The 72,089-nt window shown below is 37.5% G+C and overlaps 1 protein-coding gene and 5 pseudogenes across 1 annotated transcript; all 6 read left to right on the top strand.

The window, feature by feature from the left end:
• The first annotated feature begins 789 nt into the window (after positions 1-789).
• Positions 790-1,791, top strand: LOC149149281 (rust resistance kinase Lr10 pseudogene; annotated as a pseudogene).
• Positions 1,792-39,910: 38,119 nt separating this feature from the next.
• On the top strand, positions 39,911-40,480 carry LOC149149280 (type IV inositol polyphosphate 5-phosphatase 7-like; annotated as a pseudogene).
• A 434-nt stretch (positions 40,481-40,914) lies between these two features.
• On the top strand, positions 40,915-41,238 carry LOC149149279 ((+)-pulegone reductase-like). Its single transcript, XM_089442438.1, has one exon. The coding sequence runs from the start codon at positions 40,915-40,917 to the stop codon at positions 41,236-41,238; it is 324 nt and encodes a 107-aa protein (XP_089298564.1).
• A 5,919-nt stretch (positions 41,239-47,157) lies between these two features.
• Positions 47,158-47,641, top strand: LOC149149278 ((+)-pulegone reductase-like; annotated as a pseudogene).
• Positions 47,642-47,751: 110 nt separating this feature from the next.
• On the top strand, positions 47,752-51,757 carry LOC149149277 (type IV inositol polyphosphate 5-phosphatase 7 pseudogene; annotated as a pseudogene).
• A 269-nt stretch (positions 51,758-52,026) lies between these two features.
• Positions 52,027-52,517, top strand: LOC149149276 ((+)-pulegone reductase-like; annotated as a pseudogene).
• The last annotated feature ends 19,572 nt before the right edge of the window (positions 52,518-72,089 follow it).

The raw sequence follows: 72,089 nt of genomic DNA, 5'->3' as shown, positions 1-72,089 counted from the left end.
TCTGACTTTCTTCAGTTAGTTATTATTAAAATCTATATAAGAATTGTAATTTTGAATGGTTTAATTTATAATTTGCTCACATCATTTCCGGGTTCTTCCGCATCAGACGAAGATTGCATTGATATCAATCCCTTCATTCCACAACAATCGCAGATTCGCCATGGCAAGTCTTCGGCTCTTGGCAGCAGGTAAAGTTATGGTTTTCTCCTATTGAAACTCACTGTGAATTTGTATATTGTTTCCATTATTCTCATCCGGGTTTGACGATTATCTTAATGATACTAATTATCTCTTCATTCCGCCACAGTTGCAATTTGCACCGTGGGAGGACTTCTTATTCTGATAAGTACGTTTAGGCCGATTTCTGCCTATTTTACTCTATCTCCTATTGAACCTCACTTTGGAATTGTATAAAGATTATATGCTCATATCAATCTCTTCATTTAACAGCATTTACAGTTTGTCTCACGGCGGGATATTCACATTGCCCTGCGATGTTGACATCACCGGGTAGTTTACGATTTCTTCCTCTCTGTGCGTCATTTTGCCTCTGACTGAAAATTTTGTATAATGTTTCCATTATTCTCTTAGGATTGGATTAAAGTCGCATTAATATCATTCTATTTATCCCTTGCAGCTTTCTTAGTTCCAGGACTAGGGGTGTTCTTAGGCATCCTCTTTTCTATAATACTCTGCATAACTTGTCGTGCCTGCTTGAGGAGAATTAAATCTCCTCCTGGTGGCTCTATTTCACTGGTAGAGAAATTCCTAAGGGAATATGCCTATGAAATGCCAATGCCCACCAGATATTCACAGTCTCAACTCAAGAAGATCACAAACAACTTTGCAGAAAAGTTGGGTGAAGGAGGTTACGGTGTGGTTTATAAAGGAAAGCTACACAATGGAACTCTAGTGGCTGTGAAGCTTCTAGATAGGCATAGGCACAGCGAGGCCCAATTCATGAATGAAGTGGCCACCATAGGACATGTTCATCATGTCAATTTGGTTCGTCTCTTGGGGTTTTGCTTTGAAAGCTTTACCAGCGCGCTTCTATATGAATACATGCCTAATAAATCTCTGGATAACTTTATATTTGCGGGAAAAGGAGAAGGGGGAGTGTTAAAGTGGGAACAATTGTATTCAATAGCTCTGGGTTCGGCTCGAGGAATTGCATATTTGCACCAGGATTGCAACAAGCTCATCGTACACTTCGACATCAAACCTCACAATATATTGCTGGACGCCGAGTTCACACCAAAAGTTTCAGATTTCGGTCTGGCCAAACTTTGTGGGAAGGGAGACGACCATATATCAATGACAGCCGGGAGAGGCACGCCCGGTTATGTTGCCCCAGAGTTGTGTCACAGTGACGCGGGTCCTGTTACAGATAAATCAGACGTGTATAGTTTCGGAATGCTGTTGCTAGAGATTGTTGGGGGCAGAAAGAATCTTGATATGCGTTTGAGCCGTTCCAGTCAGTGGTACTTTCCTGACTGGGTTTCCAATCTGCTTGAGAATGGGGAGTTAGGGATGCGTTTGAGAGAAGGAAGAGGAGAAATTGAAAGGGAAGATGAGGAGAAGGTGATGAGGCTTATGACTAAAATTGGGCTTTGGTGCATACAATACAACTCCACAGATCGGCCTTCTATGGCCAGCGTTGTTCAGATGTTAGAAGGCAATGAAGACGCGGTGGTCAATCCTCCTTTGCGCTTTGATATATTCTCCGTTGCAACTGAAATGCCCGCAACCCCTGAAATACCATTGTTGTCCAGGACTGAAGAATCTTCTTAATCAATTGATATGTAGAGGAGGTTGGGTTATTCAAACAGCTGGGTCATCTCTACTATGCTATCTTTGTGATATTCAGCGTCCGGGGATTGTGGTACATTTTGTATGGCCATTTGATACTTTAATATCTCAATATCGATGTAAATTATATCTTTTCAGATTGATCTCTGGTACGTTAATTTTAATGTCTACGGTATTTACACACTTTATTTCTCAGTATCGATGTAATTTATATCTTTTCAGATTGATCTCTGGTACGTCAATTTTAATGCCTACGGTATTTACACACTTTATTATAGCCTTCGAATTACACACTCAATGATCACCTTTGAATATTAAGCAAAATGGAATATATATTGACGGGAAAAGATCTTTTGTGCAATGCAAAATAAATTTTGGTAATGGAAAGAAGAGTTTGGGAGAATGTGATGTGCAGCATGAAGAAGTTTTTTTAACAATGCAATATATCAATGAAACTTATTTTGTGTGATGAGATGTATTTTGTGTGCTATTTGTGTAATGTATTTTAAATATATTTAAGACTCAAGCCCCTAGGTTACAATTGATGTTTCAAAAATAAGGTTTGAATCTAAAACTCTAGAATTCTCCCTGTGTGAGATTTTTTTTTTTGAAAACCCTAGAGTGACAACCATGTTTTCATGCACTTTTACTTTATACTTTGCTTGGTTGTATTTTCTATTAAAGAATTTCATGTAACCATCTATTTTACTTAATGATGCCTCCTTGGAAATAATGAGCAGCATGGTGAATAAAAGTCATGATCACTTGGTAATCAAGTTGGATCCTTGGTCACTAAGATAATAAAGTCGTTCCTCCTCTTGGTTGCGGCGGTGCTTTCGAAGAGAAGGTGAAGACTTTCTCATAATGCGGCCAAAAAACCATTGTAGCCTCCCAAGAGTTTTCATAGGAAAATGGATTTGACGTTGCCACTGATGATGGTCATTCATACATAGCGTGGCAAAGATTAAAGAGTCTACACCTGTGGCGCCTTTCGGAAAATGACCCTTTCCGACTAATGCGATGGGTTGGTCGACTACTCCGTCTCTCTAACAGCGTTGGTCTCCGCGCCGTTGACTGCCGTTCCTTTCCTTTTACATTTAGTAATAGACCTGATCCGTGTGACAGGAGATGAGGATCACAAGGTGAACCCTTGATTACAAGTAGATTTTGGACGGTAGAGATCTGTGGGCGCACAATTGAAATTAACACAGTAAAGAAAGGAAAAATGGAAAAAAAGACACACAATATAATATAATATAAAATATTTTAAATGTGAAATTTAAAATAAGATGATATTTTTAATTATATGTTATATTTATTTTTATTGGACAAATTTAGTCCAAAGAAAAGGAAAATGTTGGGAGACTAAATAAATAATAAAATGATAATTATATTAAAATGATAAAATAAATACAATTTATTTAAAATAAAAATATATAAATTATTTTCAAAGTAAATTTAAATTTATATGAAAATTAATTGAGTTTAATTAAACTATTTTGAAATTATATTAATAAAATTGTTAAAATATATTATCATATTTCAAAACATATAAAAGATTTGATTAAAATCATATTAAAGGAAAAATAACAAAACAAAAAACATCAAGATGAAGTTGGGCCAACAAAATCACAAAAAACGTTTAGATGAAGTTGCACCAACAAAATATTAATGAGAAAGGCACAAGTTGCACCAACAAAATATTAATAATTAGGAAGCCACAAACTTGAAATCCAACAAAATATTAATAATTGGGAAGCCACAAACTTGAAATCTTTAATACTCAAAGTAGTCTAATGAGGCCACAATTTTGCTCGAAAAATAATGGAAATTTTGGCAAGATTTTGATTAAAATCCAACAGAAATTTTGGGAAATCTGGGTTACAACACTCAAGCTTCAGGATTTTGGGTACCCCAGGGGTTTTTGATCGTGATGAATCTATTTCCACCATAAAAGAAAATTTAAGCAATCCTATGGTTGGATTTTTGCAAAGAAAAAATGGTACGAAAAATTGCTTTCCAAGCAAGATCGTGATTTAGTTTCTGGATAGTAAATGCGTTATTCAAGATATAATCAATCAAGGGACTAGAAATGCTCCTTTGATCATTTAATCAATGGATAAGACCAAGTTGTATATTTGATTGGATTGTCATGAATTAAACGGATGAGATTAGAAACAATTGGGATATTGTCGTACTCATCTTTGTAGAGCTAATCTTCTTTCCTCTAACTTAATGTCTCAGGAAATAATGTCCTAATTCCTAGCACATTGTTCATTGGAAAGTGAATTTTGCAAAATAAAATTGAGCAGAGAATGAGCAATGTTAGTTTGATCACAGACCCAAAAGGCAAGGTTAGGTTGTTTTGGAGACGGAATTGTCATGGAACTAATGAGATTTTGAAAGATTGAGGGAATGAATCGTTCCTCAATATGGTCACCAAAAAAGATGTTGATGTTATTATACGATTAATAAATCCTAACAAATCAACTCCCTCGAATCTCATTCTCACAATGAGATAATGAGACACGCTAGCTCAGATATGAAGGGGTGTGGGATTATTTAATGTATTGTATAATTTTATTGGATTTTTAACAAGTGTAGAAAAATAGAGAAGCAATTAAAATAGTTGTATATACATTAGTACAGTAAATACAATTGAAATAAATAAATCTACAACATATAAACATAAAATTCAAAATGAAAGATTAGACAGAAGCAATGAACTAATCAGAGCCTAGGCTTGAAGCCCAAGGTTCTATAGAGCATAAGTTGTTATAATTACAAACAAGGCAGTAAGATAATCAAGATTGGGGCGAGAGCCTTGTATCCTGTAGAGCATAAGCTACTAAAATTAAATAAGCAACTGTTGAGAAATAGTATAAAAAAATCAAACATAGAGAGGTATATAAATAGGTATTTGATGAATCAAAGACCGATTTTTATTAAAATGAGACAAAGTACAACCAAAATCCTAAATTCAAGCCTCTGCGAAGATTTTTGACTAGCCCAATTATAGAATATTGCAATGTAAAGCTATAATATACAATAATTCGAGCAAGAAACAAGAGTAGTAGCAAAATTAAATCCTTCAAGCGAGTAAGATGTGGGCAACTTGCTTTTCTAAAAATAAGTAGTTGTTAGCACTAGTAGTACCTTAACCTGGCCTTCAAACAATAATTAAAATAATCACGAAGACGCAATATACCTAAATTATAATTAGTAATTTCAATGGACTCACCTAGTTTGTTATTCCTTGATGATATAGAGTTGTTGTCGCCATCACGTTAGCGTCATACTTTGTGAGAAACTAGAAAAATCAGCGGAATGATAAGAACCAGAAGTTATAACATACCTCTCCCTCAACGATTCTCCTTCTACCTTCATAGATTTCTCGTCTTTTTAAGAAGGATTCAAGCAGTTTTAGTAGTTTTTCTTTATGCTTAAAGATTTAATTAGTTGGATCTTTAATCAAATATGATTAGATAAATAAGAAGAGAAACTTGTAAAGGTTGTTAAAATAATTAAATTAAGACTAGACTTTCATAGATGGGACCCTCTTTAATCCATTCGATCAAGTTTCCTCTTTCTTTTATCATAAATAGTCATTATGTGTCATTTATCTATTGACCTTTTTCCATTTCAAATCAAATTGTTGGTTGTAACATATAACACAAATAAGAATTAACCATCATAAACGAACAAGCATTGCATAAAATTCATCATTAAAGTAATCATCGCATAAACTAAAAAAAAATGAATCCTTGTACCTCCATGTTTCTTATTACTCCATAAAGAGTCATATCCAAGTGGTACCACAAAATACGAAGCATAATATGCACATAAATATAACCATTCTCCTCAAACTGATAAGTTGTCAAAATGACAAGTGCAATATCCGGTGATCAGTTTACACAAATAACTTCACCTCATAAACATATTAAAAAATTGCAAACCAAGTAAGGTAACCTATATTGTAGCATAAGTGATGTGCATAAAAAAAGAACCCTGATCATTTCCTCTGCCCATGAGAAGGATATGATTCTGCTTGTTGCTCCAACTTTTGTGGATGTGAAGTGACTGAGTGAGATGATGCATGAGAAGAACCAGAGGGTGAGGCTTATATGTTTTTTTCTTGTTCACATGCAACTGTCATGGGAATGACAGGGAATTTTGATGGTTAAGTAGCAGGAGCAACCATTATTACAAGCTACTTATAATTCTGATGTGCAAAAGGAGTATGATGAGTAGCAGGGGTAGATGGTAGGGGTGTTGCAGGAGGAGTGTGAGCTATTCGTGAGGTAGCTTATCGTAAGTGTGATATGTGGGAGTGGCGAAGGGGGTTATGTGGTGAAACAACATGCCAACCATGTATAGATTTCACAGGTTGTGCAGAAATCGTTCGTCCCCAACCATCATTGTTTGGTCAACAAGAGGGGCAGAAACATGTGGGGGAACAAGAAAGCCTATAAAAGGTTGTTGTAGCAAAGGAGGTTGTTGTGTTTCTGACTGTATCATAGACTAAGGTTCCATCTGACCCAACAAATTAATGACACCATTGTTAAGAAATTTTCTTAGTTCTTGGGGATCTACATCAAAGTGGATAGAGACCCTTGGTCTCCTATCCCTTCTTAAACCAAAATGGTGATCTCTATTTCTGGTCCCTCTGCCCCTACCTCTCCCTCTATTCCTATTGAAAAACTCATTCTGCAGAAATGAATGACTAATTCCACAAAAGTGATTAATGATTCAGTGCCATTTGTTATTTCAAGAACGAAACACTAAGCTTGAAGAAAAAATACAGGGAAAAAGTAATCAAATAGGGGCAAGGAAAAAAATTGTATGCAGAAAGACCAATACTGGTAATAGCATGAACTTTTAAACAAAGTTGATGGTTAATTCGAGGCTAATGCCTTTTTTCTTTTTACAAAACAAACAAATGCCAACATATATATGGAGTCATGAGTCTTCGTAATACAAAATAGTAGTAAGAGAAACAACGTGAAGGGTCCATCCCTTTTTTATTTTATGATTTTTAGAACAAACCTATAATGGAGGAGATGAAAACAAAGTGAGACATCATAATCGAAAGATCCCGGTAACAAAATTATACAATTTTCAACATAGGCTTGAATTAAGAACCCTAATGCAATGGTCCATTACGATTTGACATTAAAATGCTTGCAGGTTGCCTCGTAGGAAATCGTAATATGATAGGGGCTAAAATAGACTCAAAGAATGTTTAATGCAACCACACCATAATGGCTCAAGAAACATATAAACCCTCAAAGTGGCGGGTTCATTTATTCAGTTGGACTGTGCATTCAAAATTTTCAATGATCGGACCAAACAAAAATATGAGCAGATCCCTGTGCATGGCCTTCACATGGGTTTTGTGCTCATGACCCTGAGGCCTGAGAGCTCCCGCATGCGGTTAATTAGAGTAAACAAAGAATAATACACTCAAGGAGGAATAATAACAATAAACCCATTTTTAACCATAAACACAAAGCGTAATGAGACATAATATAAGATGTGTTGTCAGTTCTCGAAGCCTCATAGATTCAAACCCAACACTGTTTCTCTCCGTGAGATTCAAAAGTACTAGAAGAGTACCGATCTGTTGATAAGGAAGTTTCCATTCCAACGCTTGGTGAGGGAGATCACCCGAGATTTCAAGGTAGATTTGAGGTTCTTGTCATCAGTTGTGGTAGCCATGCAAGAAGCGATGGAGGCATATTGGGTCGGGATATTTGAGGTCACCAACCTGTGTGCCATCCACGTGAAAGAGGGTGACCATCATGCCTAAAGACATCTAGCTCGCTCGATGTATCCACAGAGAGAGGGCATAAATAATAATCGATCTCAGTTTTGTGGTCAATACAACAATGTGTTTTCACACCACCGTATGTTTCTTTATCAAATTTGTTGCACTCTCTTGCCCTCTTCAGTCCTTATTATATAGATATTCATTTTTTATTTATTTTTAATTAGACTAATTGTAGGTCAGGGTTAGTTTATTGATTTATTCACTATTGGGATGTTATTATCATGATTTCTGAAGTTTGGTTGACCTTGGATGCCTCTTGGAATAGTTTGATTCCCCAAAATCCCATTTTAAAATGTTAAAATACATTAGATAATATAATATTAATAAATTAATACGAAAGAAAAATCAACATTCATTACATTAGTTAAAAACCAATTTTAATAATTGAAAAATGAAAATTAATTATAATAATAAATGAATTAGATAATATTTATTTTAACTTAAATAATTTAATATTGATTTACAAGTTTTTTGGTTGTATATCTTCAAATTACTAGCTTTTTTTGTCTATTCTTTCATAAGTTATTATTTAAATGGAAAGGGTTGTGCAAGCACTATCTCTATAAATTGCGCAGTCACTACCACCAAGGGTTGTGCAGTCACTATCATCAGGCGTTGCACAATTACTACCATTAGGCACTGTGCATTCACTATATCTATCAATTGTGTTGTAACACCCCAGGCTCCATGAAGGAATTACTGTGGTTATTAAATTCAATTTTATATTTTCTGCATTAATTTATTTTATATTATGACAATGACTGAGGTTGGAAAGCCAGAGTACAATTTGTTACCTAATTTATGATTAATTAGGAATCCTGACATGTTAATAAAAATAGACTATTTACTATAATTAAAAGAAACAGTTACACCCTTGCCCTGGAAAGGGAATATAGAGGGGAAAAGAAGGAAAGCGGGGGCTATCCTAGAGCTGGGGGAAAAGAAACTAGTGGGAAGTCACTCAACTACAGTAAAACAGAGTGCAGGACTTGAGGCTGGACAGTGAAGTCCTGAGGCCCAAGGCACCAACTGTAGCTGGATAAAATCCAGGTGAAATAGAGAAAGTGCTCGGGGGAGAGCCTGGATGTGATCACCAGGCTCGTGGCTGGGAGGAGAGACTTTCTAGATAGATCTGGATTTACATATTGACAATTAAGATTAGATAAGTATCATAGATTTCTTTTGAAGAAAATCTAATATTAGTTTAAAGAAAGTTATTTGCTTATAAGACTAGAGCCAAATAAAATATTTATACAGTAACACACAATAGTATAGTAAGGCTCAACCTTGAATGAATAAAAAATACAGGCTTACTGCATGATAATTCTATCAACATAATGCATAGGTAGCAATATTGAACAGTCACCCATAAGGGAGTTATGCTTGAATTATTTTTCTTTTCCCACAGGTGATATACTGTAATAAGGTATTTTCTTTGACGAATAGGTAATATACTGTAATAACCAATTTCTTTAACGAATAGAAGATATACTGTGAAAAGCAATTATGGTCGAGTTACAAAAACATGCGACTGCATTATTAGAATCTGATAGAATCATTCATAACATAAGTATGACATTTCTAAAATCTAGTGGAGTAACCCTCTATGATGGAGTCGAAGTATGGTTATAAATTGATAACAGAGGATCTATTAAAAACCAAAAAGTGAAATCTCCTATCTCATCAAAGACCAAGAATCATCATTCCATTTCAAACAACAAGGAAAACGAATAAACAATAAAGAGGAGACAAATCTTTAACCAACAACTAACTAATTACATCAGAGAATAACAACAAGAAGCAAATTAGCATTCTTGATAGGACGACATCATAATCGTTACCACAATCATCAAGCATCTTCCATCATAATGGAACCAAGACCGACATAATAGAACCGTAAATAATTGCATATGGGATTAAAACGAAAATGGTTCCACAAAAATTAAATACTGAGGGTGTAAGTTGAAGAAAGAGACGAAAGGCCTCGAGTTATCAATCCCTCTAATTGCCTATCTTCCAAGGGTCCTTAATTACAAATAACTTACAATTACAGTCGCAAACTCATGAGTCTCAAAAGACAAACCCTGAATCTTATCTTCAAAATAGATAGATTTCCTGAGGACGACAATCTAAGCCTCGCTTATAACCTTTTGAATTAAAGACATGAAGACAATAACAATAGGCTAAGCCTTTTGTTAGAGCAAAAATTGCTTCAGACAACCAAAATCGAAAGACGACCAACTTAGCAAGCTCGTTCAGATAGGACCCAACCTGTGACAATAGCGAAATAAATAAGTTTGCGGGGATCCTGGAGACGCAAGCTTAGAACACAAAGGTACCTTGACAACAACATAGTTACCTGCATAAACATCATGGTAATTCTCAGAACCTGCGAGAAGGGGTTTGTAATGCTTTTAAACTATAACAAGAATAAATATGAGAAATTCCTCCTTACCTGGGTTTGGAGAATTCCTCCCGTGAGCCGCCCACCTGTAGTACATAGAACCCTTCACTAGGTTAGACACCGTATGACAATGGAAAACAGTAAATGGGAAATACCTTCGGGCAGAAACTTACCTCCGTTAAACCAGCGTTGGAAAACACCATCCCTCATTGAAATTGAGAGACCTTGTGTTGATTCTGGCTAGCAGAAAGCATGCATTAACCCTATGAATCAAAAGGTTTTCAAATTACAGGCATTAAAAATCAAAGAGCGATAAGAACTGAGAACGTGGCACTGGTTACCTCCCCGCAGATGTTGAATGGTTGAAGCCATGAACCATGGACAAAGGACGCGGGATCAGCTGAGAAACTAAGGGCCGCAGTCGTAACAGAGCAACCAACACTCTCACCCCCAGGACGCAAATGAGCTCAGGTTCGATCGGAGATGGTGAGTTGGGCAATGGGAAAAGCCCTAAACCCTTCCCACCGTCGGATCGTTTCAACCAAATCAACGGACGAGGAATACACCAGGTGTCGTAGTGATACCCAATGGAAGGACGGACACATGCGCTGGAACAGTCCCGATGCAAGCTGCATGGCTGAACAAATAGAAGTTATGCAACCCAAGGCCGAGTGACGGGCGGGAGGCCATGTGAAACATTAAGGCATGGCAGAGAAGCATGTTGCAGCATTTAACACAATTCATAAATCAATTATTTTGCCATAAAAATCCACACCCGCCTTCATGGCTTTAGGACCTCGTGGTATAAGGCTTAGGTGTAATATTTAAAGTTTTAAATATGTTTTTATTTATATATATGTTTTGTTTTAAGCTGTTAGCTATTACAAGTGCAATGTTTGTTTCTAAAGACTGCACAAGCATTATCATCAATAACCACTCAAGCATTGAATTCTAAAGGTAGACATTGACTGCTAGGCTTGCTAGGAAGGAGTGTGTTATGTTGTAAGCTAGGCATGTGAAAGCAAGTGACTTTGACACTTAGAATCTTATAGGAATACTTGAGCACTTAGACAACATGACCAATCATGAAGTGACTATGAACAACTTAGAATGACAGATCGCAAGATCCCGAGGCTCCAAAATTTGGTTGTAGGTAAAATTTTGGAGGGTGTTTGTTGCAACGACAACAAGTAGAAGGAGAAATTTTGGTTTCTATTCAAAATAATTGAATGATGTGAGGATCACTGATGGGGCTTATCCATTCTTTACGAGTGATACAATCATTTTTCTCATGCAAAGAAAAACATGTGCTTCTTCTTACGAGTTTCTTCGTGAGAGAGCTCATGCACATTAAGTTGCCTTCTAATACATGCACATAGGTAATCACTAATAAAAGATACCCTCATTCTCAGTTAACATGCCATGCAATGGAGTTAGTCCTCATTTAACTCGTCATGCACAAGTGAAGAACTCATGCATGCATACTAAGCCTTAGTTAACTAATCAACAACATTAATCCTAATAATAAATATTAACAATGTAAACTTTGAAATGAGAACTCATACTGTTACCTGTTTTGTAGAGATAGCAAAAAAATGACCCGATTTTGAAAAGGGGTGATGCAGAACACACATGTGTTTTTTAGAGCTTAGTTTTTGGCACTATAATTTTTTTATGTACATTGCGTTTTATAATGGTAGTGTTTTTTATACTGATTTAAAAACGTGGTAATTCTAAACCATGTCCTTTTTTTAAAAGGCTTTTTATTTTTATTTTTATTTATTTTTATTTTTTTTTTAATTTCTAATGTATGAAATGTAAATAATTATTTTGTAAATTTAATAATTTTTGAAGTGGTCTTTTTCTTCATATTTTCTTGTTTATTTTTTATTTTTATTTTTTTGTAGTGATGTTTTTATTGTTTCGCATATTTAAAGAAGAAGGTCGATATTTTGAATTTTCGATATTCTACATATTTATACATCGTTAATTAATTTTTCAATCCACAAGAAATAATTGTTTCTAAAAAACAATATTTTTTAACAATGGACATAAAAATAGCCATTTTTAACATAAATATAATTAAAAAACTACACATTTTGATAATTTTTTGCTACAATTGACATGTGAAAATCACAATTTTTATACGAAATTTTATCTAAAAATAGTTAAATAATAGTTTTTTTAATGAATTTCATGTCAAAAAAAAATAATAATCACTTTTTTTTTTCAAAAAATAATGATTAACTTAAAAATTAATGCGAAAATCACATATTACAAATATTGAACGCATAACAACCTTAATTGAGTGTATATTCTTCTCATAAAATGTCAAAGTCAAAACATTGCAAGTATAACTACTTAATAGTTACAAAAAATGAGCTTGATTTCCAAGCATAACTTAAATTTAATCAACAATATCACGTAATCCAAACTCTTCGTCCTCTAGAGTTTCATCATTGTCTTCTTCCACAATATTTTCTGCTTCTTTTTGCTCATTTTCGTCTTTTAATGGATCTTTGATGTCTGCGAATCTCCCAATGTATGTCTTTCCAAACATCCCATGTAATGGTGGTTGAGGTTCCTTTGCCTTTTTTGCCACACGTGATTCACTAAAGTCCCCTTTCTTCAACCCTATTTCTTGCATTGCATCAGGAAGAAATTGAAGAGAATTAATTCTTTGCTGAATGAAATTGCACTATAATGGATCTTTTTCAATTGCAATGCAATTTATTCCTTTTTGAAGGCAGCATGCTAGTGTTGTACCTAATTATCAAGCACAAAAGAAATAATGAAGTAAATTAGTACAATGACATATTAATTAAAAAAATAACATATTGAAATTCAATTCTATATAATAAAACTTACCTGAGCCAGAAAATAAATCCAGAACCCAATCTCCTTCATTTGAACATATGTCTATAAGATAGTTAATCAATAATTGTGGTTTTTGATAAATGTTAACTATCTCTCCTTTTGTTTCTTTGTCTTCATATGTTAGTTTTCTCACAACAACATCATAAGTCAGTATTTGACTACGACTCTTTCCGTCTACCTGATTAAAAATCATAGACATATAGCTATCATCTTTTGCCCAACCATCAATATGAATGAGCTTACAATCATTTATAAATACTTGATCGTCACGGTTAAGAATATTTGACTTTTGCCTGTAACATGAAATAGTAAAAGTTCAATCAACTTGTACATAAATGAATTTTTCAACATTAATCAAATATACATTTTAAACATCTTACCATGTAAGCAGCATCCTTGAATTTGTTTTCCCTTTGAAGCTTGACAATATCATTGCCAATTGTGTGTTTGAATGAAATGTCACAAATCTCCATAATGGTGATGATGTGACTTCTACAAATCCCACAACCACTTTACTAAGAGCTTGATAAGTATAAGGGTCACTATCATAGTCAATGTTTGGAATATTGAAACCATGGGGAATATCTGCACTAACTAGGGCATACTCCCTTTTAGGTATGAATTTAGCAATGTCTTCAAAGTCGCCTTGTATTACTTGATATTGAACAATGTTTAGCCCATTCCAAATGAAATGAGTAATAGTTGGATCAAGTTCAACATTCTTAACACGTTGCTTCCTCAGTCTTTCGATCTTTATTTTTTCAATAAAGGTTCTGAAGCTAGTTGGCGCTCCATTATCATCATTCTTCATCTTTTATAAAATAAACAAATATATGTGTAAGTTATAAATTAAAAATAGTACACAGATGAATAAAAATGAATGTGTAAATCAAGATACCTTTTTAAATGCAAGATAAAAAGCTTTTAATGCTGATGTAGAATTTGAATCTGAATAGTTGCATACAACATCATCCCAATTATCTTCATTCAACAATTTAACCATTTGTTCTTGAATTTTCATGTAAACTTTGTGATTGCATAGATAAAGTAACAAAAAGTCAATATAATGATATGTATAACAAATACTACCAAGAACAACATGTTTTATTTAAAAGAAAATTATAATCTAGAAATAAATAAAAATAATTCAACAAACTTACTTTTGAAATTCCTTAGACATTTCCTCCAATGATAATTCCCCTGACTTCACACGAGATAATATTGTTTTGACAATTTTTTCATCTTTCACTCCTTGCATTGCTCTCCAAGGTGTGATAGTCATATCTTCTGGAAGCTGCTTCAATTCAGGACCTGATTTACTGCCGCCACATATCAATGGCTTAGACTTTTTGACCTTCTGGTTTTTAATGCCAATGTTTTCCCACGTGCTAAAAATCCTATCAATCAACTTCCAAACATCTCCAGTTCTAAATGCCAATTGGAAAATGTTATCAACACCTCTGAATATATCACTAGGAAGGTTGCGTTTTCCACCTTTTGAATTGGGTTTCTCTTCAATTTGATAGCCTATTTCCATACAACATTCCCTTCGGAAATCTGCAGTAACATTTATCCTATCCCCACCACATTTTTCTTGAAATTCACTATGAATAAATCTAACCCTTTGGATGAAAGTCATAGACATCCTATATTCATTATCTGAATTATGATCCCATGCCACTAACTTTGCTTCTGTATCCGATAAACCAGCATAAATGATACATTTCATTGTTTCAAAACGTGGGTTATTGGGATATTCCTCCATCAATTGTCTTTGAGCTTCTACAGAATGGTTCCCCCTAAGCACATAATAATTATATTCAAAACATTTTGACTTATCAAATGCTTCTTTGTTGGGAACTTGAACTAGATCAACAAGAAGCACATAATTAACCACATGAGCATATGGATTGTACCTCATCAATGTCTTCAAGTTGTGAACATGCAGATGGTGTGGCTTTCTGACTTGATATTGACATTGTCCTTCACTTGCCTTATAGGTTTGTCTGACAATAAGCTGAAATGTATGACCACCATCAATTAAGTTTCTCTTTGTCAAATTCTATTGAATGGCATTTTGTTTTGTTTTGATAATGCCATCCTCTAAATCAGCTCCTGGTGTAACGATTTCTCTTTTTTCTTTTGAAGTTTCACTAGGTTCTTGACCACTGGTAATGACTACTTCAAAATCTTCAACTTTACTTTTCTTCGTCATAACATTCTCAACAGATTTGTTCTTGGGCATTGTTACTTTTGGTCTTTTACGGCTCTTCTTAGTTCCAATGTCATCTTTAGTAACGGCAACATATGCTTCACTGTCAGTTTCAACTTCATCGTCCTCAAAAGTAACTTGTCTACCCTTGCTAGATTTATCCACTAGAGACCTTTTTTTTTTTCTGATCCTTTGGATGTAGTTTTGTAGCATCATCAATTATTACATTTTTCTTGTTTCCATATCTTCTTCTGACACTGAGTAAAAACTGTTGACAATTTTCATGATATCATGCTCTATGAAATGAATGCCTTCCAACCTAATTGAACAACTTTCAACAAAATTCTGCCAAACAAAATATCATATGTCAATAAAAAAAAAATTAAAAAAATATAGCGAGACACTTTCAAGAAAGCAAAATACAAATACAAATAATAATACTTACGATGTTTTGTTTCATCTCACTTACGATTTGTTTACACAACTTTGTAGATACCTCTCTCGTGTCATACAATGAATATGATAGTTGATATTTAGTTCTTTCATGTGACTTGGGAGCTTTTGTAAGTATGTAAACAAATTCAATGTCCAGTACCGAACACATATCTATGACTCTTCCCATCAGCTCAAAAATTCCATTTTCATTCGGTATATCAATATATAGATATATATTCACATTTTGGCTTTCTCTTTCTTTCACATACTGATTCTTGATGGGAATTTCACCTCTTTTGAAATTTTCCAGTCTGAAATCATCTTCTTATCATTTGAGACACTTGAAAGATTTGTAGCCATGAGCTCAGGTGGAGTTCGTTTACCAATGTTTTTTGAAGATGCACCTTTAAGAGTCTTTGGTCCATAAAGATTCACAGAAATCTTTTTTGATGCCATTTTCCTCAAAAATAGAAACACATAAATCAGTAAATAACGAAAACATATTAACTTAAATCCACAACGAAAATATATCATAAATTTTTAATTTGTATAATCAGATAATTGAAATTAAAAAAATATTAACAGTAAGAAATGGCAGAAGCCCACCGACACCACCCCGTCCATCCGCGGAGTGGCGGGCGATTTCCCCATCCCCTACCCCCCATGCACCCCTCCACCCCTCTTCCCCCCAACTGACCCATGCCACGCCACCTTACCCCCCCTTCCACCTCTCCCCCCTACCCACCTCCCCCACTCCCACGTCACCGCACCCCCCAACCCCCTACAGCCTACCCCCGCCACCCCTTTTCCCCCCCCAAACCCCACGCCACTCCACACCCTTCCCCCCCACCCCCAACCCCCTTACAGCCTATCCCCCCTTTCCCCCCCCCAAACCCCACGCCACTCCACACCCTTCCCCCCCACCCCAACCCCCTACAGCCTATCCCCCCTTCCCCCCCCCAACCGAGCCACCCCACCTCGCAATCAGACGACCACCCCATGCCACCCCATGCCACCCCAGCCCACCCTTACCCCCCTTCCACCCATTCCCCCTACCCCCCTCGCCCCCTTCCCAACTGACCCACCCCTCCCCGCAATCAGACGGCCACCCCACCCCACCCCACCCTTACCTCCCTTCCACCCCTTCTCCCTACCCCCAACCCCCCCTCCTCAGCCCTCCCTCCTACCAGCCTCCTCCACCCTACCCTTAACCCCATGCCACCCACTTCCCCCCTAGCCCCCCAACTCACCGCCCTACCCCCCCTCTCCCTCGACCCTCCCTCATACCCCCCTAACCCCCATGCCCTCCCCCAACCCCCCCCCGCTCCTACCCCCTCCCCCTCGGCCCTCCCTCCTACACTCCTAACTGACCCCTTACCCCCCCCCTCTCCCCCGGCCCTCCCTCCTACCCCCCCTTCCCCCTACTCCCATAACCCACCCCCCTCTTCCCCTCTCCCACGGCCCTCCCTCCTATCCCCCTCCCCTACCCCGTAAGGCCCCGCCCCCTCTCCCTCGACCCTCCCTCCTACCCCCCACCCCTCCCCCCTCCCTCCCCCACGCCCTCGCCACCGCTACCCCCTACCCCGCCCTCCCCCCTCGCTTCCCCCCCAACCCCCTACCCCTTGGCACCCCCTCCCTAACCCCCTCGGCCCCCCCGCCCCTCCCCCTTACCCCCCTACCCAGCCCCCACTCGACCACCCTGCCTTCCCCCTCCCCCTTACCTCCCTACCTAGCCCCCACTCGACCCGCCTCCCTTCCCCCTCCCCACTCTCCCCCCCCCTACCCCCCTCGACCCCCCTACCGCACCCCCCTACCCCCCTTACCCCCCTCGGCCTCCCCACCCTACCCCCTACCCGGCCCCTCCACCCCACCCCCTACCCCCCTACCCCTCGGCACCCCCACCTCACCCCCCACCTCACCCCCCTACTCGGCCCCCCTACCCCCCTACCCGGCCCCCACCTGCACATGCTCCCTTCCCCCTCCCCACCCTCATGCACCCCTACCCCCCTCAGCCCCCCCACTCCACCCCCCTACCCGACCATCCCACTCCACCCGCACCTGCTCCCTCCCCCTCCCCACTCTCCCGCCCCCTACCCCCCTCGGCCCCTCCACCCCACCCCCTACCGGCCGTGCCACCCCACCCCCCTACCCCCCTACCCGGCCCCGGCTGCCCCTTCCCACCCCCTAGCCTCCTACCCGGCCCGCCACCCTACCCCCTTACCCGGCCCCTCACCTCACCCCCCTACCCAGCCCCCCGACCCCACTCCCCTACCCCCCTACCCGGCCCTCACCCGCCCCCCCTCTCTTCCCCCTCTCCACCCTCTCGCCCCCCGACCCTTCCCCCTCCCCCACACCTTCCCGCACCTCTCCCCCGCCCTCCCCACCAGCCAACCTGCCCCCCCTCTCCCTCGACCACCCCACCCCACCGCCACTCATCCCCACCCCACCCTACCCTCCCCCCCCCTCCCCCACCTCCGCCTCCTTCCACCACTCCCCTGCCCTCCACCCCTCGACTGGCCACCAGGGCGGGCCGTCGGGGTGGGGCGTGGCTGCTCGCCCTAAGCCACCCCGGCGGCCCGCTCGGGGTGGCTGTCCGATTCTTGGGGCCCGCTGGCCCGCCTGGGGTGGTCGTCCGATTCCCGGGACCGCCTCGGGTGAAGCGGGGTGGGGCGCGGCTACCCACCATGCGCCACCCCGGTAGCCCGCCGGTCCGCTCGGGGTGGCCGTCCGATTTTGGGAATCGGACGGCCACCCAGGGCAGGCCAGCAGCGCGCCCCACCCTGCGCCACCCCGGCGACCCACCCGGGGTGGCCGTCCGATTCCTGCGCCACCCCGGCGACCCACCCGGGGTGGCTGTTCGATTCTCGGAATCGGACGGCCGGGGTGGCGTGGGGTGGGGTGCACCGCCCACCCTGCGCCACCCCAGCAACCTGCCGGCCCGCCCAGGGTGGCCGTTCGATTCTGGGAATTGGATGGCCACCCCGGGTGCGCTGGCGGGCTGCCTCGTCGGCCCGCCTGGGGTGGCCGTTGGATTCTGGGAATCAGACGGCCATCCCAGGTGGGCCGGCGGGCCGCCTGGGTGGCACAGGGTGGGGCGCTGCCGCCCACCCCCCGCCACCCTGGCAGCCCGCCGGGGTGGCACAAGGTGGGGTGCCACCAACCCCGTGCCACCCCGGCGGCTTGTCAGCCCGCCCGAGTGGTTGTTCGATTCCGAGAATCGGACGGCCATCCGGGCGAGTGGGCGGGCCGTCGGGGTGGGAATCGGACGACCACCCGGGCGGGCGGGCGGGCCGCCGCGGTGGCGCGGGGTGGGCGGTGGCGCTCCACCCCGCGCCACCTTGGCGGCCTGCACACTCGCCCGGGTGGCTGGCCGAGGGGGCGGAGGGCGGGGGTCGCGAGGTAGAGGGCGAGTGGGGTGGGTGGGGGAGGCGTGGGGGTGGGCGATGGTGGGGGAAGGGGGGGCAGAGGGTAGGGTGGGGTGGGGTGGCCGAGGGAGAGGGGGGGCGGGTGAGGTGATGTGGAGGGTAGGGGAGGGGTGGGGGTAAGGGCGGCGGAGGGTGGAGTTTGGTGGGGGAGGGGGAAGGAGGAGGGGCGGGAGGGTGGAGAGGGGGAAGTGGGGCAGGGCCGGGTAGGGGGGTAGGGTGGGGAGGTCGAGGGGGGTAAGGGGGTAGGGGAGTGGGGTGGGTGGGCTGAGGGGGGTAGAGGGGGCGGGTGAGGTGGTGGGAGAGTGGGGAGGGGGAAGGGAGGAGGTGCGGGTGCGGGTCGAGTAGGGGGAGAGGGGGGACGGGTGGGGAGAGGGGGGACGGGTGGGCGGGCCGAGTAGGGGTGTAGGGAGGTGGGGTGAGGGGGACGGGTAGGGGGGTTGAGTGAGGGGGCCATGGGGGGTAGGGGGGACGGGTAGGGGGTAGGGAGGTGGTGTGGGATGGGGGTTGAGGAGCGGGAGGTGAGGGGGGGGAGGGTTAAGGGGGTGGAGTGGGGTGGGGTTTGAGGGGTAGGGGGTGTGGTGGGGAGGTCATGGGGGGTAGGGGGGACGGGTAGGGTGGGTAGGGAGCTGGGGTGGCATGGGGGTTGAGGGGCGGGAGGTGAGGGGGGGCAAGGTGGGGTAGGGGGGAAAGGGGTGGGGACGGGGGGTAGGCGTGGGGTTGGGGGGCGGTTGTGGGGGGTATGGCAGAGGACGTGGGGGGCAGGGGGTAGTGGGGTAGGGGTCGGGCGAGAAAGTGGGGGTGGGGTGGTCGAGGGGACAAGGTGGGTGAGTTTGGGGAGGGGGCCAGTAGGGTGTGTGGAGGGGGTGGGTGGCCGGCCGATTGCAGGATGGGGGTGCCCCGGGCCCACCATGCTCATGACGGAAATATTGGTTAATTTGGCTGACAAAAAATATTAAGTTTAAAAAAAAAAATCTACTTCATTAAACTAATTTAATATGAGAATTTTCAAGGAAAAAAATTAACTGACCTTTCAATTGCGAGAATTCTTCGTTGAATATGTTGTTGATACCAATGTAGCTGCTCCACAAATTTGCTCCAAGTCTTTCAACGAACCTCAGAAAACCTTGATGTAATGTGAGTAATAGTGATAATGGAATTTAGTATATAGGTGAAATTATGGAGATGTTTTACCATACGGTGAATGCGGGATTAATTAGTTTTAATAAATTTTAACATGTTAATTTTTTTATGGCAATGAAGGAAAATATGATAAAGCGAATATTATGGAAATGTTTTACAGCGGGGTGAATGTGGGATTAATTTGTTTCAGAATGTATTATAAAAATTAAAAAAAAACATTCAATTGTTTAGTAAATATTATATACTTTGACTATTAAAATAATTTAGGTAGAAGTTGTAGTTTACAATTTTAATTTTAATGATTTATTTCATAAAAAAATTTAGTTTACATTTTTCATTAAATTGTAGAATAAATAATGAAGAGAAATAAATCTCACAAACTTTTACGAAGGAAATATTTTCGCGAAATTTTTTGGGAGGAAAATTTTTGGAGGGAAATATTTTCGTGAAATTTTTTGGGGGGAAAATTTTTGGAGGGAAAATTTCATTCTCTAAGCTATATAATATCTTTAGGAGACTCTCCATTTGTATCATTCAACATCTTCTATTTGAAAGGGATGGATTGTCCTGATAGTGAAGTTTCGATTTATACAACATCAACATCTTCATCGCGTAACAACTCTATTCATATGGATGAATATAGCGGGAATTCTTCCACTATGAATAGAAAGTCAATTCTTCCACTTAGTCCTGATCCTAAGGACTATGAGAGCAGCATTGATGAAAGAGGGGATGGAGAATTTCAAATAAATAAAGAGTCACAGATTCCACTTAGTCCGAATTCGAAGGACTATGAAAGCAGCAGTGATGATGAGCTTGATGACAAATTTCAAAAGAATGGAGTCTCATGGTGTCCACTTAGTCCTAATTCTAAGGACTATGAAAGCAGCAGTGATGAAGAGCATGATGGTGAAGTTCAAAAGAATGGAGTGTCACGGTGTCCACTTAGTCCTAATTCTAAAGACTATGAGAGCAACAGTGTTGAAGAGCATGATGACGAATTTCAAAAGAATGGATTGTCACGGTGTCCACTTAGTCCTAATTCTAAGGACTATGAGAGCAGCAGTGATGAAAAGCGTGATAATGAATTTGAAAATAATGGAGTGTCAAAGTGTCCACTTAGTCCTAATTCTAAGGACTATGAGAGCAGCAGTGATGAAGTGCATGATGATGAATTTCAAAAGTATGGAGTGTCACGATGTCCAGTTAGTCCTAATTCTAAGGACTATGAGAGTAGCTTTGATGAAGAGCGGGATGATGAATTTCAAAAGTATGGAGTGCCACAGTGTCCAGTTAGTCCTAATTCTAAGGACTATGACAGCAGCAGTGATGAAGAGCAGGATGATGAATTTCAAAAGAATGGAGTGTCACGATGTCCACTTAGTCCTAATTCTAAGGACTATGAGAGCAACAATGATGAAGAGCGTGATGATGAATTTCAAAAGAATGGAGTGTCACAATGTCCTCTTAGTCCTAATTCTAAGGACTATGAGAGCAGCAGTGATGAAGGACAAGATGATGCACTTAGTCCTAATTCTAATGAGTATAAAGGTAGCAGTGATGAAGGACAGGATGATGCACTTAGTCCTAATTCTATGGACTATGAGAGCAGCACTAAAAATGCACATGAGGAAGAATATCCAATAAACATCGAGTCAAATTTTCCATTGAGTCCGAATTCTAAGGACTATGACAATAGCACTGAAGAAGGGGAAGATGAAGAATATCCTCCAAGTCAGTATTTGAAAAGCACAGTTGATCATAGTGTGGATAACATTCCTCTTAATGATGATGAAAATCCTTATACAAATGATGATCCAATGATGGAGATGTTGCCAAGAAATATTGTATCGAGGAGTAGGAGCAGACCTTTTCGTATCAATGCAAGATGTTCTAGTTATACAAGGGGTAGAGCAGAATATCTGACGAGAAGAAGTTCTATTAGTGCACTCATTTCAAGTGAATGTTGCCAAAAAGATTGCTTGAAACATATGGATTTCAAATTTTCATTAGAGAGCAAGAAGAGATATTTGTCAATGAATAAAAGCATGCAAAATTCATATTTAGTTGGGTGCATGCAATCTACATTGTTAGGTTATGATTATCATATTAGGACTTTATTTATCTGTAGAAAAGCTTTCAAAATGTTTCATTCGATTGGGAATTTTCGTCTCTCGAGAATTCAAGAAAAATTGGAAAAGGATCCCACATTTTATTCTGAAGTACGTCATAAAAGACAGTTTGGGCCATTATCAAATACTGCAATGTCATGGATGAAAGATTTCTTTTCAAAGCATGGAGAGTGTATGCCAAATAGAGAGACAATACATATTCTAGATAATTTTTCAAGACGAGAAATCTACAACTTATACAAAGAATATGCAGAAGGTGCTGAGGGACATGGCTGGTTTATTACATATCAATATTTTGTGAAGGTATGGAAGAAAGAATTCAACAATGTCCGTATTCCTAAGAAGACAAGGATGGGGATTTGCAATACATGTGCTTCTCTTAAATAAAAAAGGGACAAATGTGAAGGGTCAGAAAGAGGTAGGCATTCATAACTTTAACTTTTAAAATTGTATATTCATCAAGTATGAAAACATATTTCTTAATGGCTTTCTTTTATGTTGTGTAGATTCAATTGTCAAAGAACTTCAGGAGCATCGCGAACAACAAACAAATGAAAGGAAAAAGTTGTACAAGCATCGAAAGAAGTGTTATGATAATCCAAATAAATATTTGGGTTTGATAATTGATGGTATGGACCAGAAGAAAACACTTTTACCACATTTTGTTCGCACACCCAAAAATTTACAGGAGGAAAATTTTATTCAGTATCACTTGGTCGGTTGTATGGTCTTCAATGGGAAAATGTTGCCAAAGGTGTACTTCACAGCTCCAAATATTCATAATGATGCAAATCTGACCATAACCATAATTCATGATGTGCTTTCTCATTGGTTTGGTAATCTTCCTGAAGTTTTGTATCTACAATTGGATAACACTTGCCGTGAAAACAAAAATTAGGTTGTTTTTGGATATCTAAACATGCTTGTTGAATTGAGAATTTTTCAGAAGGTAAAGGTTGGTTTCCTTTTTGTTGGGCACACTCATGACCATATTGATCAGATGTTCAGTCATTTTTCAGTCACATTGAGGAGGAAGGAAGTTGGGAGCTTGCCATCATTAATTGAATGTATTAAGAAATCATACATGCGAAAGCCTACTTTTGATGTGTTGGAAGAAACTGTTGACATGCGAAGGTTTATTATGGGATCATATGGTGAGGGGAAATGCATTGAAAAACTTAATGACATTAGCTTCCAACATCAATTTCGTATCAAAAAAATTGATGGGAAAACACTAATATGGGGCAAGAAGTATTCAACTACTGCAAAATGGGCGCCATCATTAGGTTTGAAATTTTTGAAGTTCATTCCAGATCATCCAATATTTGCATCAAAAATATTGTTATTACAATAAGATGGTGAAGTTCATAATGCATGCAAACAAAATAGAGATATAAATTATTCTGATTGCCTAGAAGAAATTAAAAAATGTATTAGATATACATATGAGTACTTTGACATTGCTGATTCAGTTTGGTGGGAGTCATTTTTCAATAATCAAAGTGATATCATTTCAACAACAACAAATGAAGATATACCTTTGAAAAATCCATTTATTTGGCCAGAAATGTGTCGAATGCACATGAGGAAATAAACATTGTTGAACAACAACAATCTCAAGGTATTATTAATTCTTCACAGGCAGAGGAAAGAGAGATGTATATTGGTTCCAGAAGATCTCGTGCACAACGTGAAGCCATGGAAGACCTTTACAGGGGTTCAATACAGGATACTAAGGAGGGTTGCATGATCGCAGTGCTAGCAGATGGAGATCGCAATGGATATCTATTTTGGGTTGCTAAAGTTATAAAGGTCTTTACAAAAAATGAGGATGTTACAAGTGTTGAAGTACATTGGTATGCCACAAATACACACCCATTCAATGGTGTGTATAAGCCAGAGATGGTAGTTGACAAAAAAAATGGCGAAAAGAGAAAAAGAAAGGGTACGAATATAAATCGTCGCCGCACAGACATATTGAAATTGGAGGATGTTGACATACTTGTTTATGACTTCAATTTAACAAAGAGAGGAACTCTTCGCTTCAAGACGATAGAGATTCTGAAAAGGTTGTTACCAGAAGGAACAATGTTGAGATGGGAGTCTGCTGAAACCAGTCATAGATCTAGAAGAATTTTGAAACCTGAAATGATGGGCATGCATGTGGACTTAGATGGGGCACTAGTTGATGAAAGAGAAGAATATGGAACATCTTCGTTAGCATCCAGTCACTCATCTGAAGATGTGAATTCTGATGGTGTGCAAGAAAATATGAGTGATTTTGAATAATTGTTTAAGACAGTTTATCTAACTGATGTATGCATCGTATCTTGAAATAAAATTTTTGATTTCCATATGGTGTTAAATGAGAAGTTATGAGTCATTTTTATGTTGTTGGATCATTTTACTAGCATTTTTTTTAAATTTTGAAGATTGACCCTAAAAAAAAATCATCGTTCCAGTATAATCACTTTTTCGTTTTCAAGCTGTATTTTGCATGAAAATTTTGTTTTCACTGCCATTTTTAAAACATGTTCAAAATTGTCCCTAAAAAAAAAAACCATCATTCTAGTATACACACTTTTCGTTTTTAGCACTGTTTTTGATATTTTTTGGCTAGAGTTCCCGTTTCAAAGTTTACATTGTTTATTACAATATTATTAATAATAGCAAATATTAGTATCATTATTAATATTAATAATACTTATTAAGAAGGAATATTAATAACTAATATTAATTACTAAGCAACAATATTATTTATGTTATATTACTATTATTAATATTAATTATTAAGCACCAATATTATTAACTCAATTTTATTTTCTTAAATTATTAGTGATAATTCATCCATTTATTGCAAAAACAATGATACAATTTAGAGTGAAATTTGTACTTCTTGTTTTTTAAAATATTAATTTTTTAAATATTAAATAGTAATTTTAAATAACAAACTTTCTTTATTTATATGAAATATTAAACGAGGTGGTTAGACAAAACACTTTTGATGTAATTTTTACCAAAATATTTCACATTATTCATAATATGGATCACAAAAGCATACAAAATTATATTTAATTAATCAAACATAAAATAAATAAATAAATTTAAAAATATATAAAATATAATTTATTAATATAAAACTTAAAAAATAATTTATCAACATACAACTTTAAAATATTATTAAAATTTAATTAAAACAGTAAAACAAATATATTATTAATAATAAAACATTTAACATTAAATCTTTTCAAAATTGATTAAATTAAATTAATATAGTCAAACATAAAAACATAACTCACTACAATAAAATAAAATAAGTTTATTAATAACTCTCATGAGCTCCATGGTGAAATGGGTCGTTGGGCAGTTCCTAAAACACCATGGATGGAAAGGTTCTGCCATCTTTGTAAGAATACGAACATGGAGGATGAAAATCACTTCCTCTTAGAGTGCCTGCGTACAACCACATTAGATCTCCGTTTCAAAATCTTTGTTGCAACACTGACCTTCCTAGCCTTTTACATTGTCAAAATTACAGTGAGCTCGGGAAGCTTCTCTCCAAGCTTTTTGAGCATAAGAATAAAATCTTAAATCAAACAAAATAATTGGTTTTTTTAGGTCCGATAGACCAAAGTTTGGTTTCATTGGACGTTAACATATATATATTTCAATTTCTTATGTTTTATAAAAAATTTGTGGATAAAATGGAAATAAAGAAAATTATATAAAAATTTGAAAAAAATAAAATAATATATAAAATAATTAATTATATATTAATATTTTTAATATATTTAAATTTATTTTTATATTATTGGAAATATTGATTTTTATTTTTTATTTTATTTATTAAAAAATAGATTAATTAAAAACAGTTATTAAATTAAAATAGAAAAAATAAAACTCACAAAACAAATATAACATATTAAATAATTAAATCTTTTTAATATATTATTATTATTATTATATATATATATATATATATATATATATATATAATTAAAAAAAATAATTTATTTTTATCATAATCTAATTATTTATAAATTATAATTCTGGTTTAGGTGATATTTATAAATATAATAATTAAAAATATCATCCTATTTTAAATTTGATATTTAAAATATAATGAAAAATATCATCTTACTTTAAATAATATTATATTAAGTATAATTTTTTTTTCCTTCCTTACTGCATTAATCTTTAAAATATACTCAATAATATAATTTTTTATTTAATATTTAAAATAAAATTATCATTATTTAAAATTATTATAGTTTTTATTCGAAATAAAAAAATATCTTTTACCAATTAAGTTTAATTCTTTAAAACACTGCCATATAATATAATATAATATAATATTGAATTACATAATGTAATATATGCTGAATGTTATATAAATTAAATTTAATTTAATATTGAAGGTTAAATTTAAATATTTAAAAATTATATTAATAGTTATTTAATTTTTTTATTCAATTATATATCTAATAAAATGTATATCTAATAATTTCTTTTTGGTGTTTGGAATTGATTTGCAAAAAGTCCCAACTGTGTTCAAATCTCTTGAGGCATCACTGATACGTCTTAGTGTAGGAAGATACAAGCAATAAAAAAGCAAGTCCCATCACCAACTCAAACCTCTAGAATTTTGGTGTTTGGAATCGATTTGCAAAATATCCCCCAGTATTTTAGAGTCCTGAAATAAATTTAAAAAAGAGAGCCCCAGTGTTTTAGAGTCCTGAAATAAATTTAAAAAATGTGAATAGCAAGAGAGTTGATTCATATGAACGTTGGTGCCTATTCCAGGGGATTGTGATAACCAATGCAGTTTTGGCAAACTCCATCCTCCTTCAAACGTTGAGTTGGAGATACAAAAGTTGGGGAAATCAATTTGGGAAATCGAAAGACAATTACAGAGCTGTGAGTGTATTGATTTGACTTGAGTGAGGCACCTGGACCTAAAAATTGATTTAAATGGGGCAGAGAGGGTGAAGAACCTAGGGGGAAGTTTCTTCATAATTAGAAAATAATAGCAGTATGTAAATCAAAATCACAATAATATTAAAAAAATTTCAACGTCAAATCCATTTCATTTCCGCATTATAGACTATTCCCTTTTCATAGTGCATCTGTGACTACCGTTCCATTCACCAGTTGTAGTTGTCAACGAGATTATATATATATATTTTGGAGAAGAAATATAAAAGGCTAATCAATATTTTTTAACTTTGAAAATATTTTAATTATATATATATATATATATATATTTTTGTAATTTTAATTTTGATAATTTATTTATTTTTTTTAAAATCTTAAATTCGACCTTTATATTATTAATTAAAATGATAAAAGTCTTTTAGTTATAATAAAATTCTAAATTTAGTCACTAATAGGCATTGGGTAGATTGGAGATATTCATGTCATGATTGCGATTATACCAATGTAATAATAATGCTATACCACTCTCAATTAATATGTGACACAAATTTCATTACTCTTACATATTATGAATGTTGGTTTGCAATTCCTTCAAAGAAAATATAAATAGAACTCATTGCATTATCTAAGATAAATTATATGGATTTTCCATTGCCTCAATTACATTGCCCACGATAATGTCCTTACCCTCTTAGAAATAATTAAGTCAATCATCATTACATTAATTAGCACTTGGTTAAAATGAACTTCACCCAAATCAATTAGGTAAGGATGATTCTCCCTAGCTATGGAGAAAATTTAGACCCACATGGAGATCAATGACTACCTTTGTGTTAATAATTAGGTTAATCATAATTATACTAATTACCACTTCGATTAGATTGAGTTTCATTCAAATGAACTAAGTAAGGGAAATCCTCTTAAAATTTGGAGAAAATTCACAAGCCTACATAAATCACAAACTAATGAATATCTCCTTCTCCTTCCCACCAAACACCATCAATTATCCATTCTTTGATATGGGTAGTCTACCATTTTATTCTAAATGGAGTGGGTTTTTCAATTATAAGTACTTATAAGTTTTCTTCACTTGTTATTGTTTATTAAGTCATAAGGCATCTCCCTTATCCAATCCAGGTCACAATTTGACATGATGTGCTATCTTAGCCATCCAGATTAGTTATATGACTTTATCATGGATATTATTTTTGTATAAAACCATATATTATAATTTTCAACTTTTATCCATTGCATATTTATTGATGTTTTTTAGATGACCAATGAATCCTTAGGTATCTATTCTAGAGTTTCTTCTACTATCTTGTGAGGTCAATGATCAAATTGTATGGCTAGGTGGATTCGAATCATGAGCCTATGAGAAGGGGTGGGCACAATGACCTCACTAACAAGTGTGGGTGGTTTCCTACTTGAGGTCACATGGATATTGGTGGTAGTGGTTGTGTTTATCACACCTCATGCAATGCAAATGCACTTCCATCATAACCCTGCAAGATTTGTCAATCCAACAAATTAAAATATGTCATCTATCATCATATTTTTAGTTTGATTTTTCGATTGTCTTCTCTATCTTTGTCCACTACAAATCAATTTCTTGTGTGCACCTACTCCTCCATCATCCTACATGCATTTATATTGGAGATGACATCGCCACAATTAACATATGATGTAAAAAACATTCCTTGCATGTAGCAAAAAAAAGAGCCTCCATCTCAAAATTTATTTGCATTGTGATCTCTACAAGGCAAAAGAAAAAACTAAACAAATAGAGGGAGAGAGATCTTTTGCGCCACAAAAATAGAATGCAAGTTAAGGCTAGAGAGATAGATATTTTTTTCCACAAAAATACAATGCAACTCGAGGCTAGAATTCAAGCAACACCTCGAGTAAGAAAAACACTTTTTATTTATTTATTTGTTTTACTTCACAAAGAAAATTCCCACACCTATGACATTACCATGTTCTTCTCTTCCCACAAACTCATCCAAGTGTTACTAACTTTTAAAATTAAAATTTAAACACAAAAAGAATACAATTATTTTTCTTCTTTTTAATAATATTTATTTATTTGTTTATTTATCATTTCAATTTTTCAAAACAAATAGTTAATTTCATTGTGATTTAGTATTTTAAATATTAATCTAAAACTTCTATGATATTTCATTTTTAATAATAGACTCTTTTTTTTTTCTTTTTTTCTAAGTAATATTAATTCTATTAAAGTAACAGTAAAATTACAATGAGGCTCCGGCCTCTGCTGGTCTGGAACAGAGATATAACATGTTTAAACATCAAAAACTGAGTCGAGACTGCCCCCGAAGGGGAAACCAGTCCGAAGAACAATGGAAAAGGCTGCCCGCGCAGGGGTGCCAGCTTCTAAATCAAAATAGACCATTATAGCAAGTTCCCCAAATTGACCACATATTTTGAAATAAACATTAAAATAAACCCTTAAAAAACCGAGCTGGGTGGTGAAACCTGTCTGCATGGATGTGCTAGGTGTCGGTAGGCGGTGGCGGCTCCTCCACTATCAAACATCTGTATTCCTCACAATCGTACTCAGCAACCTTCTTGCCACCCGAGTGTCATCAGTCTTCTTGCCTTTGCCTTTGCTGGTGTCACTGCTACCCGAGGCTTTCGGCTTGCTGGTGGCTGGCTGCACCTGAGCCATCTTCTGAGTGCTGGCGCTCGGCTTCTCCTGTGTAGAGGCAGGAGGCGCATGAACCGGGGTCTTCACGATGTTGTGAGCTGGGACGGACTGCGGGCAGGTCTCCTCTCTGAATTCCACAGAGATGGTGGCTATTATTGTGGGCCTGTTCAGAGTGCAGAGGAAGCAAAATTGAGCAGATTGATGGTGCTGGTGAGGGGACATAGGGAGATTGACCGTCTGGGTAGCAGCAGTGACCCTTTGAGCTTCGTCGGGATGAGCGCGTCCTCTTCCGCTACAGGTGGCAGGGTAGCGGCCCGTGAATTGGGCTGTGGATGGAGTGGAGGACGGGGAGGACAAAAGAGTGGCCGACGTAGAGGGAGATGGAGAGGGGGGGTGGATGGCTCGGCCTCTGACCTGCAGTGCATGCGATGATGGAGCCGCGACATAGTTCTATGGGTGGGGTGGTGCAAGCTGGTGTGGGCCGAGAAGATTGAATTGCTAGCTGTGAGCGGGGAGTGGGCGACAGACTCGACGCTGGAGATAACAGGTTGTCCCGAACCAGAGACAGAAACAGGTGTCGAGGTTTCAAATTGCAGGGTGCAAAGAACAGTATGGGAGAAATGAATTCCGTTCCCCAAGTCTACACAACTCAGGAGACTGCAATGCCTCCCTGTCGTTGTGCGAGAGCTCAGCTCCACGGCGGTAGGGTGGCAAGAGCAGTTCAATGGAGGCGGAACAAGGTGTTGTAGACAATAATAGACTCTTTTGGTTATTTGATAATATTTTAATTTTAATAAGGCACCCCTTCAATTAATTTAGATCCACAAGGCTAATTAATTCCATAGAATTCTCCTCGCTCCTCAACCCAAGTTCAACATTACTCTATATTTTCAATTATTTTGTTTATACATGGAAAGTGGATGGACAAATAATGGGTTGAATGCCTTTTATAACAATAAACTTTTACTTGCTTGTATGTATAACAACTATCTCAGTTCAGATCTTGTACTCTTTGCCAAGGTTTCCTCTTTGTACTGTGATTCAACACAACAATGGGATACAAACCATTATATTATTTAAGCTGAGCACACTATTTATGTTTGGACGTAAGTTTTTTTTAGGTATGCCACGCCATAGTAGCATATTGACATTCTATTTGTATTGTGATTCAAAATAACAATGAGATACAAATCATACAATGATGTGTGGTTTGAAGGTTAGTTACGTTGGGTGAAGCTCACGGGATTGCGGTTCAAATCTCATTAAGTATAGTGTCCTGTTATGATCTCGGTTCAAGGAGTAGACTCCCTTTATCCGTGAGTCTCGGCTCTTGCTAAATCATAAGAATTTGATATATCTGGCTTGCAGGTTGTTGGATATACTCTTGGTGTTATAGTGGTAGGTTGTTGGATATACACTTGGTGTTATAGTGACAGCTATGAGGGTTGATCCTGGGTCTCGGATCTTGCTAAATCATAAGAATTTGGTATAGCTATGGATATACTCTTGGTGTTATAGTGGCAGCTACAAGGGTTGATCCCGTTGTTAGATATACTCTTGGTGTTATAGTGACAACTATGGATATACTTTTTGCATTATAGTGGTAGCTATGAGAGTTGATCCTAGGTCTCGGCTCTTGCTAAATCATACTCTTGCTAAATCATAAGAATTTAGTATATACTCTTGCTAAATCATAAGAATTTAGTACATCTGGCTTGCAGGTTGTTGGTTGTTGGATATACTCTTGTGTTATAGTGGAAACTACGAGAGTTGATCCTGGGTCTCCTTTATATTAAACCTTAAAGTTAATGATTCACCACATGATTCAAAAAAACAATGAAATACAAATCATTACTATTTAAACTAAGCACACTATTTTTATAAAGATGTGTGCTTTTTTGTTGTTGTTGTTGTTGTAGTATATATCTTATCAAGATTGTGTAAATAACTCAATGCCTATGTCCTTATAGGATTTTTGAAGCCATATACAATAGTGAACATGTTTTTCATAAATTATTACATTTGTTAGGACATGATTATTAATTAAATAATTTACATCTTTAATAAATATTATTATATTTAATATAATAATTTTATTATTATTATTAATCATTGGTACCCTAATTTATTATAATTTAGAAAAATAAAAAATATAATAACATTAATGGTATAGATAACTCAATGGATATAAGGTAGAGATTTATAATATTGGTTAGAAAATGTCCAAATTTTGTCATTTAATTTATTATAGTTTATATTAATTAAGGTAAAAAGAAAACATGGTATATGTGTATGTTAATTATTTACTATTTTTTTTAGTTAATTTTGTTTTTTGTTTTTACGAGTATAATTTAATATTTTTAATAAATTATTTGTAGTTGTTTTATATTTGTTCATTCAATGTTGTGATTCTATGTTTATTATTTGAAATGTACCTATTTATTTTATGAATGACGATTTCTTTACATGTATGGTCTATCATATGTTGTTTTTGGTTCCAATTCATAATCGGTTTTTTAATGATCTATCTTGTATAGCACTTAGCAGAGATTAAAGTCTACTGATGATGATCAAGCTATTATCAACAAAATTATATTTTTTTATTTAAATGAAATGTGGTTATCCATTTTATGAATGAATATTTCCTTCCATGTATGCTCTATCTTATCTTGTTTTTGGTTCTAACTCATAGTTGGTTTTCTAATGATCTATCTTGTATAACACTTAGTGGACATTAAAGTCTAGTGATGATGATGAGATCAATGTCAACGAGATCTATGATTTCTAAATATTATAGCGACAATAGAACCCTTTCCATGGAAATTAATATTATATTAATAATGCAAGCCCTCATGAGGTCAATTTGTAATGGAAATACAAGATCCTTGAAAGAGATACATAGCTTTGACTTAGTACTTTCATACCCTAAAGAATACATTAGTGTTTAAAGTAATGTAGCCATGTCCCTTAGAGTTTTTAATATAAAGAAGTGAAACTTTGTAAATTTAAAATATATGAATTTTTATATTTTGTTTAAAAAATCATACATGGGTGTTTTTTTGGGGAATACTTTATAAATATTTTAACAAATAGTGTTGGAAGTCTTGCTTATGAATTTTTTTGGTATATTTTAAATAATTTTACTATATAATTTAGTATTCAAGAAAATGGTTTTTATTTAACTACTATGTGATTCATGAACTTAATATTACATGTCATCTATATTATTAAGAGGATTTACGTTGATTCAAAGAAACATTAAATTATTGATTCTACTAATGACTATTTAAATCCTACTCATCATTCTATATGACTTTTCCAAGTAAATATAAAAGGTCATTATGAATTTGTTTCTAATTACCTTCTAAGGAATTTCCCTCATGTGCTTCATATGTCTTATTAAGCCCTCAAGGTCATTGAACACAATCATCCAAATCTGTCAGGCAATAATTGAGATCATATTAGCCATTGATTTGAATGGTACACTGACTTAATGCAAATGAAATCATCCATTGTCACCTTACCTTTTAATTATTCTCATCATGTTTCAACAATTTGTTGGTGTGGTCATTGACATGTTTCTTATTACACATTACGATTTACAAAAGGAACAATTAATGGTAAATGAGATCGCATTGCTTCTAAATTCAAATTTGGCTTAAAAACGTATAATATTTAATCACTTCACTATCTAGTAGATGTGAAGTTAAATCGTTAATTTTTTTATATCTTCTTTTGAACAATACCAGTTAGAGATGGTTCCATGCAAAACACCACTTGGGACTACCTTCATCAAGTTTTGTTCTTCAAAGTTAAACTAGGATTATATTACGAGGCAATCAATATGCATCATGCAACAAAGTAATAAATGTTTTATAAGCTAGGATATATACTCTTGGATTTGAAATGCTTAAGATCCAAGGGTTTATATGCCAACCTATACAACATTATTACTTTGTTGCGAGGTGTATAATATTTGCTATTTTATAACACTATTTTGCTTGACATTGAAGTATGATGTTAGGGATTGGTCATCTTGTTCTTACCATTTCACCTATAATGTATGTTATCAATGTTGTAACATATTAAAATTTGACTTGAAATTTATTTGTATATATTGTGCCATGGTATTAAGGGATCATATTTTCTAACATGGTATAAAGGGACCAAAAGAAATATCCCTTTCCACTGATTCTTCATCATTCAATCTCCAAAATGAAAAGCTCATCGGAAAAGGAAACATCTGATTACTTGAAAAATATAAACAAATGCATTGTTTTTCAACTTCAATTTTTCCTTTCATTATTGATTTATATTTGAAAAAATTGATTAAAGCTATAGATTAGTGGGTAAGCAAAAGATTTCAACTCATGACCTTCCTAATTTTAAAAGAAAAATATGCGTCCCACTAGTAACTATTGGAAGTAATTCTGAAAGTAAAAGTATGTTTTTCCTTATATAATCTTTTATATAAAATTTGAAAAATAAAAAATAAAAAATTATCACAGGTTGCAAAAGATTTCTTCCTTGTGATGTGTCATATGCACTTAAAGTTCTTTTTCATTTGTTGTTTCAAGTCTTGTGAAAGATATTTTCTTCACAACAAGAGAGAATATCAAAAACTTATAATTTCCTAGAAAAATTGGCCAAAATTTCCTTTCTGCATTTTCCAAAACTTTCTTCCTTTGCAAGATTTCACACCCAAGTTTCTTTTACTTGTGAAACACCACATTTCCTCAAGTTTCGCTTCAATTTGATATGTCTCATTCCCAATAAATTTCCATGTCCACTATATATCACATCACTTAAAAGTTTAACTCCATTTCGTACAACGTGTTACCATAATTTTTATTTCTATGCAACACAAATTTACCTTCATTGTGACAAATAGATTTTCTTCTTTTTCTCTAATACAGCTTTTAGTTCATTGCATCTTCCTAAAAAATTGCTCCTTTGACCATTTCGTATTCAAACTTATTTCCCTTATAGCACACCATGTCACAATAAAGATTTTTACTTGTGATACATTGTAGCTCTAAAAAAACATTTCTAGAACATTTCACATGAACTAAAAAAACATTTTTGCACATCACAAAAATTTCTCTATTACAGTGTGTTACACACAATATTGTTTTCCATACAATACATTGCATGATGACAAAATATCTTTCTTTGATATATTGTTTTTTATGAAAAATATTCTCTATAAAGCACATCACATTCTCCCTTGAACTCTTCTCTCCATAACTAACTTTTCATTTTAAATGGCATAAAAAATCATTTTCCATACAATATATTACATTTTGCCTAAATATTCAAAAAATGTCATGCCAAAGTATATATAGCAACATAACACACATAGAACCAATGCTTTTTTCTTTTTTATAATGATACACATGAAACTGAATTATTCACAAACATTATAAAAATGTGTTTTTTCCGCCTTGAAGAACAATTACTCATTATAATTTTATGAAAGAAAAAATTGAAATTATTAAACTTCTTGCTAGAGTAAAAATGACTTGATAGAGATCAATATAAAGAGATATAAAATACATCGATATTCATAAATTGTTAGATATTAATGTATAGGAAAATTAGGTATCAACTGTGCAGAATCCAACATTCAGTTATATCATATATATGAGTAGTTGATATTTTCAATTTTATTGTTGCAGCGTATCATATACATCTTTATCGCTTGTCATATTTGGTATTGTGTTGGCACAGATTCCAATCATCATTGTTTTCATTAGCATATAACTCACAAATATTTCATAATGTTAAATAGATATTTTCTTTTTGGTTCGGAAGACAAACACTTTTTAAGTTATAGATGGATAGAGGAAGAAACTACACAATAACATAATATGAGTTGTTTCTCAGTAATTTGCATTTATTAAACTACTTGAACATGATTAAATAGATTGAAAACAACTAAGAATAGATATGCTAATATTAACTCACACATGCATCATTGACACTTTGCAAGTTAGAACTCTAACATGAACAACATTTCCTAAATTTAGATTGTATGTACAATGCCTAAAACTACAAGTTAATTGAGTGTAATGGGGAGTAATTATCCCCAACACTCCCCCTTAATTACGACCATTAATTCTTGCTAGTATAAGTCTCAACTAGGCTTAGAATACTTGAGATTAAGTGAAAACATATTTTACTTCAACATGCTAGTGCAAGTTGTCCTCAGCTTTGTGATGTACAAGAGTTTTATTCATTTTGCTCCATACTTTATACTTTACATATATTTTATTGTTTGGTAGCTTTAGCTTTACTTTGCTATTGTTATTCAATATTTCTTTGTTTTCATTATTTGATTTCTTTGTGCATTGGCTTATACCTTTACTACTGTAGATTGAACTTTTCTCTCAATCCTTATAAGATACCAAAAACATCTTTATTTTCTTTCTTCTCTTCCATTGTTACAACTAATTCAAAAACTTTGATGGTTGTCTTTATATTTTATGTTTCATTTTGTAATATAGTTATGGTAGCTTTTCCATACTTCCATCTTAATCATACTTGGACTTCACAAGCCACTAGTAAAAAATTGCTAATCAATTTCATAACAAAATTCAAATTTCACTGTTAAGTTTTTCTCATATCTTGTTGTTGCTATGAAGACAATTTTAATATAATCCTCGACATGTGTATCTATACACTAACTTCAATCTTTTTACCATGTTCATGCATTGCATCTTGTACAAAACCACCATTTTCTTATGCAAATTCTTCAACTAGATTTATTGTATTTCTGAGGAAAATTATAGTATCCATGTCTTATTTTTATTTTATACTTCGACAGGATCTTCCATAATGTCTACAATTATTTTTGTGACATCAAAATCTTCAGCTTCTCCTGAATAATTTGCATTTATTCAATTACTTAAAATTACATGATTAAATAGATTCAAAATGTTTAAAAACAAATATGCTAATATTAACTCACACATACATAACTAACACTAACACTTCCCTAGCACGACAAAAACTTCCTAAATTTAAATTGTATTGTATGTACACTGCCTAAAGCTACACCTTAGTTGAGTGTAAAAGGGAGTAATTATCTCCAACTAGATATTTGAGTGCTGTAAGACCAAAGTCGCAAAATGCCCCCTTGTCAACACCAAAATCTCCATATTCATACTACAAACTTGACATTTCGAAATTTGATAAACAAAAATGAATTCAATTTGGGAATATAATATTGAATTACTCTCAAAATCTATTTAATAACCCAATTGCCCCTACATGTCAATTGATGAAGATTCTTCAGTCCTGGCTAGCAAAAATATTTCAGGGGTTAGCGGGCATTTCAGGTGCAACGGAGGATATATCGAAGCGCAAAGGAGGATTGAACACCCCATCTTCATTACCTTCTAACATCTGAACAACTATGGCCATACAAGGCCAATCTGTGGAGTTGTATTGTATGCACCAAAGCCAAACTTTAGACACAAGCCTCATCACCTTATCCTTGTCTTCTGTTTCAATTTCTCCTCTTCCTTCTCTCAATCGCATCCCTAACTCCCCACTCTCCAGCAGCTTGGAAACCTAGTCAGGAAAGTGTTGAAAAAATTTAACAGAATTTACATAGAGAGGCAGAGTAAACTTATTTCGTGAAGCTATTTTCGCACAGCTCGATTTCGCAGAGTCGCGGAGCTAGATTTGGCGCAACTACACAAAGACTTAAAAACACAGTGTTCACTCATGGTAAAAAAAACGAAGTAGAACAGAGTAAGTTTGGAGCAACACAATAATAACTTAGGATTGAATACATTCACATGAGACTGCGGCTCATTCACCAAGTAAAACAAAGGTTTTACATTGATTTAAACTTCACGTGGAATAACACACAGTAAAACACAATGACTATTGTTTTTCACGTGCCCACCAAAATTTGCTCCACCATTTTCTCCTCAAAGACTCTCACTCTCTTTCTCTCTTACTCTCATACTTGCAAAATTACTTTTACATGCTTCTTTATCTCAACATACAAGTTTTTACATTAATGCATGACATAGCAAATAATTAATACATTGTTGTTGTTGAGTGTGATTAGAATCACGCAAGCGTTTATGGAGTGTGGGTAATAGTCGCGGAATGAATGTTTTCCCATATCTGTTTACCAAAATACATTAAATTCCTTAAATTCTTTGTTGCCTTTCGGAATGGTTCAAACGATACTTCTGTTCTGGCTTCAACCCTTCCATCTTTAAATAGAGACACAACCTACAAAAATACTTCTGACAAGTATGGCTGCTGTTAGGGTGTTTAACTCGGTGGTTGGAATTAATATTTCCAACACTCCCCCTTAATCACAATTTCCGCCATTGAAAATTCCCAAACAGTTTTTGAGATAAACAAAACTTGTGGTTGGAATTAATATTTCCAACACTCCCCCTTAATCACAATTTCCGCCATTGAAAATTCCCAAACAGTTTTTGAGATAAACAAAACTTTCATGTGCCGATGGCTTTGTGAGGATATCAACAAATTGTTCCTGTGACCTGCAGTGCTCCAACACAATTTTGTAATTGTTAATCAATTCGCTAATAAAATGATATTTAGCATCAATATGCTTGGTCCTCTTATGAAAGACAAAATTCTTTGACAATGCAATTGATGAGGTGTTGTCACAGAAAATAGTTGTTGTTCCCTCTTGGCCATGACGATGATCCCTCAACATCCTTCTCATCCAAACTGCCTGACACATTGCTGTTGTTGCTGCGACATATTCAACTTCTGCTGTTGACAGTGACACTATTGGCTGCCTCTTGGAGGCCCATGAAATGGCTCCGGAACCCAAATAAAAAACATATCCTGATGTGCTCTTTCTGTCATCAACACTGTTAGAGTCAGTCCTTTAGCCTTCCTTCAGCGATCAAAATGGACTTCTTACTAGGTTTGGTTTTGTTAGATGTTTTGCACATGATATTCAACAAAAAACATGTCATAAGTGTGTTCCTCAGGAGCAGCTCGGAAAGAGATTTCCAACGGTATATCACACTCCAAAAACCGGCTCCCGGATCAGAAGATATGATCAAAAGAATGATTAACTCAAAGATCTCTCCGTGTAGCTATTTATGTGTTTAATGATCCGGGGAAACTAGGAGATGTCAATGGCTAGACTGTGATAGAAAGGAGAGAACATAGCATTTGAAGGCCTATTACCGTGCTGCTAATCCTCATCTCAACATATGGCGAGCTCGTTTCTCTGCTTTGATTGAAAGAGATATCCCATGCAGAGGGCTCTGTACATTGTTGACAAGGATATTGCTGGTGAAAGGCTTACAACTTCTGGTCTCATGGTTCTTAAGAGGAATTACTTGGAGAATTATAGGTATGAATCTTGGGGAGGTTCCAATTGATGAGGAGGTAGATGTCGTTGTCTTTCGAGTGTTCCAAGATCAAGGTCACTCACAAAAGGTAGTAGCTACTTAGGAGGTAAAATTCCAAATAGTGGGCTTGATCTCAAGGAATTCCTACAAATTTCAGATCCTTCAGACATATATGTTCTGGGGTTTTAAGAAATTGTGCCTTTAAATGTTGCAAACGTGTTGGGTACAAAGGATAGCAGTCCTGTAGCTAAATGGGTTGCCATCATTCATGAAACACTCAATAATTCACTAGGGACATGCACGATCAGAAGTAACAGTAGAACTTTATCATGTCTTGGAGAAAAATCTAGAGATATAACTGATCAAATTAGTAGTGCGCATTCTGATTTTGAAAGTTCAAAAATGAATTTGCCTCATTTACGAAGTGTGTCTTTTAGGCATTTTAGCAGGAGCTTCAGGTCATATCGTGAAAATTTCAAAAGCAAGCCAATGTTGAAACAGCTGTGGAGTGCCTCTGACCGCTTCTTGTTGGGTAGGACAATTGAAAGGACAGATTCATCTTACAGTTTTAAGTCAGCTTCTTCATCTAAAAAGGAAGACAATTATCGTGTGGGAGATTTACCTCTTTTCTCACCAACATCGAGGAGCTCTTCATTAAAGATCTCAGAGCAGTAAAAATATTGTTTAGTTGCAAGTAAACAAATGGTGGGCATATTTCTCACTGTGTGGGTTCAGAGCGAATTGAGATATCATGTACACAATTTGAAGGTTTCTTGTGTTGGACACGGGCTAATGGGTTACCTAGGCAACAAGGGTTGAGTTTCAGTTAGCATGTCTCTATATCAGACAACCTTTTGTTTTATGTGTAGCCACTTAGCCCCTAGGTAGAAAGACGACGATGAACTCAGAAGGAATTCTGATGTCTTGGAAATCCTCAAGAACACGTACTTTCCACGGCTTCACAGTTTTTCTGAAGAGAAATCACCTGAAACTATTCTACAACATGATAGAGTTATTTGGCTTGGGGATATGAATTATCGCATTACTCTCAGTTATGGTGATACAAAGAAGCTCTTAGAAAAGAATGGTTGGGAGGCACTACTGGATAAAGATCAGGTGAAAACTTGAAATCAAGTGAAAAGTGCCACACACCAGCATGGTAAGCACAAGTGTGACCGGATACTATGGTATGGTGAAGGGCTAAAACAGATTTCATATGTCCGTGGTGACTCAAGATTCTTGGATCACTGATTTGTTTATGCAATTTCCATGGCAGAGAGATGCATTTGTCCTTCCAAGGAAAGTTATGTAGAGAAGGCTTTGATGAAGAAAATGCATACAATGCATGAATGGAAGTATTGTTGAAGACCAACCAGCTCCAAATCCCATGCGCCCCTGCATCCACAACACACACAAGTTAAAAAAAAAAAATTGAAGCCAAGTCATCAAAAATCAAGAAAATTTAAGTGGGGTTGCGCTCCTGGGTTTAGCGCTATGCATAGCCCATGGGTGTGATATCCCTTCACTGCTTATGCTGGATTCTTTGAGGTTTTCTCTCCTAAAAGGGGGAGCGTGTTTTTGGTCTCTGCCACTTTAGGAGTTATTAGCCAGCTTGTTGGGAAGTTTGCAAAGCTAGCTTGTTGGGCAGTTTGCAAAGCCAGCTTGTTGGGCAGTTTGCAAAGTTGATGGGTTGCTATGTTGTAGGGAGTGCAGGTAATAAACAGAAGGTTGATCTGCTGAAACATAAACTGGGTTTTGATGATGCTTTCAACTATAAGGAGGAGCATGACTTGGATGTGGCTTTAAAAAGGCATTTTCTAGATGGGATTGACATCTATTTTGATAATGTTGATGGTGATATGCTCGACGTAGTGTTGGGAAATATGAAAGTCCATGGCTACATTGCTGTTTGTGGTATGATTGCTCAAACTGGTGTTCAGAGTGAACAAGGTATAAAAAACTTGTATCAGCTTGTGCCTAAGCGTAAAAGCATGAAAGGCTTCCTTTAGTCTGATTACCTGCACTTATACCCTCATGGGCACTGTGCTTAATGTTGGCTTAGTGCTGTTGTTGACTCAATAGGTGGTTATAATTAAAATGAAGTCCTGGGAAGCGAATCGATAGGTTTTACTCCCTTAATGGAATCAAGATGATGCTTATGGAGGTTTTTGAGTGTTGGGTTGTGTTGTATTCTTTCCATGTAGTTAACAGGGGATTTGAGGGGCACCTGTAACCCCACTTTATGGGGTCTAGGGCAGCGCCACAGAAAATTTTGGTTTTGGACCCTATGTTAGGTTGGGCGGACCCACCTATGGTTTTGTGCATGATTTTCGCACATGTTTTTTGGACGCGATGGTTTTTGGTCCATGGTATTGGACGCAATGCTTTTTCGGTCCATGGTATTGGATGCTTCGGCATGTATAAATATGTATTGTAACATTGAAAGGAACATAATGGAAAAATCAAGCTGGTAGTCCCGGTTTTGGGATCCAGGGGAACATCTCTGTGTATATGTGTTTTATGTGTTCTGCGCTCGCATTATTTATTTTCTGTGTTTTAGAATTCATATGCAGGTAATTTCTATACGGGGTTAAAACCTACATTGAGGAGCTTATTGTATGATTAAATAAGGTAACATAATATTTGTCAGCTAGGAGTTAATTCCCAGTATTTCCAGCATTCGATGAGAATCATGTTCAAAATCCAACATTTCTAGATTTCCAAAGCATCTAGTGAACAAGTGGAAACAACTGTTCAAATGGCTACAAAATCAACAAGAGGATCTTTAGATCCATTTTCTGGGGGAACAAGAACAACAGGTTGATCAACCAACTCCAAAACTCGTGCAGGCAGGTGCAAGGTGGCAGTCAAAGGGAAGATTTTGTGGAATTCCACCCTTAAAGGAAGTAGATATTGACCAAAACTCGCTGATTTTGGTTTTCAAAACAACTCTGTTTTCCATAGTTCATGAGATTTTTATTCAATATTGTTTAGTTTTAATATTGTTTTATGATAGGATTTTATGATTAATTTTTATTTTTATTTCCTATGTTGAGGAAATTTAAATGATTTTGTAAAATTATAAATAGGATTAGTTTTAAGATGTACAAGGTCTGATTTTTATAGGACAAAGAGGCTGCTTGGGATTGTGAAAAGTTTCTCCTGAATATTATTTTAATAAAGCAGTTTTTGCCCTTTGGACCTGGGACCCGTCATGGTGTTAATGTCTAGTAAGTTTTTCTCATAAATTCATTTACACATTATGTCTTTTCTGCTATTTTGTGTTACAACATTCTCTAAGTGAAATGTTTGGAATCTATCAATGCCATGATGCTCCTTTCATAATGATTATGTTGTTAAATGTGTGGTTATCTTTTCAGAATCCATCCCCTAATAGATGCTCTATTGAGTAACCCTGTGCTTCTCTTTCGTCTAAAGTTGCTACTGTAGATCCATCCCTTGTTTGATGCCTGCAGGGCAACGAGCTTTCTCCCCTATTCTTCTCACATTTGCAGTCCTTTATCTTGGCTGAACATTGCACTTACTTTGCCCCAAGTTTGTCAGCAGAAATTGGCATCGACTCCATAACCCAATGGTCCTTTCTCTTGCTGTTTTCGACCCAAAAACCTTGTTGGAGAGGTAAATCCCCTCTGCGGACAAAGGTGATCCCTACTAGCCCAGACCGGGTCTAGCAACAATCAAACAATGCTATCACGCAAGTTCCTAATTGCAAATTAAAGGTGGATGATGAGAGCCTACTTGGATTCCAACGCTAATATTCGTAGAAGAGTCGTCGCTCTCGTTCCTTTGCTCCAGCCGGTCACGATCCCCACGATCTCCGTGAATGGACACCTGCACATGCAAAGAACAACACGAATACAAGCATAAAATCCAATAGATGCAATTATATATCGGTCAGAAAAGATATAACTCAAACATCATTACAATGAACAACAAGAGTGGAACCATAATGATAGTCATCTATTATTGATAAACAACAAAGAAGAATACAACCATAGTCCTGACGTCAAATTCTCCTTTGGCTGGGTGATCAGCTACACATGCCTTGCAAAGCTTGTCGGGATTAGGAACAAGCCTCTCTCTCTTTGGTTATGAATGCAAAGAAGGCTCTTGCAGCAATCTCTTAGACTTCTGAAAGTATAATTCTCCCTATGCTCGAACTATCACTATCACTATCACTATCACTAGCTTGCTCAAAGCAAGAGAACAAGATTTTATAGATGGAGGAGAAGGAGATAAGATCAATCACACCATCTATGGGATTGGGTTTATCCTCAAAAAGCTATTATGGATAGAGGAAAGGGAGATAAGATTAATCACGACATCCATGGGATTGGAATTATCCTTAAAAAGCTTCATGAGTCGAAAGGAAAAAACCTTCGCGCATTAAAAACTTTCCCAAACTCGGTTGGCATGACTGTGACTCTGAGACATAGCGCCCACTGGCGCGCCCTTTTTGTTGGATTTCCCCCATTGGCGCGAGTAATACATTAGGAAACCGCGCTAATGGAAAAAGGGAACTTTTTAAGGGTATTCTGCCGGAGATGTCTTCAGGGCATATGAAGTCCATACTTAGAGGAATATAATGCAAGAGTTTTCAAGTTATGTCACTTCTCACAGGTCCCGGAATGAGTCCTCCGAAGTGCGGGAGAGGGGTGACAGGGACGGTGACAAATGGTGACAAATTACTGTGTAACAAACCTTTCAAACCCCACACTCCATAACTAGCCTAAAATTTCATTGATCACAATCACATTTTGTTGGCAAAGAGAGAGCCCTCTCTGGTCTGGCAGGGCTAGATGCCAGATTGAAAGCTTGGTCTGTGGTTACCTTAGAATTTCCTTTTCTCAGCCTTGAGGTTCATTCTGAGTGCTAACATATTGGCGCCGTTGCCAGGGACGAGGTGACAGATTTTCTCCGGGAAATATCATTCAAGTTGCAGATCCGATTGTTGATGGTGGACAATGGTCAGGCACATATGAAGGCTGAAATCATCCACCTAATGACTCCATTATTCAAGATCCCAAGCTTCAAAGTTTCAAAGCAACTTCACTGCCAAACGAATCCAGAATTCAGATCTCAGAATGTTGATGGTAATCATTGATGACAGGGTATGTGGAAAATCCGTTATCTAGTGAAATGTTATTGACTTTAAGGGATGAGTTACCAAAATTTCAAATTGATCAGAATTTTTCAACATCAATGTTTCTTAGTTTGAAATCCAGTCAATTCACACCTGAAAGTAAATATGGTTTTCTTGGTTTACTTGTTGAAAGATTAGAAAAGGAAATTGAACTATTAGATGTTCAAATTAAATCACATGAATTCCGAGATCCCAGAAAGTTCTTGGAAACTCTCCCTCCTTCAAAACAAGAAACAATAGGGCTGCCCATGGATGTTTGCATTGACAGTTTTCAGTTGGAGGTCTGTGTTGAGGAGTTAGGGCAAAAAACAGAGTCTGGTTTCTTTGATCCTATTGTCGCATATATGGAGTATTTTTTCAGTTTGAAGGATAAGCCAAATTGTCTTTCACACAACCAAATTCAGTTTGTGCATGGATGGCTGTCAACATTTACATTTGTGTCCTGGTTCAAGAACTCCCTAGCAGCATCCTTATCACAGTTACTTGACTGGTTGGTCTGGCATTACAACATTACTTGATCTATTGATTTTGCTGCAAAGTAGGGTAGGATTGGTTTGTAAATAAATAAGCTGCCCAAGGCAGCACTCTGTTTTCGGTATTTGTCTATGTACAGGTTGTAGTATGTATATGTTTTATGGATTGATATAAGTTGTTTTGGGTTTGCAGCTATTTGACTGTATTGACCAATGGATGAGGCACTAATCTACAATTTCCTAGAGATCTAAGGTTCTTGGTACCTCCAAGGAGCTGCCATCCTCGATGGCGCCACTATTAGAGTCAGTCCTTTGGCCTTCCTTCAGCGATCAAAATGGACTTCTTACTAGGTTTGGTTTTGTTAGATGTTTTTCACATGATCTTCAGCACAAAAAATGTCATAAGCATTTTCATCAGGAGCAGCTCGGAAAGAGCTTTCCAATGGTATATCACACTCCAAAAACTGGCTCTCAGATCAGAAGATATGATCAAAAGAATGATTAACTCAAAGATCCCCCATGCAACTATTTATCTGTTTAATGATCCCAAGGAAACTAGGAGATGTCAGTGGCTGGATTGTGATAAATAACGAGAGAACATAGCATTTGAAGGCCTATTACTGTGCTGCTAATCCTCATCTCAACATACGGCGAGCTCGTTTCTTTGCTTTGATTGAAAGAGATATCCAGTGTAGAGGGCATAATACATTGTTGACAGGGATATTGCTAGTGAAAGGCTTAAAACTGCTGGTCTCATGGTTCTTAAGAGGAATTACTTAGAGAATTATAAGTATGAATCTTAGGGAGGTTGCAATTGATGAGGAGGTAGATTTCGTTGTCTTTCGAGTGTTCCAAGATCAAAGTCCACTCACAAAAGGTTGTAGCTACTCAGGAGGTAAAATTCTAAATAGTGGGCTTGATATCAAGGAATTCCTACAAATTTTAGATCCTTTAGACATATCTGTTCTGGGGTTTTAAGAAATTGTGCCTTTAAATGCTGCAAACATGTTGGGTACAGAGGATAGTAGTCCTATAGCTAAATGGGTTTCCCTCATTCATGAAACACTCAATAATTCACCAGGGACATGCACGATCATAAGTAATAGTAGAACTTTATCATCTCTTGGAGAAAAATCTAGGATATAACTGATCAAATTAGTAGTGCGCATTCTGATTTTGAAAGTTCAAAAATGAATTTGCCTCATTTATGAAGTGTGTCTTTTAGGCATTTTAGCAGGAGCTTCAGGTCATATCGTGAAAATGTCAAGGGCAAGCCAATGTTGAAATGACTGTGGAGTGCCGTTGACCGCTTCTTGTTGGGTAGGACAATTGAAAGGACAAATTCATCTTACAGTTTTAAGTCATCTTCTTCATCTGAAAAGGAAGACAATGATCGTGTGGGAGATTTACCCCTTTTCTCTCCAACATCGAGGAGCTCTTCATTAAAGATCTCAGAGTAGTAGAAATATTGTTTAGTTGCAAGTAAACAAATGGTGGGCATATTTCTCACTGTGTGGGTTTAGAGCGAATTGAGATATCATGTACACAATTTGAATGTTTCTTGTGTTGGACGTGGGCTAATGGGTTACCTAGGCAACAAGGGTTGAGTTTCAATTAGCATGTCTCTATATCAGACAACCTTCTGTTTTATGTGTAGCCACTTGGCCCTTGGGCAGAAAGATGGTGATGAACTCAGAAGGAATTCTGATGTCTTGGAAATCCTCAAGAACACGTACTTTTCCATGTCTTCACAGTTTTTCTAAAGAGAAATCACTTGAAACTATTCTACAGCACGATAGAGTTATTTGGCTTGGGGATATGAATTATCACATTGCTCTCAGTTATGGTGATACAAAGAAGTTCTTAGAAATTAATGATTGGGAGGCTCTACTGGATAAAGATCAGGTGAAAACTTGCAATCAAGTGAAAAGAGCGCACACCAGCATGGTAAGCACAAGTGTGACCAGATACTATGGTATGGTGAAGGGCTAAAACATATTTCATATGTCCATGGTGACTCAAGATTCTCGGATCACCAATCTGTTTATGCAATTTCCATGGTAGAGAGATGCATTTGTCCTTCTAAGGAATTTTATGCAGAGAAGGCTTTAATGAAGAAAATGCATACAATGCATGAATGGAAGTATTGTTGAAGACCAACCAGCTCCAAATCCCATACGCCCCTATATCCAAAACACAGACAAGTTTAAAAAAAAATTGAAGCGAATTCATCGAAAATCAAGACAATTTAAGTGGCACTGCGCTCCTGGGTTTAGCGCTGCACGTAGCCCATGGGTGTGACATCCCTTTACTGCTTATGCTGGATTCTTTGAGGTTTTCTCTCCTAAAAAGGGGGAGCGTGTTTTTGTCTCTGCCACTTCAAGAGCTATTGGCCAGCTTGTTGGGCAGTTTGCAAAGTTGATGGGTTGCTATGTTGTAGGGAGTGCGGGTAATAAACAAAAGGTTGATCTGCTGAAACATAAACTGGGTTTTGATGATGCTTTCAACTATAAGGAGGAGCATGACTTGGATGTGGCTTTAAAAAGGCATTTTCTAGATGGGATCGACATCTATTTCGATAATGTTGGTGGTGATATGCTCAACGCAGTGGTGGGGAATATGAAAGTCCATGTCTGCATTGTTGTTTGTGGTATGATTGCTCAAACTGGTGTTCGGAGTGAACAGGGTATAAAAAACTTGTATCAGCTTGTGCCTAAGTGCATAAGCATGAACGACTTCCTTCATTTTGATTACCTGCACTTATACCCTCATTAGCACTATGCTTAATGTTGGCTTAGTGCTGTTGCTGCCTCAACAGGTGGTTATAATTAAAATGAAGTCCTGGGAAGCTCATCGATAGGTTTCAATCCCTTAATGGAATCAGGATGACGCTTATGGAGGTTTTTGAGGAGCTTATTGTATGATTAAAGAAGGTAACATAATATTTGTCAGCTAGGAGTTAATTCCCAGTATTTCTAGCATTCGATGAGAATCATGTTCAAAATCCAACATTTCTAGATTTCCAAAGCATCTAGTGAACAAGGGGAAACAACTAGTCAAATGGCTACAAAATCAACAAGAGGATCTTTAGATCCATTTTCTGGGGGAACAAGAACAACAGGTTGATCAACCAACTCCAAAACTCGTGCAGGCAGGTGCAAGGTGGCAGTCAAAGCACAGATTTTGTGGAATTCCACCCTTAAAGGAAGCAGATCTTGACCAAAATTCATTGATTTTGGTTTTCAAAACAACTTTGTTTGCCATAGCTCACGAGAGTTTTATTTAATATTGTTTTATGATAGTATTTTATGATTAATTTTTATTTTTATTTTTTATTTTTATTTCCTATGTTGAGGAAATTTAAATGATTTTGTAATATTATAAATAGGATTAGTTTTAAGATATACAAGGTTTGATTTTTGCAGCAGAGGGAGGCTACTTGGGACTATGAAAATTTTCTCCTGAATATTATTTTAATAAAGAAGTTTTTGCCCTTTTGACCTAGGATCCATCACAGTGTTAATGTCTAGTATGTTTTTCTCATAAATTCATTTACACATTATGTCTTTTTTGCTATTTTGTGTTACAACATTCTCTAAGTGAAATGTTTGGAATCCATCAATGCCATGATGCTCCTTTCATAATGATTATGTTGTTAAATGTGTGGTTATCTTTTCAGAATCCATCCCCTGATAGATGCTCTGTTGAGTAACCATGTGCTTCTCTTTCGTCTAAAGCTGCTACTGTAGATCCATCCCCTGTTTGATGCCTGCAGGGCAATGGGCTTTCTCCCCTATTCTTCTCACATTTGCAATCCTTTATCTTGGCTGAAAATTGCACTTACTTTGCCACAAGTTTGTCGGCAGAAACTGGCATCAACTCCATAACCCAATGGTACTTTCTCTTGCTGTTTTCGACCCAAAAACCTTTCAAACAAATCCCCGCACTCCATAACTAGCCTAAAATTTCATTTATCACAGCCACATTTTGTTGGCAAAGAGAGAGCCCTCTCTGGTTTGGCAGGGCTAGATGCCAGATCGAAAGCTTGGTCTGTGGTTACCTCAGAATTGCCTTTTCTCAGCCTTGAGGTTCATTCTGAGTGCTAACATATTGGCGCCGTTTCTGGGGACGAGGTAATAGATCTTCTTCGAGAAATATCGTTCAAGTTGCAGATCCAATTGCTAATGGTGGACAGCAGTTAGGCACATATGAAGGCTGAAATCATCCACTTGATGACTCCATTGTTCAAGATCCCAAGTTTCAAAGTTTCGAAGCAACTTCACTACCAAACGAATCTAGAATCTAGATTTCAGAACATTGATGGTAATCATCGATGACACGGTACGTGGCAAATCCATTATCTAGTGAAATGTTATTGACTTTAAGGGATGAGTTAGCAAAATTTCAGATTGATCAGAAATTTTCAACATCAGTGTTTCTTTGTTTGAAATCCAGCCGACTCACACCTGAAAGTAAATATGGTTTTCTTGGTTTAGTTGCTGAAAGATTAGAAATTGAAATTAAACTATTGGATGTTCAAATTAAATCACATGAATTTCGAGATCCCAAATAGTTCTTGGAAACTCTCCCTCCTTCAAAACAAGAAACAATAGGGCTGCCTGTGGATGTTTGCATTGACATTTTGGAGTTGGAGGTCTGTGTTGAGGAGTTAGGGCAACAAAAAGAGTCTGGTTTCTTTGATCCTATTGTCGCATATATGGAGTATTTTTTTAGTTTGAAGGATAAGCCAAATTGTTTTTCACACAGCCAAATTCAGTTTGTGCATGGATGAATGTCAGCATTTACATTTGGGTCCTGGTTCAAGCACTCCCTAACAGCATCCTTATCACAGTTACTTGACTGGTTTGTCTGGCATTACAACATTACTTGATCTATCGATTTTGCTGCAAAGTAGGGTAGGATAGGTTTGTAAATAAATAAGTTGCCCAAGGCAGCACTCAGTTTCTGATATTTGTTTATGTACAGGTTGCACTATGTGTATGTTTTATGGATTGGTATAAGTTGTTTTGGATTTGTAGCTGTTTGACCGTATTTCCCAATGGATGAGGCACTAATCTACAAGTTCCTAGAGATCTAAGGTTCTTGGCACCTCCAAGGAGCTGCCATCCCCGATGGCGCCACTATTAGAGTCAGTCCTTTGGGCTTCCTTTAGTGATCAAAATGGACTTCTTACTAGGTTTGGTTTTGTTAGATGTTTTGCACATGATCTTCAGCAAAAAAAAAACATGTCATAAGTGTGTTCATTAGGAGCATCTCGGAAAGAGCTTTCCAATGATATATCACACTCCAAAAACCGGCTCCCGGATCAAAAGATATGATCAAATGAATGATTAACTCAAAGATCTCCCGGTGCAGCTGTTTATGTGTTTAATGATCCCGAGGAAACTAGGAGATGTTAGTGGCTGGATTGTGATAGAGAAGGAGAGAACATAGCATTTGAAGGCCTATTACCGTGCTGCTAATCCTCATCTCAACATATGGCGAGCTCACTTCTCTTCTTTGATTGAAAGAGATATCCAGTGTAGAGGGAACTATACATTGTTGACAGGGATATAGTTGGTGAAAGGCTTACAGTTGCTGGTCTCGTGGTTCTTAAGAGGAATTACTTGGAGAATTATAAGTATGAATCTTGGGGAAGTTGCAATTTATGAGGAGGTAGATGTCGTTGTCTTTCAAGTGTTCCAAGATCAAAGTCCACTCACAAAAGGTTGTAGCTGCTCAGGAGGTAAAATTCCAAATAGTGGGCTTGATCTCAGGGAATTCCTACAAATTTTAGATCCTTTAGACATATATGTTCTGGGGTTTTAAGAAATTGTGCCTTTAAATGCTGCAAACGTGTTGGGTACAAAGGATTGTAGTCCTCCAGCTAAATGGGTTTCCCTCATTCATGAAACACTCAATAATTGACCAGGGACATGCACGATCAGAAGTAATAGTAGAACTTTATCATCTCTTGGAGAAAAATCTAGAGATATAACTGATCAAATTAGTAGTGCGCATTCTGATTTTGAAAGTTCAAAAATGAATTTGCCTCATTTATGAAGTGTGTCTTTTAGGCATTTTAGCAGGAGCTTCAGGTCATATTGTGAAAATGTCAAGGGCAAGCCAATGTTGAAACGACTATGGAGTGCCTCTGACCACTTCTTGTTGGGTAGGACAATCGAAAGGACAGATTCATCTTACAGTTTTAAGTTAGCTTCTTCATCTGAAAAGGAAGACAGTTATCGTGTGGGAGATTTACCTCTTTTCTCTCCAACATCGAGGAGCTCTTCATTAAAGATCTCAAAGAAGTAGAAATATTTTTTAGTTGCAAGTAAACAAATGGTGGGCATATTTCTCACTGTGTGGGTTCAGAGCGAATTGAGATATCATGTACACAATTTGAAGGTTTCTTGTGTCGGACGCGGGCTAATGGGTTACCTAGGCAACAAGGGTTGAGTTTTAATTAGCATGTCTCTATATCAGACAACCTTCTGTTTTATGTGTAGCCACTTGGCCCCTGGACAGAAAGACGATGATGAACTCAGAAGGAATTTTGATGTCTTGGAAATCCTCAAGAACACGTACTTTCCATGGCTTCATAGTTTTTCTGAAGAGAAATCACCTGAAACTATTCTACAGCACGATAGAGTTATTTGGCTTGGGGATATGAATTATCACATTGCTCTCAGTTATGGTGATACAAAGAAGCTCTTAGAAAACAATGATTGGGAGGCACTACTGGATAAAGTTCAGGTGAAAACTTGAAATCAAGTAAAAAGCGCCACACACTAACATGGTAAGCACAAGTGTGACCGGATACTATGGCATGGTGAAGGGCTAAAATAGATTTCTTATGTCCGTGGTGACTCAAGATTCTCGGATCACTGATCTGTTTATGCAATTTCCATGGCAGGGAGATGCATTTGTCCTTCCAAGGAAAGTTATGCAGAGAAGGCTTTGATGAAGAAAATGCATACAATGCATGAATGGAAGTATTGTTGAAGACCAACCAGCTCCAAATTCCATGTGCCCCTGCATCCACAACACACACAAGTTTTTTGAAAAAAGAGAAGCCAAGTCATCAAAAACCAAGACAATTTAAGTGGTGCTGCGCTCCCAGGTTTAGCGCTGCGCGTAGCCCATTGGTATGACATCCCTTTACTGCTTATGCTGGATTCTTTGAGGTTTGATCTCCTAAAAAGGGGGAGCGTGTTTTTGGTCTCTGCTGCTTCAGGAGCTATTAGCCAGCTTGTTGGGCAGTTTGCAAAGCCAGCTTGCTGGGCAGTTTGCAAAGTTGATGGGTTTCTATGTTGTAGGGAGTGCGGGTAATAAACAGAAGGTTGATCTGCTGAACCATAAACTGGGTTTTGATGATGCTTTCAACTATAAGGAGGAGCATGACTTGGATGTGGCTTTAAAAAGGCATTTTCCAGATGGGATCAACATCTATTTCGATAATGTTGGTGGTGATATGCTCGACGTAGTGCCGGGGAATATGAAAGTCCATGGCAGCATTGCTGTTTGTTGTATGATTGCTCAAACTGGTGTTCAAAGTGAACAAGGTATAAAAAACTTGTATCAGCTTGTGCCTAAGCGCATAAGCATGAAAGGCTTCCTTTAGTATGATTACTTGCACTTATACCCTTAGTGGAGTTGCGCTTAATGTTGGCTTAGTGCTATTGTTGCCTCAGCAGGTGGTTATAATTAAAATGAAGTCCTGGGAAGCTCATCGATAGGTTTCACTCCCTTAATGGATTCAGGATGACGCTTATGGAGGTTTTTGAGGAGCTTATTGTATGATTAAAGAAGGTAACATAATATTTTTCAGCTAGGAGTTAATTCCTAGTATTTCCAGCATTCGATGAGAATCATATTCAAAATCCAACATTTCTAGATTTCCAGAGCATCTAGTGAACAAGTGGAAATAGCTGGTCAAATGGCTACAAAATCAACAAGAGGATCTTTAGATCCATTTTCTGGGGGAACAAAAATAGTAGGTTGATCAACCAACTCCAAAACTCGTGCAGGCAGGTGCAAGGTGGCAGTCAAAGGGCAGATTTTGTGGAATTCCAACCTTAAAGGAAGCATATCTTGACCAAAATTCACTGATTTTCGTTTTCAAAACAACTCTGTTTTCCATAGTTCACGAGAGTTTTATTCAATATTGTTTAGTTGTAATATTGTTTTATGATTAATTTTTATTTTTATTTTTTTTATTTCCTATGTTGAGGAAATTTAAATGATTTTGTTATATTATAAATAGGATTAATTTTAAGATGTACAAGGTTCGATTTTTGCAGCAGAGAGAGGCTGCTTAGGACTGTGAAAAGTTTCTCCTGAATATTATTTTAATAAAGCAGTTTTTTCCCTTTAGGCCTGGGATCCATCACGGTGCTTAAATGTCCAGTATGTTTTTCTCATAAATTCATTTACACATTATGTCTTTTCTGCTATTTTGTGTTACAACATTCTCTAAGTGAAATGTTTGGAATCCATCAATGCCATGATGCTCCTTTCATAATGATTATGTTGTTAAATGTGTGGTTATCTTTTCAGAATCCATCCCCTGATAGATGCTCTGTTGAGTAACCCTGTGCTTCTCTTTTGTCTAAAGTTGTTACTGTAGATCCATCCCCTGTTTGATGCCTGCAGGGCAGCGGGCTTTCTCCCCTATTCTTCTCACATTTGTAATCCTTTATCTTGGCTGAACATTGCACTTACTTTGCCCCAAGTTTTCCGACAGAAACTGACATCGACTCCATAACCCAATGGTCCTTTCTCTTGTTGTTTTCGACCCAAAAACCTTTCAAAGAAATCCCTGCATTGCATAACTATCCTAAAATTTCATTTATCACAGCCACATTTTGTTGGCAAAGAGAGAGCCCTCTCTAGTCTGGCAGGGCTAGATGCCAAATCGCGAGCTTGGTCTGTGGTTACCTCGGAATTGCCTTTTCTTAGCCTTGAGGTTCATTCTGAGTGCTAACAAACACTTCCTTCCCAATCACTGTCAGTGTAACTAACCACACTGAAATCACTTGTTGCATGTACAAAATGTCATAGTGTTTTGTCCCATTAACATACCTTAGAATCATTTTCGCTGCTTGACAATGTGTCTCCTTGGGTGTCTCCATGAACCTTGACACTAAACTTACTGCATACATTATATCCAGCCTAGTGGCGGTCAAATACATCAAGTTGCCTATCATGCTTTTGTATAATGTCAGATTGACATTGCTGTTGCAATCTTCTTTGCTCAACTTCAACCCCATGACAGTTGGAGTTGGTGTGGACTTGTTGTTCTGCATTTTAAACCTCTCCAAAATGTCTGCCACATACTTTGTTTGAGAGATAAAAATGCCATTTTCTGTTTGCTTCACTTATATGCCCAAAAAATATCTTAACAACCCCAAGTTAGTCATTTCAAATTCATTTTGTTAGAGTCAGTCATTGCAGCCTTCCTCCAGTGATCAAACGTGCTCTTATAAAGTGATCTTAGGGTGTCAAAGTCAAATTTTGTCATTTTAGTGAGTCTTCAAGTAAAATTTGGTCACTAGGTATTAGGTCTAGGATTTGTTTTCACTCCTCTAAAGTTTTCCAAATGTCAGTCCATGTCACCATTCGACTGAGTGTACCATCATTCAAAGAGTTGTCATCATCATTTCAGGTCCAAATGGGTCATTTTACACCTTGTTCGTGCTTCAATTGTACTTGGGTAAGGATCATTCCCCTCTCCTAGGGTTTTTGTTTCTAAGTAAGACAAAATGAATTTAGAAAAAGTGAGAGAGGTTTTTGTCTACAATAGTCCAAGGAAGAAGAAACTCCTTCACTTTTTACCCAGGTGTCATGGTTTTCGAGAAATGTCAAAAATACAATCACTACAAGAGAGTTGCTGCACCTCTAGAGTGACCTTCGTAAAATCAAATTTTATCCTAGATGGAATGAACAAATTACTTGCTTGATGAGTCAATCGATAATGAGACACAAAGAGATTTCTAGTGCGCTATCATGAACTCAATTTGGAGTTGAAGAAGACCTTCAAAAGTTGACTGCAACAACACTCTGCATTTACGCAGCCTCATTCTGCACATTTTGATTAGTCTTGGGAGATTGGACTTTTGACAGGGAAAATGAACTCAAAATTGTACAATTCAAGATTTTTTGGAAAGTAGACTCGACAAGTTTTCCAACAAGTTATCACGTGCCCAATTTTGACACCAGGAAGGCCTTAAAAAGGTGGTATGCAAAAGGTGTTACACACCAAAACTTGGCGCTACGCACCTGGGTTTTTTTGTCCTTTGTTATTTTGAACTGGTGCTATGCACAGGAGCTGCGCTACACACCTGGCATTTGAGCCAAAGATTGTTGCAAAATTCATCAAATCACATCAAAACCCCAAATTTCTACATTTGAAAGTAAGTAACATCATTTTTTCTTGCAGACAAGAATTGTTGCATTGGTTTTGAGCTGTGTTCTCCCTCCAAAACATCAAATCCTAATTGTCACTAAACTATCCCATATTGTTAAAAATACAGTCCTAACTGCTGTCCCATAAAACTCAACCCCCCATACATAATTCCCTCCCTAAAGCTTTTCCCTACATCCCAAACCCTATACCCTGACATCCCAAACCCTATACCCATACATCCCAAACCCTACTCACTCCCTAAATCCCATTCCCACTCCTGTTCATCCTCACCTATTTACCTATAAAATCTCTTCATATTCATCTTATATCCCTTCACCCTATCTCTTCATTCACCACACTTCATTCATCACAAGTGTTCACAACTATAAAAACAATGGAAAAAGACAGTGAATATGACTATGAAGAAGAAACACTCAGTGATAGTTCCATGGAGAGACCTGAGAAGAAAAAAGGAGCAAGACAAGCTAAAAATCTTGGCTGAGGCCTCACTAGCCCATCAAAGCAATTAATGAGAGTGCCTTGTGCCAAATCTGGGCAAGTTTTGGTGAGTTTTTGTCATTTTGAAATTTTGAAATTTTCCAACACAGAAAATTGCATTAGGTGCGTAGTGCCACTGGTGCTACGCTTTTGACTGGGAGACTTTTTGGAGAAATGGTTTGCATATTCAGATTCATCATGATGAGAACATCAATCCCTGAAAGTTTCAACATTTTTGGAGCAAATCTTGGTCACCTAAAGGTAAAAAAACCATCAAAAAATGCCCTCTCTGCCTCTTTTTGGACACACAGGAAGCAGCCTTGGGAGATTCCACTTTTGAGGGGGAAAATTACCTCCAAATGCAAAAATTCAAGATCTTCTAGAAACTAGACAGGAAGGTCTTTCCAATGAGCTATCTTGGGCTCAATGCGGCTAAGGGAAAGGCCTCCAAAATCAGCTGAGAAGTGGCGCTATGCACAGGACAGGTGGCGCTACGCACAGGACAAGTGGTGCTATGCACAAGACAGGTGGCGCTACACATAGAACCAGTTTGCTCAAAAATCAAAATTTCGCCTAGTTTTTCTACAAGTTGACTTTTTCTTTCATCTTGGATGAATTTATGATTGTAAATGATGCTATGCTATGTAAATGTAAGTGTAAAATGACCTTAGAGGGTAGATTCATCATTTTGAAGTGGTTTGGGGGTGAATGAATCAGTTTCCATGGTTTTAGAGGCAAGCTGTTCCACTGCCTATATTCCTGTTCCTAGTTTAGATATGGTTGAAACAGTCCCTTATCTCTTGGATTCGACCCCTGATGGCTAGCATAGGTGGTTTTCATGTCTATATTATGTATTTTCTTCCTCATTGGTAAAGGTTGGACTCTCTTGGATGCTTTGAGCTACATTGTACATCTCTACAGCAGTTTGGAAAGGAAATAAACCAGGATTTGCAGTTATTTTTGTGGGATTCTTGTGGTAATGTGTTTTTGCATTGTTTCTCCTTCTGTCATTAGTTTTTTCTCATGTGTTATGTGTGCCAAAATCTACTTCATTCTTCTAAACTAAATGAAATCAATATAGATAGGTAGAATACATTGGTAATAGTGCTCTGCCTTGGGAATACATTTAGTTTTTTATGTTTTCAGCTATTTGAAGAGGACTCATGATCTCTGCATGCCCTCCTTAGCTCCTCACCAGTCTTAGACCTACCATCTCACTCAATTTTAAGTACTAAAACACCTACTTACCTCGCCCCATAGAACACCCTGCATTCCTGACTTGATTTCCTGGACCCAAAGTTGCCTGCTCCATTTGATCCAGCAGAAAAACCATGAAAATCAACCAAAAACCCTAGAGCTACTATACCTAGCCTAAAATCCATATTTGATTCAGTCATTAGGTGCATAGTGCCACCGCCGCTATGCTTTTGACTGGGAGACTTTTTGAGAAATGGTTTGAATATTCAGATTCATCATGATGAGAACATCAATCCCTAAAAGTTTCAGCATTTTTGGAGCAAATCTTGGTCACCTAAAGGTAAAAAAACCATAAAAATTCCCTCTCCGCCTCTTTTTGGACACACAGGAAGTAGCCTTGGGAGATTCCACTTTTGAGGGGGCAAATGACCTCCAAATGCAAAAATTCAAGATGTTCCAGAAACTAGACAGGAATACCTTTCCAATGAGCTATCTTGGGCTCAATTTGGCTAAGGGAAAGGCCTCCAAAATTAGCTGATAAGTGGCGCTATGAACAGGACAGGTGGCGCTATGCATAGAACTAATTTGCTCAAAAATCAAAATTTCACCTAGTTTTTCTACAAGTTGACTTTTTCTTTCATCTTGGACGAATTTATAATTGTAAATGATGCTATGCTATGTAAATGTAAGTGTAAAATGACCTTAGAGGGTAGATTCATCATTTTGAAGTGGTTTGGGGGTGAATGAATAAGTTTCCATGGTTTTAGAGGCAAGCTGTTCCACTACCTATATTCCTGTTCCTAGTTTAGATATGGTTGAAACAGTCCCTAATCTCTTGGATTCGACCCCTAATGGCTAGCATAGGTGGTTTTCATGTCTATTTTATGTATTTTCTTCCTCATTAGTAAAGGTTGGACTCTCTTGGATGCTTTGAGCTACATTGTACATCTCTACAGCTGTTTGGCAAGGAAATAAACCGGGATTTGCAGTTATTTTTGTGGAATTCTTGTGGTAATGTGTTTTTGCATTGTTTCTCCTTCTGTCATTAGTTTTTTCTCATGTGTTATGTGTGCCAAAATATACTTCATTCTTCTAAACTAAATGAAATCAAGATAGATAGGTAGAATACATTGGTAACAGTGCTCTGCCTTGGGAATACATTTAGTTTTTGATGTTTTCAGCTGTTTGAAGAGGACTCATGATCTCTAGATTCCCTCCTCAGCTCCTCACCAGTCTTATACCTACCATCTCACTCAATTTTAAGTGCTAAAACACCTACCTACCTCGCCCCATAGAACACCCTGCATTCCTGACTTGATTTCCTGGACCCAACGCTGCCTGCTCCATTTGATCCAGCAACAAAACCATCAAAATCAACCAAAAATCCTAGAGCTACTATACCTAGCCTAAAATACATATTTGATTCAGTCATCCCAACTGAGTTTCACAAAGAGAGAGCCCTCTTCCAACCTGGTAGGGCTATCTACCAGGTTAAGCTTGGTTTTTGGTTATCCTAGGATTGCCTCCCTTCAGCCTGAGGTCAATCTAGGCTCTAACATAGTGGCGACTCCATTGGGGAACATAGTTTTATATTCCTCAGCAAAATGTATCAAGTTTGGATATGATTATTGATGGTGGACAATGATCAGACACCAGAAGGCTGATTGACTCTAAATCAGTTTCGAGACCAGATCCAAGGACTCCACTGGAGGATGAACCTGACCAGCAGAAACATGAAAGGACAATATGGAAAGATCAGGTATTCAAGTTGGAATTTCTTCCAAGACATTATGTTATTTGTTATAAATTATTTCTTCTCTTTTCCCGAGAATTTCAAGAAGGCTTTACAAAGTATGTTGTATATGAGAGAAGATCCTAGACTTGCATTTGATTCTTTCCCTTTGAAGATTGCGAATATAAAATGTTCGTATGCCTTTGATCTTGATCCAGACCCTTCTTCCGAATCTTATCATGACCGTCTTCAAACTGATGAGCCTCAAGAGACCAAGACTGATTCTACACCTGTTGTATATACTCCTAGACCTTGTAAAATTCCGGATAGATACAAGCCTCTGATTTTACCTCCTTTATCCCATGCTTTCCCTAAAAATAATTACCTATATCTACCAAGATTTGATGGTGAATGTGACAGCATCACTGCTGAGAGACATGTACTAAATTTTGAGTCTTTTCTTGACCTTTATGAAGTTGATGAAGAAGATGTTAGTATTAGGCTTTTTGCTCTTTCTTTGCAAGGCAAATTCAAGAGTTGGTTCAAAACCCTGCCTGATGCAAGCATCTCAGATTTTCAACAGTTCGTCAAAGTTTTCCTTGACAAGTGGGTGGTCATACAAAACGCTTTCTTGATTATAGAAGAGTATAACTAATTGAAAAGACAGCCAGGGGAGACAGTACAACAATTTTCTTCCAGGTTCAACCAAGTTTATTGTTCGATGCCAAATAATATAAGACCTCCTCCTGGATCCGCTCTCTTGCACTAACCAGATGCCTTTGATCCGGAAATGGAGTTTTAGCTGAGAGAAAGGAACCTTGCAACACTTGAAGAGATGCAAAACAATGCAGTAGATGTAGAGGCTAATTTGCTGATTAGAAGGGCAAAGTTGAAGGAAGAAGAGATGAAAACCATAGATCTAGAGGAATCGACATCTTTAGAGGTAAAGCTCAACATTTTGGTAAGTGCAGTGGAAGAGATGATGCAAAAGATCACCACAAGGAATGAGTATGATGTTCAAGACCATGGCTCACTGATTGAAGAAGAAAAAGTGGCTGATCCAAAACATTTCCTTTCCTATACCTGTTGTCATAGATTTGATTGTAGATCAACTTGGAGAAGAGATCTGTTGATCTGACATGTATGCTTGATGATGTGTTTTATATTGATGATTTCCCTAAGTTTGATCAGTATGAGGATGATTATGTTATCTAAACAGATTCTAATCTTGCAGACAAAACAATAGCTAGTTTGTGGAAGGAGGAAGTTCACTTTTAGTAGCTCGAATACCGTGATTAGCCATTGCATATCAGCTATGGAAGTGAGGAGGAAAGTGTAGCAAATTTTGAAGTGAGTGAAGGATATTTGCCCTTTTGTTTTACTTCGTTTAAGTTCATCAGAGACAACTTTCATGCAATCAGAAATCAACTGTCGACAAGTTTTGATCTAGACCATCTTGAGGGCAATGAAATCCTTGTTCAAGACTTCTCATATCTAGATTTGCAGCCACCGAATGCCATTGAATGTCAGGTTGCAGATGAATACTTGGAAGTAAGAAAATATGATCAAATGATGCAAGATGATTCCATACCATTCTGTTTTGAATCATTTCAGTTTTTAAGGGGAAATTTGCATAGTATATCTTCAAATGAGTAACCTATAGAAAATCATGCAATCTCATTGGAAACAATAGAAAATGGGTTGCAACAGTCTTTTCAAGTTTTTCACGATCCAATAGCTGATGTGTTGGATGATGTATGTAGTTAAAGTCCTTCTCCATTAGCTACCTGTGAGATTGAAACAAGTATTGATACAAATTTGATCCGACAGCTGGTTTCTTTGTCATTTTCAGCAGGAGTCTCGTCACAAAGCTCAAATGAAAGTTTGTATTCATGGTATGAGGAGAAGCAAAGTAATAAATTGGATGAGCTAAGTCCTAGTGCACATGAATTTCAAGATCCTTATGCAATATTTTTGGAGTCGGATAGAGAATCCATATTATTCAATGGATCTGTTTACAAGTTTTCATGGGATTTGCATTGCAGTAGTTTTCACTTCTTTCTCATAAACAAGCACTTGCACAGAATTCGAACAATAGCCAGAATGCTTACCTGGTTGCACTGGTTATTTAATATCACTTGATCAAGCAAGGAATGGATCACTTAGAGTAGGGTGTGATTAATAAGCTCATAGAAGTGAACATGGTTGAGTCAGTTTCAAGTCAGTTTGTGTCTTTGAGTCATCAGTATTCAGTCATGTAGTTCAAATTGAAGTGTTTTGACCCCATTGCCTAATGGATCAGGCTACTAGGTCTACGGTGTTCTTGGCACCTCCAAGGAGCTACCATCCCCCATGGAGCCAATGTTAGAGTCAGTCTTTGCAGCCTTCCTCCAGTGATCAAAAGTTCTGTTACAAAGTGATCTTAGGGTGTCAAAGTCAAATTTTGTCATTTCATTGAGTCTTCAAGTAAAATTTGGTCACTAGGTATTAGGTCTAGGATTTGTTTTCACTCCTTCCAAAGTTTTCCAAATGTTGGTCCATGTCACCATTCGACTGAGTGTACCATCATTTAAAGAGTTGTCATCATCATTTTAGGTTCAAAAACCTCCTTCAATTTTTACCCGGGTGTCATGGTTTTAGAGAAATGTCAGAAATACAGTCGCTACAAGAGAGTTGCTGCACCTTTGGAGTGACCTTGGTAAAATCAATTTTTCTCCTAGATGGAATGACCAAATTACTTGCTTGATGCATCAACTGATAATAAGACACAAATATATTTCCAATGAGCTATCATGAGCTCAGTTTGGACTTGAAGAAGACCTTCAAACGTTGACTGCAACAACACTCTGCATTTATGCAGCCTCATTCTGCACATTTTGACCAGTCTTGGGAGATTGGACTTTTGATAGGGCAAATGAACTCCAAATTGAAAACTTAAAAATGTTTTGGAAAGTAGACTTGACAAGATTTCCAATGAGCTATCCTACGCCCAATTTGAACACCGACAAGGCCTTCAAAAGTGGTTTCTAAAATGCGTTATGCACCAAAACTTGGCGCTACGCACCTAGGTTTTTTTTTCCTTTGTTATTTTGAACTGGCGCTACGCATAGGAGCTGTGCTAAACACCTGGGAAGTGCACTATGCACCTGGAATTTGAGCCACAAATTGCTTCAAAATTCATAAAATCACATCAAAACCCCAAATTTCTCCATTTGCAAGTAAGTAACATCACTTTTTCTTGCAGACAAGAATTTTTGCATTGGTTTTGAGTTGTGTTCTCCCTCCAAAACATCAAACCCTGATTGTCAATAAACTGTCCCATATTGTAAAAAAATACAGTCCTAACTACTGTCCCATTACTGCTGTCCCATAAAACTCATCCTCCCATACATAATTCCCCCCTTAAAGCTTTTCCCTACATCCCAAACCCTATACCCTTACATCCCAAACCCTATACCCATACATCCTAAACCCTACTCACTCCCTAAATCCCATTCCCACTCCTGTTCACCCTCACCTATTTACCTATAAAATCTCTTCATACTCATATTATATCCCTTCACCCTATCTCTTCATTCACCACACTTCATTCATCACAAGTGTTCACAGCTATAAAAACAATGGAAAAAGACAGTGAATATGACTATGAAGAAGAAACACTTGGTGATAGTTCCATGGAGAGACCTGAGGAGAAATAGGGAGCAAGATAAGCTAAAAATCTTGGCTGAGGCCTCACTAGCCCATCAAAGAAATTAATGAGAGTGCCTTGTGCCAAATCTGGGCAAGTTTTGGTGAGTTTTTGTCATTTTGAAATTTTGAAATTTTCCAACACAGAATTTGACTCGGAGACTTTTTGGAGAAATGGTTTGCATATTCAGATTCAACTTGATGAGAACATCAATCCCTGAAATTTTCAACATTTTTGGAGCAAATCTTGGTCACGCAAAGGTCAAAAAATCATGAAAAAATGCCCTCTCTGCCTCTTTTTAGACACACAGGAAGCAGCGTTGGGAGATTCCACTTTTGAGGGGCAAAATGACCTCCAAATGCAAAAATTCAAGATGTTCCGGAAACTAGACAGGAAGATATTTCCAATGAGCTATCTTGGGCTCAATGTGGCTAAGGAAAAGGCCTCCAAAATCAGCTGAGAAGTGGCGCTACGCACATGACAGGTGGTGCTACACATAGAACCAGTTTGCTCAAAAATCAAAATTTCCCCTAGTTTTCTACAAGTTGACTTTTTCTTTCATCCTGAGTGAATTTATGATTGTAAATGATGCTATGCTATGTAAATGTAAGTTCAAAATTACCTTAGAGGGTAGATTCATGATTTTGAAGTGGTTTGGGGGTGAATGAATCAGTTTCCATGGTTTTAGAGGCACGCTGTTCCACTGCCTATATTCCTGTTCCTAGCTTAGATATGGTTGCAATAGTCCCTTATCTCTTGGATTCGACCCCTGATGGCTAGCATAGGTGGTTTTCATGTCTATATTATGTATTTTCTTCCTCATTGGTAAAGGTTGGACTCTCTTGGATGCTTTGAGCTACATTGTACATCTCTACAACAGTTTGGAAAGGAAATAAACTAGGATTTACAGTTATTTTTGTGGGATTCTTGTGGTAATGTGTTTTTTCATTATTTCTCCTTCTGTCATTAGTTTTTTCTCATGTGTTATGTGTGCCAAAATCTACTTCATTCTTCTAAATTAAATGAAATCAATATAGATAGGTAGAATACATTGGTAACAGTGCTCTGCCTTGGGAATACATTTAGCTTTTGATGTTTTCAGCTATTTGAAGAGGACTCGTGATCTCTGCATGCCCTCCTTAGCTCCTCACCAGTCTTAGACTTACCATCTCACTCAATTTTAAGTGCTAAAACACCTACCTACCTCGCCCCATAGAACACCCTGCATTCCTGACTTGATTTCCCGGACCCAAAGCTGCCTGCTCCATTTGATCCAGCAACAAAACCATCAAAATCAACCAAAAACCCTAGAGCTACTATACCTAGCCTAAAATCCATATTTGATTCAGTCATCTCAACTGAGATTGACAAGGAGAGAGCCCTCTCCCGACCTGGTAGGGCTAGCTACCAGGTTAAGCTTGGTTTGTGGTTATCCTAGGATTGCCTCCCTTCAGCCTGAGGTCAATCTAGGCTCTAACACATTCTTCATGACTTGTTTGAAATTAGCGATGAGGAAATCATCACTGCTTGTAAAAATTAAATCATCTACATATAAGACAACAATGAGAATCTTACCATCACTCTCTTTGATGTAGAGAGTAGGCTCATTGTCACATTTGTCGAAACCATTGTCCAACAAGTAAGCATCTATCTTGTTGTACCATGTGTGCAGTGCTTGCTTCAACCCATAAAGAGCTTTCCTCAACCGATACACTTTGTTTTCTTGGCCTTCTAGTTCGTAACCAGGCGGTTGCGCAACATACACTTCCTCTTTCAGCACTCCATTCAATAGTAAAGGAGGATATTCAAAGTGATTTAAACCAAAAAAGGAATCATAAATTTCATGATCTTATTGAAAGATGGTTCCAATCAAGGATTAAGTCACATCACTCTTCCATTCTTCCTTACCTCTTAATTGCATTATCAACACAACTGGCCTTTCATGCTTTGATGTGTTTTAATGAATATTTTTTAGAGCTAAGCATGAATATCTTTTTACTCCTATTATGCACATGGTTACACTATGCATACACTTGATCAATTTTTCTATTTCCAGTAGAGTAGAGTAGGATAGAATTGATGAATAAAACCAACCGTGATGATGTTTTTTTTTAAGTTTTTAAGTTAGATTTTATTTTATTTGCAATTTTATTTATTGGTGGTGTAGTAAGAGCCACCCAACTCACTAATCGTTTGCAAGAAGATGTAGAAAGAGAAGGAATTGAGAAGAAGGATAATGAATAAGAGTTTTGAGGGACGACAATATGAAGTTATAGATCAAATCTTTTTGATTTGTATTTTAAATTTCACATTCCAAATGAATAAAGAGTTTCAATATTGCTAAGTATGTTCTCTTCTTGCGCTCTCTACAATCTGAAAGATAAAAAAAAACAATTGAACAAAGTTAGTTTTAAAATTTTGCAATAAAAAATGGATGAGAAATCTAAATTCATAATTAAAAGTATAATTACAAGATCTTATGAAGCTCTAACAGAAAAACTAATGTGTGCAATGGATCCAACACTGTCGAAAACCCCTGTTTTGACTCTTTTTTCACCTCATTTGGCCAAAATTTAAGATATCAGTGTTTTAAGTTTCTACCCAATTATGTTGTTAATAATCCTACAATTTGACCCAAACCAGGACTGTGCACCCCGAATGTGGAAACATCGCGCAAACCTGGCCTATATTCCCGATCCATGGTCAAAATTTTAGAATGGTTAAAATTTGTATTTAGCCCTTTTTTTCCGCGCCCTTAGTCATATGGCAGCATGTGCTCAGGGCCTCACCCCTTTCATTTTATGCTAGCACTTGGTGACATTGTGCTTTTCATGGGACCATGGCCTAGGCTAAGTCCTAGCCCTCGACCCTTGCTTGTAGTCCTAGGGCGCTGGAAGGCCAGGGGCTAGGGCTTAGCCCTGACACCTTTCTCCAAATGTGCACCCATCAAAGTTAAAAAGGCATTCAAAATAGTTTTTAAACAAGAAACAATGTATGACAGAGTTGGTAAGAGGCTTTGTTGGTTTGTGGTCACAGGTTCAAGTTGTGGGGAGGTTGTTTTCCCTGACACAAATTCCTTTTTATCCACTAAGAGGATGCCACATGGCAACCAATGGTTGGTCCACATGGCACTTCCTCATTGGTCCACAACAACAACCTGAGAATGAGTAAAAAGAAGTCACGTGTCAACCAATAAAATACTCCCAAATGTCAACCGTATATTGGCTAATGAGAGCTAATAAAAAATTGCCAAGTGTCATGAGCTAGTCAGCATACAAACTACTGACTAGGCATTCCTGCAACTCAAAATTCTTTTTTTTAGCTGTTTCACAAAACGAACAAAACATGATTCCAGGAGCATCCGAAGTCGGATTTCCATGAAACAAATTGCATTGGATTCAGAGCAACGATATATATGCTTTGGCATTGGTTTCAAGCTGATACATGATTTTTGAATTTTGAACATTTTCTTGATCCACGAGATCATGGGAAAGGGTTGAGCGCTAGAGAAAAAGAACAAACACAATTACAGGATTAAAATTTCATAAAAAACCTGTAAACATTAAAAACCCAACTGCGATAATTGACAAACCACCATTCAAGTCTAAATGCAAGTTGTAAAAGCAACAAGGCAATGCAATGATCCATGTTTTTGGTAGCTGCAGAATCGACACAATTCAGTAGCTTATGAAAATTTGATTTATGATTTATTGTTGAAGCATTAAGTGTGTGGAGAAGAGCTCTCGAGTTCAAAATTGTTAGAAACACAATGAAGAATCACCAACAAAACAATAAAAAGTGATCCATGGTACTGATCAGGTAAACATGCATTTAATTTTTTGTTTTGAATTTGTTTTATTAGTATTATTTATGAGTTTTTTGTGTATATATCAAATGAAGAGGGACTAATCACATTTCCCTTTTGATAGTCTTACATTTTATTGCATAAATTGCTAAGTTTTTACAGGTTCCAAGACGATGAAAGAAGATCACTATATGCACAAGTACCATTTTAAAGACTAGGTTTCTCTCAAAAGAGCATGATCATTCAATGTAAAATCAGATACACTACACCATTGCTACTAAACACATACCAATTTTACCATTGCTACACATTTTAAGCCTACATTCAGTCCATAATTGTCCATCTTCCTACTACCAAAAACTCATTTCCCTTTGCAAACTTCATACTTTCCTACCTAATTTTCACTCACCCGTAACCCAAAAAAAATTCATTTAGCTCCTTTGCAAAGCTGAGTCACCCCATTTTCCATTTCCTTTCTATCAAATAAATCTTGCTTCAATGCAAATTTTCCATCTATAGTCCTTCAAATTATTATTTCATACTTGTGTTAGATGATGTAGGATTCATTAAGGCCTCCCTTCTAACAAGTTTTGACCAGTCGACTCTGACACATCATCTGGGATCAAAACTAGAGATATTTCATGTACCTTGAGGCTTACATGCCTTAATGGAAAGTTCTCTCACCAATAAACAATGGGAATACATCAATGTCCCTTGTTTGTTGGATCTTCTAGGTGACTTGACTACAACACATCTATTCGTACCTAGTAAGATGTACTTAGGCATCTTGACTCTCATTGACATCAATGGTGAGTAGTCTCGTGTTGGTTAATGGAATTCATTAATGGCTAGTAATCCAACAATTTATTTTCTATGTTCGACATCGACACATATATTCACATAGATAAGAATTATGCCACCGAGTGGGAATGAATGAAGACTACATGATTTCAACAGTTTGTAGTAGGACTCAATTCAGCAGCCATAACAATAAAGATTCCAATCTCATCCTCAATTCATACAACCAAGAGAAAGAAAAAACAAATCAGATTCTTTTACTTCATATTCCATGATCCAGCAACAGTAGCCACACTCTTTGATATACATAACTTGTCCACTTTTCAGGTAAGTGAAGGTATGTAATTTTCTAATCTTTAATCATGTAATTCCTTAAATGCTAAAATTGTGATTTTGGAAAATTCCTCACCACATTTATATTCCCTTTTTCATTTGCCAAAAACTAAAAACACCTTAAGTTGGGGGGAAGGGATATTCATATTTCATGCTACATGTCACATTTCATTTCATCCAAACCAACATATTTTTCCCAAACCAACTATTATTGCATTTTTATTCAAAAAAAAATTATATGTTTTGTAATGATCGATTGATGAGCACATCAAATGCCTGACAATCACTATGAGACTACTATGCTGGTGTCTGCGTATATCCTGTTGTTTGGTGTGTCTCTAACAGAGTTGGGACTATTCCATTTTGACTTGAGACTCCCTTTGCAGTGAAAGAACCTTGACACACGTGACACTAAGCACTCACCAGGCACACGGACCTCGTTGTTTGAAGACTAAATATACCACTCGCATGTGTTGACAAGCAAGAGCTAAGGCATATTTTTAAGATAATGGTAGCTAGGCCATCATACCGGATGGGACACCTATACCAAACAGTGTGAAGTCTAGTTGGGACTTTATACCAGGGAGATCCCCTTAATGTTGGCAAGTCTAGCACCATCAACATGTTATTTTAAAATTAAGTAAGGACTGCAAGATGTTAAGTGTTCACACATAAGTGTTTCTCTGGTGCTGGCCTATAACCATGCTAACCCTACTTATTTCTTACTAAGAGTTATAACTAGGAACAAGTCACTACTTTACTCAAAATACTTATACAGAGCAAGAATCATTTTTGAGATTAGATGTTTATCATGAAAACGTTTATTAAGATAGTTACCCCATACGGATTCTTCATCCTTTTCATACTATCATAAACTTTCATGACAAATAATTCTTAAAAGATCCTAAACAAACAGTCTATCCACTTATCTGAGTGTTTGAAAATATAATAGGAGAAAACACACTCCTCCCAACCAATGAACTGCTACCATAGAACTTCTCCCCAAGCATTAGGTTGTTCTTTTGACAGAAATCAAATCATTATTCTTTTATAACACCTTCCTCCTTAGATTTTAGGAACATCTCGCTACATCAATATCTAAAATTTTGTTTGTTTTTTTTAGTAGAACCTTTTGTGTTCAAATTGTCTTTCTCTTCTGCGATATTGTTTCTTCCTCTTTCCACAACATGGCCTTTCTCTCCTGTCATGCCATTTATAGTGGTTAGGAATCTTTTAGAAAGATGGAGGTTTTTTTAACTATGACAACTGTCCCTTAAGAAAATGTCCTTTCTTGGACTATAACTGATTCTTAACCAATTTCTTGACAATTAGGTAGCCTAACTACTCACTTGTTGACTTCTCTTATATTTTCAAACAAGAAATAAGTGAAAAATAATAATATTCTATTCATAACAATAAATGTTTGCATCGTTCATCAAACTATCCAACTTAACTTTATCCCCATGACTATTATCTAAACTTAAATGTTTGCAAGAAAATAAAGCTATAAAGACTATGATAGAAAATTTATTACATCAAGGATACTACACATCTTAACCACAGATCTAGCAAGCATTGAGAGGGATCAAATTTCTTGATGTGTATACCTCTTCTAGAGAGAAAAAATGGTTTACACATCAAGAGAATTGATTCATCTTGATGCTTGATATACCCATGGCTATGATGGATATATATGGGTTATATCTCTTTATACACACACCATGTGTAATTTTTCATTTTTTAAATTGCATTTTGAATGCCTAAATGGATTCAAGAGATTTGATTCATCTTGATGCTTGATATACCCATCGATATGATGGATCTATATCGGTTCTATCTCTCTATACACACACCATGTGTAATTTTTCATTGTTTAAATTGCATTTTGAATGCCTAAATGGATTCAATGCCTTGAAAATTCCTATAGGAACTTAGATTGTGTAGAATACATGAGTTCTGACAAATTTCTATTGGATTTTAGATAGAATCAACTAAAAGTATATTTGAAAGCAAAAATGTAAAATATTGAAAGCATTTAAAATGTTTTAACCATAAAATTTTCTTTTTTCAATTGCCCCATATGTATAGTTATAATTATAATTATAATTATAAATTTTTAACCACAAATAATATATATTTATTAGACATTGAAATTTTTTAATTAAAATGAGGATTGAAATATTTTTCTATTTTACTTAAAATGAAAATTAAAATATTTGGTGAATTTAACCTCTACGATATTAGAGAGTGGGATTTTTAATGTTTTCTGGACTAGTATGATATTTGTTTGGGAGAGTTTGCAGAAGAAATTAAGCGTTGGGCACCATGGAGGGGCATAAGGGGGGGAGTATCACTCCCTCCTACAGTCAGGCAGTCTCCAGTCGCAGCAAGAAACTGCTGGAGGCTGAAACGAGTTTTTTAGGAGGAGGAAAACAGGACATCAGAGACGCACAGGAGCAGGAGAATAGGCGGGAAGACGTCAGAAGAGAGAAAAGAATAGAGGAAGATAATCAAAATGCAGAAACCAAAAAGCAAAATGGACCGTGCAAGCCTAGGACAACTATCATACCCAGAGTGGTGTTGAGTGATCCAGCGCTACAGGCGCATAGGGATCACATGGTGACTTACGCAGTCATTTGTAAATTCATGGGGTTATGGCCAACGGAGAAGGCTTTACAGGCATGGATAAAGAATCACTGGAAACCTAAAGGGGGTATAGACCTACACCTTGGATCAAAGGGTTTCTTCACTGTAGTATTCACTAACATTGAAGATAAAGATGGGGTGTTTGAAGGAGGGCCCTACTTCTATGCTGCTGCAGGCCTCTATATGTGGCCTCGGGTGATGAATTTTGTCCTGGAGCGAGAGATTTTCACTTCGGTCCCAGTTTGGGTAAGATTCTACTCCTTACCACTGGATTGTTGGAAGCTAGAATCATTAACAGCAATAGGAAATAAACTAGTGCATTTTGTAAAAATATCTGAGGCCACTGGGCAGGGAAAGTACACTTCCTTTGCATGTATATGCGTGGAGATGGATCTCTCTGGAGCTCTACCGGATGAAGTGATTATTGAAGTTTTTGATGAAGAATGGGTACAAGCGGTGGACTATGAGCAAGTTCCTTTCAGATGCCGCAAATGCCATGAACATGGGCATCTATTCAGGGACTGCCCTCTAAACAAAATAGAGAGAAGAACTAAAGCTATCTCAGGGAAAGAAACTGATAGCTTTCACAAAGTGGGAAATAAAGGTAAAGGAGGGAGAAAGTTTCAAAAAAAAATCAACGAGGAAAAGCAGACAAGCCAGAATAGGTACAAGGTACTAGAAGAAGAAGAGGAGCTAGATAAGGCAAATCAGACTCTGGAGGACAACCTAGGGGAGAAGGAAAAGGAAGAAAATATGGAGGAAACACATGACAAAAACCAACAAAAGGAGGATATGCTAAGTACCATGGAACTTGATAAGGACCAATAGATGACCCTGAGTGAGGTGGAAACGGAGGATCAAGAACTGCAGGATATTCGCGAAAGGGAGCATCTAGATCTGGAAAAATTCTTGAAGCATAGAACCACTAAAGGAATGGATTCACTACCACAAGAGGAGTTCAATAGAGTGCAACAACTATTTCTGTGGAGAACTCAGGCAAAAGGGTTGGGAGTCAAAAGAAACCTCGAGAGTCAAGACAACGAAGGGGTGAAAACTATGAAGACCACATCGGGACTTACTCCCAGGAACCCTGGCAGGAAAAGGGGTAGGAAAAAACAAAATGAGCTGCTGATAGAATGTGGAAAATTGATGATAGATTCAGGTAAGATGAAAGACCTAACTAGTTACTCTTTTACAAATCTTTCTTAATGAAGCTCACAAATTTGAATATTAGGGGTCTAGGGAGTTAAAGCAAACAAAGGAATCTTAGCAATAGAATGAAAGAAGAAAAACCAGATATGATTTTCATCCAGGAAACTAAATGTTCAGTAGAAATAATAAGAGAAATGTACAACAAATGGTTTACTAGATATGAATTTCTAGAAGTCAAAGCAGACAAAATAGCAGGAGGTATTCTCACACTTTGGAACCCCTAGAAACTAGGTATCTTGGATGCTGAAGCATCTAGGAACTATTTATCAGTGGTTATTCAACCTTTGGGAGACAGGGAAGTTTATTTAATCACAAATTTTTATGGTCCACAGAAGCCTGACGACAAACTCAGACTGCTTACTTCACTGGAGGATCTAAGAGACAGACATTCAGGAATACCATGGATTTTGGGAGGGGACTTTAACATGATCAGATCCCTGTCGAGAAAAAAGGTGGAACTAGATCACTAGGCAGAGACTCCATAGCATTTCAGAATTTTATAAACAATATGAGGTTAGTAGACACAGAGACAAGTAATGGCCTCTTTACCTGGAACAATAAAAGGGGAGGAGAGTCTCAAGTAGCCTCAAAGCTAGACAGATTTATTATCTCAGAGGACCTTATACTCACAGGCCTTGACATGTCAGCGATGATACTCCCTTTTGGTGGCTCGGACCATTGGCCTATTCAACTTGAGGCTTCCTGTATAGGAACTCCAAGAAATAGACCTTTTAGGTTTGAAAATATCTGGCTCACCCATCCAGACTTTATCAGCAATATTGAAAAATGGTGGAAAGAGGATATGCAGATTCAGGGTACGAGAATGTTTCTCTTGCATAAAAGATTGAAACATATCAAAATTAGGCTCAAAGATTGGAATAAGAATGAGTTTGGCAACATTTTTGA

The sequence above is a fragment of the Pinus tabuliformis genome, chromosome 9 (assembly GCF_031772625.1).
Source record: "Pinus tabuliformis cultivar Carrire ecotype Pingquan chromosome 9, CPIR1, whole genome shotgun sequence".
Lineage (NCBI taxonomy): Eukaryota > Viridiplantae > Streptophyta > Pinopsida > Pinales > Pinaceae > Pinus > Pinus tabuliformis.
The sequence above is the reverse complement of the archived record's forward strand: the minus strand, read 5'-3'. Positions and strand labels throughout refer to the sequence as shown.

Bases quoted from the DNA above. Each gene is read 5' to 3' on its own strand.
- LOC149149279 (XM_089442438.1), top strand. From the start codon at position 40,915: ATGGGTTGCTATGTTGTAGGGAGTGCAGGTAATAAACAGAAGGTTGAT.